The sequence below is a fragment of the Triticum aestivum genome, chromosome 5D (assembly GCF_018294505.1).
Source record: "Triticum aestivum cultivar Chinese Spring chromosome 5D, IWGSC CS RefSeq v2.1, whole genome shotgun sequence".
Taxonomy (NCBI): Eukaryota; Viridiplantae; Streptophyta; class Magnoliopsida; order Poales; family Poaceae; genus Triticum; species Triticum aestivum.
The window spans coordinates 446,360,944-446,433,032 of record NC_057808.1 but is presented as its reverse complement, the minus strand read 5'-3'; the positions used below and the strand labels follow the sequence as shown (position 1 = coordinate 446,433,032).

The 72,089-nt window shown below is 46.1% G+C and overlaps 3 protein-coding genes across 4 annotated transcripts; 2 read left to right on the top strand and 1 right to left on the bottom strand.

Moving 5' to 3' along the window:
- Positions 1-39,423: 39,423 nt before the first annotated feature.
- On the top strand, positions 39,424-40,755 carry LOC123122588 (uncharacterized protein At2g39795, mitochondrial). The gene is made up of 3 exons (XM_044542809.1): positions 39,424-39,713; positions 39,797-40,146; positions 40,241-40,755. The coding sequence occupies exons 1-3, from the start codon at positions 39,429-39,431 to the stop codon at positions 40,398-40,400; spliced, it is 795 nt and encodes a 264-aa protein (XP_044398744.1). The 5' UTR covers positions 39,424-39,428; the 3' UTR covers positions 40,401-40,755.
- A 3,191-nt stretch (positions 40,756-43,946) lies between these two features.
- Positions 43,947-49,990, bottom strand: LOC123122587 (uncharacterized). 2 transcript variants are annotated; one of them, XM_044542808.1, is made up of 2 exons: positions 49,870-49,990; positions 43,947-46,716 (listed from the first exon to the last, which is right to left on the bottom strand). In XM_044542808.1, the coding sequence occupies exon 2, from the start codon at positions 46,695-46,697 to the stop codon at positions 44,514-44,516; it is 2,184 nt and encodes a 727-aa protein (XP_044398743.1). In that variant the 5' UTR covers positions 46,698-46,716; positions 49,870-49,990; the 3' UTR covers positions 43,947-44,513. The 2 variants fall into 2 exon arrangements, with proteins under 2 accessions (XP_044398743.1, XP_044398742.1); XM_044542807.1 differs by lacking the exon at positions 49,870-49,990 and adding an exon at positions 47,318-47,482.
- Positions 49,991-51,572: 1,582 nt separating this feature from the next.
- Positions 51,573-55,888, top strand: LOC123125423 (uncharacterized). The gene is made up of 5 exons (XM_044545918.1): positions 51,573-51,851; positions 53,180-53,392; positions 53,707-53,855; positions 53,927-53,995; positions 54,117-55,888. The coding sequence occupies exons 1-5, from the start codon at positions 51,615-51,617 to the stop codon at positions 55,363-55,365; spliced, it is 1,917 nt and encodes a 638-aa protein (XP_044401853.1). The 5' UTR covers positions 51,573-51,614; the 3' UTR covers positions 55,366-55,888.
- Positions 55,889-72,089: the final 16,201 nt, after the last annotated feature.

The window sequence follows — 72,089 nt, the reverse complement described above, 5'->3', positions numbered from 1 at the left end:
TCCCGTAGCATGCACGTATGGTAAACGTTATGTAACAAATTTGAAACATGAGGTGTTCTTTGATTGTCCTCCTTATGAGTGGCGGTCGGGGACGAGCGATGGTCTTTTCCTACCAATCTATCCCCCTAGGAGCATGCGCGTAGTGCTTGGTTTTTGATGACTTGTAGATTTTTGCAATAAGTATGTGAGTTCTTTATGACTAATGTTGAGTCCATGGATTATACGCACTCTTACCCTTCCATCATTGCTAGCCTCTTCGGTACCGTGCATTGCCCTTTCTCACATTGAGAGTTGGTGCAAACTTCTCCGGTGCATCCAAACCCCGTGATATGATACGCTCTTTCACACATAAACCTCCTTATATCCTCCTCAAAACAGCCACCATACCTACCTATTATGGCATTTCCATAGCCATTCCGAGATATATTGCCATGCAACTTTCCACCGTTCCGTTTATCATGACACGTTCATCATTGTCATATTGCTTTGCATGATCATGTAGTTGACATCGTATTTGTGGCAAAGCCACCGTTCATAATTTTTCATACATGTCACTCTTGATTCATTGCTAACCCGGTATACCGCCGGAGGCATTCATATAGAGTCATACTTTGTTCTAGTATCGAGTTGTAATCATTGAGTTGTAAATAAATAGAAGTGTGATGATCATCATTCATAGAGCATTGTCCCAATAAAAAAAGAGAAAGGCCAAATAAAAAAAAGGCCCAAAAAAGAGAATAAAAAGGGACAATGCTACTATCCTTTTTCCACACTTGTGCTTCAAAGTAGCACCATGATCTTCATGATAGAGAGTCTCTTGTTTTGTCACTTTCATATACTAGTGGGAATTTTTCATTATAGAACTTGGCTTGTATATTCCAACAATGGGCTTCCTCAAATGCCCTAGGTCTTCGTGAGCAAGCAAGTTGGATGCACACCCACTTAGTTTCTTTTGTTGAGCTTTCATGCATTTATAGCTCTAGTGCATCCGTTGCATGGCAATCCCTACTCCTTGCATTAACATCAATCGATGGGCATCTCCATAGCTCATTGATTAGCCGTGTTGATGTGAGACTTTCTCCTTTTTTGTCTTCTCCACATAACCCCCATCATTATATTCTATTCCACCCATAGTGCTATATCCATGGCTCACGCTCATGTATTGCGTGAAGGTTGAAAAGTTTGAGATTACTAAAGTATGAAACAATTGCTTGGCTTGTCATCGGGGTTGTGCATGATGAGAGCATTCTTGTGTGACGAAAATGGAGCATGACTAAACTATATGATTTTGTAGGGATGAACTTTCTTTGGCCATGTTATTTTGAGAGGACATAATTGCTTAGTTAGTATGCTTGAAGTATTATTACTTTTATGTCAATATTAAACTTTTATCTTGAATCTTTCGGATCTGAATATTCATACCACAATTAAGAGAATTACATTGAAATTATGCCAAGTAGCATTCCACATCAAAAATTCTGTTTTTATCATTTACCTACTCGAGGACGAGCAGGAATTAAGCTTGGGGATGCTTGATACGTCTCCAACGTATCTATAATTTTTTATTGTTCCATGCTATATTATATTCTGTTTTGGACATTAATGGGCTTTATTATACACTTTTATATTATTTTTGGGACTAACCTATTAACCGGAGGCCCAGCCCAGAATTGCTGTTTTTTGCCTATTTCAGAGTTTCGCAGAAAAAGAATATCAAACGGAGTCCAAACGGAATGAAACCTTCGGGAACGTGATTTTCGGAACGAACGTGATCCAGAGGACTTGGACCCTATGTCAAGACATCAACCAGGAAGGCACGAGGTAGGGGGCGCGCCTACCCCCCAGGCGCGCCCTCCACCCTCGTGGGCCCCACGTTGCTCCACCGACGTACTTCTTCCTCCTATATATACCTACGTACCCCCAAACTACCAGATACGGAGCCAAAAACCTAATTCCACCGCCGCAACCTTCTGTACCCGTGAGATCCCATCTTGGGGCCTTTTCCGGAGCTCCGCCGGAGGGGCATCGATCACGGAGGGCTTCTACATCAACACCATAGCCTCTCCGATGATGTGTGAGTAGTTTACCTCAGACCTTCGGGTCCATAGTTATTAGCTAGATGGCTTCTTCTCTCTTTTTGGATCTCAATACAAAGTTCTCCACATCTCGTGGAGATCTATTCGATGTAATCTTCTTTTGCGGTGTGTTTGTTGAGACCGATGAATTGTGGGTTTATGATCAAGTTTATCTATGAACAATATTTGAATCTTCTCTGAATTCTTTTATGTATGATTGGTTATCTTTGCAAGTCTCTTCGAATTATCAGTTTGGTTTGGCCTACTAGATTGATCTTTCTTGCAATGGGAGAAGTGCTTAGCTTTGGGTTCAATCTTGCGGTGTCCTTTCCCAGTGACAGTAGGGGCAGCAAGGCACGTATTGTATTGTTGCCATCGAGGATAACAAGATGGGGTTTATATCATATTGCATGAGTTTATCCCTCTACATCATGTCATCTTACTTAAAGCGTTACTCTGTTCTTTTGAACTTAATACTCTAGATGCATGCTGGATAGCGGTCGATGTGTGGAGTAATAGTAGTAGATGCAGGCAGGAGTCGGTCTACTTGTCGCGGACGTGATGCCTATATACATGATCATACCTAGATATTCTCATAACTATGCTCAATTCTGTCAATTGCTCAACAGTAATTTGTTCACCCACCGTAATACTTATGCTCTCGAGAGAAGCCACTAGTGAAACCTATGGCCCCCGGGTCTATCTTCCATCATATTAATCTTCCAACACTTAGCTATTTTTATTGCCTTTTATTTTACTTTGCATCTTTATCATAAAAATACCAAAAATATTATCTTATCATATCTATCAGATCTCACTCTCCTAAGTGACCGTGAAGGGATTGACAACCCCTTTATTGCGTTGGTTGCGAGGATTTATTTGTTTGTGTAGGTGCGAGGGACTCGTGCGTGGCCTCCTACTGGATTGATACCTTGGTTCTCAAAAACTGAGGGAAATACTTACGCTGCTTTACTACATCACCCTTTCCTCTTCAAGGGAAAACCAATGCAGTGCTCAAGAGGTAGCAGTCATGCACACCTACGGCTTCCACCTTCTGGATTTTACTCCAAATTTCGTGGCGTGCATGGCTCTTTTTGCGCACCTCTGCGAGGGTTTCGCCGGGGTGCATCCCAACACGGCGCTCTTCCGCCACTACTTCTTCCCTCGGATCCAAAAGGGGGGCGCCATTTCCGGTTGCGTCGCCTGGATCCCAAGGTCCAAGGGGACATACCCGGAGGGTGCTCAGAAGGAGAGGTGGGAGGAGTGGCGGGGCCGGTGGTGCTGGATTGAGGAAGATGGTCCATAAGATTTCTGTCGGGTTTGCCAGGCGCCGCCGATTCGTCGAAATGACTGGAGCAATGTCGACGCCGACGACGCGAAGCTCACGGTTGCCACCACCAGGAGTCTCCGCCTCACCGAGGCTGGGCTCACCCTTGAGATGATCGGGGCGGATTTTATCCACCGCCAAATCGCTCCGCTGCATAACAAGGGGAGGCCGGCGTGGCTCTTAACGAACGCGGCCGACATCATGAGGCTTCGCCCCGGCCTCGACCACAACTTCACGGTGATGGGGCATGCCCACTTCTGCCAGCAGCTCTTCCAGCTCGACGTGAACCGCGACGGCAAGGTCGAACGGTCCGGCAAGGCTACCAAAACCAGCAAGGTCGCCAAGGGGCCCTTGTTCGGGTTGCCGGCGGGGGTGGTCCCGCTGAGCAATAACTCGCACCGAAACGACATCATCGCCATGATGCCGGAGTTCAACGCGCACGGCCTCGTCTCAACTTGGGCCGAGCCGCCAGAGGATCAAGTGCAGGAGTTTTTTGACACCTTGGAGGAGAAGTACGTCAGCGCCGAACCGCGGCTCGTCCAGGACACCACCCAGGCGGAGCTGGACTACATCGCCGCCAGGGCGGCGGAGGCGGAGCACGCCAGAGAGGCCGGCAGCACCGGCGGCGTGGAGGACAAGGCCATGGCGGAGGCGGAGGAAAAGGAGCTCACCCAGTGGGCGGAGGCCGCTAGGGAGGTCGGCAGTATCGGCACTGGGGCCCCTCTCATCGAAGATGTGGTCGACGAGCCGTCGGACGAGGAGGTCGAGACTGTCGACCCCCCGGCAACGGGGAGAGGGCGAGTCCTGCGGCGGGCCAGCTCTGGCGAGCCGGTCCGGCCTGGCAGGGCCGTGCAGCCGCAGCAAACCCAGGGGCGTCCGTGCGCCAGACGAGGGCCGCAGCGGCGAGGAAAGTGGTGAAAGCCTTGGTGGCGAAGAAGAAGGCAACTGCCTCTGCTTCGTCCAAGCGTCCATGGACCCCATCTGCTTCCCCTCCTCCCGCAGATGACGACGTGGAAGTTTTCTTCGATTTTGGGTCCCTCGGCCCAAGGAGGAAGAGGAAGGCAACAGAGGAGGAGGTGGAGGACGAGTAAGTATCTTGTTCCCTTTTTCTTGCCATCTCTGCCTCCTCAAACCGTGCCGCTTATCTTGATTTGTTTCTTTCATTGCAGGGACGCGGAGACACTGGCCCAGAGGGTGAAGAGGGACAGGGCTTCGGCGAGCGGCCAGCCCCCGGCAGGTACTTCTGGTACACCACTGGTGGTGTTGAACAGCCCGGACAGCAGCCCCCGGCACAAACCCCAGCGTAAGCTCATCACTCACCCCTCGTCGACGTGTGTCGGGGGTACGATCCTTTGGCGCTGACCTTGTCGTGGTTGCAGGAGGAGGGCAGCAGGAGGAGGAGCCACCAAGGGCTACCCCCAACACGCCGCCCACATCGACCACGCCGCCCCGAGGGGCGTCCCCGGCAAGGGCGCCAGGCACCGAGCCCATGCACACGGAGGAGGAGGAGGCAAACTCAGGCGCTGGTGGCTTCGCCTCAGCGCCAGATATTGGCGGGGAGGGGGCCTCTTCTTCCCAGCCCGGCACGGGTAAGTCACTCGCTTTCCGCCCTTGTTCTTTCTGAATCTTGGTCTCGGCTTCGCCTCATCCCCTTCTCGATATCCAGATCCTCCCTCGGCAATCCGGGAGGACATAGACACCGTCATCGAGGACGTCGCCAAAGATGCCGCGGCGGAGGCCGAGAAGATCGCCACCGAGGAGGCCACCAAGGATGCTGCTGAGGGCGCCGCCAAGGGGTCCACCGGGTGATAACCCACAAGTATAGGGGATCGCAACAGTTTTCGAGGGTAGAGTATTCAACCCAAATTTATTGATTCGACACAAGGGGAGCCAAAGAATATTCTCAAATATTAGGAGTTGAGTTGTCAATTCAACCACACCTGGATAACTTAGTATCTGCAGCAAAGTATTTAGTAGCAAAGTAGTATGGAAGTAACGGTAATGGTAGCAAAAGTAATATTTTTGGGTTTTGTAGTGATTGTAACAGTAGCAACGGAAAAGTAAATAAGCGGAGAACAATATCTGAAAAGTTCGTACGCATTGGATCGGTGATGGAGAATTATGCCGGATGTGGTTCATCATGTAACAGTCATAACATAGGGTGACACAGAACTAGCTCCAATTCATCAATGTAATGTAGGCATGTATTCAGAATATAGTCATACGTCCTTATGGAAAAGAACTTGCATGGCATCTTTTGTCCTACCCTCCCGTGGCAGCGGGGTCCTAGCGGAAACTAAGGGATATTAAGGCCTCCTTTTAATAGAGTACCGGACCAAAGCATTAACACATAGTGAATACATGAACTCCTCAAACTACGGTCATCACCGGGAGTGGTCCCGATTATTGTCACTTCGGGGTTGCCGGATCATAACACATAGTAGGTGACTATAGACTTGCAAGATAGGATCAAGAACTCACATAAATTCATGAAAACATAATAGGTTCAGATCTGAAATCATGGCACTCGGGCCCTAGTGACAAGCATTAAGCATAGCAAAGTCATAGCAACATCAATCTCAGAACATAGTGGATACTGGGGATCAAACCCTAACAAAACTAACTCGATTACATGATAAATCTCATCCAACCCATCACCGTCCAGCAAGCCTACGATGGAATTACTCACGCACGGAGGTGAGCATCATGAAATTGGTGATGGAGGATGGTTGATGATGACGATGGCGACGGATTCCCCTCTCCGGAGCCCCGAACGGACTCCAGATCAGCCCTCCCGAGCGAGTTTAGGGCTTGGCGGCAGCTCCGTATCATAAAACGCGATGAATCCTTCTCTCTGATTTTTTTCTCCCCGAACACGAATATATAGAGTTGGAGTTGAGGTCGGTGGAGCTCCAGGGGGCCACGAGGCAGGGGGGCGCGCCCTAGGGGGGCAGGCGCGCCTCCCACCCTCGTGGACAGGGTGTGGGCCCCCTGGCCTTGATTCTTTTGCCAGTATTTTAATTATTTCCAAAAATAATCTCCGTGAAGTTTCAGGTCATTCCGAGAACTTTTGTTTCTGCACAAAGATAACACCATGGCAATTCTGCTGAAAACAGCGTCAGTCCGGGTTAGTTCCATTCAAATCATGCAAGTTAGAGTCCAAAACAAGGGCAAAAGTGTTTGGAAAAGTAGATACAACGAAGGCGTATCAACTCCCCCAAGCTTAAACCTTTGCTTGTCCTCAAGCAATTCAGTTGATAAACTGAAAGTGATAAAGAAAACTTTTACAAACTATGTTTGCTCTTGTTGTTGTAAATATGTAAAGCCAGCATTCAAGTTTTCAGCAAAGATTATGAACTAACCATATTCACAATAACACTTAGGTCTCATGTTTACTCATGTCAATGGCATAATCAACTAGCGAGCAATAATAATAAATCTCGGATGACAACACTTTCTCAAAACAATCATAATATGATATAACAAGATGGTATCTCGCTAGCCCTTTCTGAGACCGCAAAACATAAATGCAGAGCACCTTTAAAGATCAAGGACTGACTAAACATTGTAATTCATGGTAAAAGAGATCCAGTCATAGTCATACACAATATAAACTAATAGTAATGGATGCAAATGACAGCGGTGCTCTCCAACTGGTGCTTTTTAATAAGAGGGTGATGCCTCAACATAAAAGTAAATAGATAGGCCCTTCGCACAGGGAAGCAGGGATTTGTACAGGTGCCAGAGCTCGATTTTGAAATAGAGATAAATAATATTTTGAGCGGCATACTTTCATTGTCAACATAACAACCGAGAGATGGCGATATCTTCCATGCTACACACATTATAGGCGGTTCCCAAACAGAATGGTAAAGTTTATACTCCCCCTTCACCAACAAACATCAGTCCATGGCTTGTCCGAAACAACGGGTGCCTCCAACTAACAACAATCCTGGGGGAGTTTTGTTTACAATTATTTTGAATTGATTTGCATAAAGCATATGGGACTGGGCATCCCGGTGACCAGCCATTTTCTCGTGAGTGAGGAGCGGAGTCCACTCCTCTTGAGAATAACCCGCCTAGCACGGAAGATACAGACAACCCTAGTTGATACATGAGCTATTCGAGCATACAAAACAGAATTTCATTTGAAGGTTTAGAGTTTGGCACATACAAATTTACTTGGAACGGCAGGTAGATACCGCATATAGGAAGGTATAGTGGACTCATATGGAATAACTTTGGGGTTTAAGGGGTTGGATGCACAAGCAGTATTCCTGCTTAGTACAAGTGAAGGCTAGAAAAAGACTGGGAAGCGACCAACTAGAGAGCGACAACAGTCATGAACATGCACTAAAATTAATGAACATTGAGTGCAAGCATGAGTAGGATATAATCCACCATGAACATAAATATCGTGAAGGCTATGTTGATTTGTTTCAACTACATGTATGAACATGTGCCAAGTCAAGTCACTTGAATCATTCAAAGGAGGATACCACCCTATCATACCACATCACAACCATTTTAATAGCATGTTGGCACGCAAGGCAAACCATTATAAACTCCTTACTAATTAAGCATGATATAAGCAACTATAATCTCTAACTGTCATTGCAAACATGTTTATTCATAATAGGCTGAATCAGGAACGATGAACTAATCATATTTACAAAAACAAGATAGGTCGAGTTCATACCAGCTTCTCTCATCTCAATCAATCCATCATATATCGTCATAATTGCCTTTCACTTGCACGACCGAACAATGTGAATAATAATAATAGTGCACGTGCATTGGACTAAGCTGGAATCTGCAGGCATTCAATACAAAGGAGAAGATAAGGCAATATGGGCTCTTGGTTAAATCAACAATAATGCATATAAGAGCCACTTCAACATTTTCATTATGGTCTTCTCCTCTCGACCCCCAAAGAAAAGAAAAGAAATAAAACTATTTACATGGGAAAGCTCCCAACAAGCAAAAGAAGAACAAGAATTCTTTTTGGGTTTTCTTTTAATTATTACTACTATTGCAAGAAAGTAAACTAGCTAAAAGCTACTACTAATTTTTTTTAGTTTTTCTTAAGGTTTTTCAAACACAAAAGAAGAAAGCATAAAAAGGAAAATAAACTAGCATGGATATTACAGTGAAAGAGCATGAGCACCGACAACTAGCAATGAGTGTGTGAACATAAATGTAATGTCGGTGAGAAATACGTACCCCCCAAGATTAGGCTTTTGGCCTAAGTTGGTCTATGGCCACGGTTGGTCTGGCGGATATCCGAAGTTGTAACTGGGGTCGTACTGAGATGAAGCCTCAGGTTTCCACTGGTTGGCAACCTCCTCCGGATCCCACCAGTCAACAGACTGGCGTGGGGGAACAAATTGTGGTTCCGGATCTAGCTCTGTAGCTGATGTGGGGTTCCGGTAGGCGTGAATGGCCTCCAACGGAACAAGGTACTCGCCTGCAGACAAATCAAACAAGGAAGGAGCAGGCAAGGTAATAGTCTTAGGGTGATTTTTAGCAAATAACAGCCTATAGTTAAGCTCCTTTTCCTGTTCTTAACAATGAAATCATGTGCAACCATACTCTTGTAATCTAGAAGAACAGTAGGCAACAATTTTTCTTACTTCTCATAATGCCTAATAGGTATATTAAAGTATGCATCGAGGCACGAGGCGAAGATGCCTCCCAAGATGGGGCCCTTAGTACGGTTAAGATTTAACCGCTTTGCAACAATAGCGCCCATACTGAACGAGTCATCATGAAACAAAGCATGGCACAAAATAACAATGTCAGGGGCACTTAGGTTGCCACAGCTTCCGCGACCAATTAAGCATCTGCTAGCGAATAATGCAAAGTAACGTAAAACAGGAAAATGTATGCTAGTGATTCTTGCATCGGAAACTTTCCTAGTTTCCCCTACAGCAATTGTATCAATAAACCCCTCCACATCGTCACGATGTGGTTCCTCTACGCTGCCCGGAAAAGGCAACTTGCAAACCTCACAAAATTCAGAGAGCGGCATCTCCTTATACTCATCATATAAATAGAAATCCACCGAAGGTGGAGACCTCCTAGAATGGAAATGAAAATTTTGCACAAAGATATTAGTGAGTAAGAGATACTGTTCGCGTTGGTCGCGGAGGAAGTCGGTAAGGCCTGCATTCTCAGCCAATTCATAAAAATCATCATAAATCTCGGCTGCCCTCAAGAAATCATCACAAGGCCATTCACACGGCCGAACTTCCGCGGTGCGAGGGAGATTATACTTGGGCCTCTCTTCTTCTTCACTTTGCTTATGCTTCGAGCTTCGGCTCGAAGAGCCCCTCAAAAATCTCTTCATTATTTTCTAAAAATTTCTGAAATTTTTAGTAACTTCAAATAAAAGTGAACCAAACTCAACAAAATTGATAGCAACTACTCCCACAAGTGCCTAGAGACTATATCATGCATTAGAACTACTTGGAACCATATAAATTTGACATGCAAGCTCAAGAACATGGTCACCTAGGCAGCACAAATTTGCAATGGATAAAGCACTAGAACAAAAAATAATTGGACCATTGGAGGAGTCACATACCAAGGAACAATCCCCCAAAGCAGTTTTGTGAGTGGGGCTTTGAGCAAGGAGATCGAAAATCACAGCAAAATGAGCTAGAACTCGTGCTTGAGCTGGTTGGTGATTTTTTGCGAGGAAGAAGGAATGTGTGGTGGCTGGAATAAGTGGAGGGGAGCCACCATGGGGCCACGAGGCAGGGGCGCGCCCTGTAGGGGTGGGCGCGCCCTGGACCCTCGTGGCCAGGTGCCAGCTCCCCCTGCTGTGTTCTCAGTGCCAGATATTCTCAAATATTCCAGAAAAAATCATATTTCAATTTCGGGGCATTTGGAGAACTTTTATTTTCGGGGTATTTTTTATTGCACGGATAATTCAGAAAACTGACAGAAAATACTAATTTTACTTTATTTCAACTAAATAACAAAAAGTAAAAGGAGGGTACAGAAGGTTGTGCTTTCGAACTTCATCCATCTCATGCTCATCAAAAGGAATCCACTAACAAGGTTGATCAGGTTTTGTTAACAAACTCATTTCGAGTAACATGAAACCAGAGAAATTTCGAATAACACTATGTTACCTCAACGGGGATATGGACGTCCCCAATAATAAGAATATCATATTTCTTCTTGACAGTAGGAAGAGAAAATTCAAAACCTCCAAAAATAATCGATGGAATTTTTCCAATAGAATTGATACTGTGGACTTGAGGTTGTTTCCTCGGAAAGTGTACTGTATGCTCATTACCATTAACATGAAAAATGACATTGCCTTTGTTGCAATCAATAACAGCCCCTGTAGTATTCAAAAAGGTTCTTCCAAGAATAATAGACATACTATCGTCCTCGGGAATATCAAGAATAACAAAGTCCGTTAAAATAGTAACATTTGCAACCACAATAGGCACATCCTCACAAATACCGACAGGTATAGCAGTTGATTTATCGGCCATTTGCTAAGATATTTCAGTAGGTGTGAACTTATTCAAATCAAGTCTACGATATAAAGAGAGAGGCATAACACTAACACCGGCTCCAAGATCACATAAAGCAGTTCTAACATAATTTCTTTTAATGGAGCATGGTATAGTGGGTACTCCTGGATCTCCTAACTTCTTTGGTATTCCACCCTTAAAAGTATAATTAGCAAGCATGGTGGAAATTTCAGCTTCCGGTATCTTTTTTTTATTAGTAACAATTTCTTCATATACTTAGCATAAGGATTCATTTTGAGCATATCAGTCAAACGCATACGCAAGAAGATAGGTCTAATCATTTAAGCAAAGCGCTCAAAATCCTCATCATCCTTTTTCTTGGATGGTTTGGGAGGAAAAGGCATGGGTTTCCGAACCCATGGCTCTCTTTCCTTACCGTGCTTCCTAGCAACAAAGTCTCTCTTATCATAACGTCTATTCTTTGATTGTGGGTTATGAAGATCAACAGCAAGTTCAGTTTCCACATCATTGTCATTGCTAGGTTGAGCATCAACATGAACATCATCATTAACATTATCACTAGGTTTCATGTTCATTACCAGATTGTGTTTCAGCATCAGAAATAGAAATATCATTGGGATTCTCAGGTGTGTCTACAACAGGTTCACTAGAAGCATGCATAGTCCTATCATTTTTCTTTTTCTTCTTCTTAGAAGGACTAGGTGCATCAATATTATTTCACTGAGAATCCTACTCAATTCTCTTAGGGTGACCTTCAGGATACAAAGGTTCCTGAGTCACTTTACCCCCTCTAGTTGCAACTCTAACAGCAAAGTCATTATTCTTACTATTCAATTCATTGAGCAAATCATTCTGAGCTTTAAGTACTTGTTCTACTTGAGTGGTAACCATAGAAGCATGTTTACTAATGAGTTTAAGTTCACCTTTAACTCTAGACATATAATCACTCAAGTGTTCAATCATATAAGAATTACGTTTTAATTCTCTTCCAAAATAAGCATTGAAGTCTTCTTTCTTAACCATAAAATTATCAAACTCATCTAAGCATTGGCTAGCAAACTTAGTAGGCGGGATTTCAGCTTTATCATATCTACAGAGAGAATTTACCTTTACTACCTGTGTCGGGTTATCAAGACCATGTGTTTCTTCAACAGGCGGTAAATTAAGACCATGTATTTCTTCAACATGAGGTAAATTCTTAACATCTTCAGCTCTTATACCTTTTTCTTTCATAGATTTCTTTACCTATTGCATATCTTCGGGACTGAGAAATAGAACACCCCTTTTCTTTGGAGTTGGTTTAGGAATTGGTTCAGGAAGTGTCCAATTATTTTCATTTGTCAACATATTATTCAATAGAATTTCAGCTTCATCAGCTGTTCTTTCCCTGAAAATACAACCAGCACAACTATCCAGGTGGTCTGTGGAAGCATCGGTTAGTCCATTATAAAAGATATCAAGTATTTCATTTTTCTTAAGAGGATGATCAGGCAAAGCATTAAGTAATTGGAGAAGCCTCCCCCAAGCTTGTGGGAGACTCTCTTCTTCAATTTGCACAAAATTATATATTTCCCTTAAAGCAGCTTGTTTCTTATGAGCAGGGAAATATTTAGCAGAGAAGTAATAAATCATATCCTGGGGACTACGCACGCAACCAGGATCAAGAGAATTAAACCATATCTTAGCATCACCCTTTAATGAGAACGGAAATATTTGAAGGATATAATAGTAGCGAGTTTTCTCATCATTAGTGAACAGGGTGGCTATATCATTAATTTAGTAAGATGTGCCACAACAGTTTCAGATTCATAGCCATAAAAAGGATCAGATTCAACCAAAGTAATTATATCAGGATCAATAGAGAATTCATAATCCTTATCAGTAACAAAGATAGGTGAAGTAGCATAAGCAGGATCATATTTCATTCTAGCATTCAAGTTTTTTGTTTCAGCTTAGCTAATAATTTCTTAAGATCACTTCTATCATTGCAAGCAAGAAAGTCTCTAGCAGTTTCTTCATCCATAACATAACCCTCAGGCACAACAGGCAATTCATATCTAGGGGGAGAATCTTCATCATCACTTTCATCAATATTATCAGTTTCAATAATTTCATTCTCTCTAGCCCTAGCAAGTTGTTCATCAAGAAATTCACCAAGTGGCACAGTAGTATCAAGCATAGAAGTAGTTTCATCATAAGTATCATGCATAGCAGAAGTGGCATCATCAATAACATGCGACATATCAGAATTAATAGCAGAAGCAGGTTTAGGTGTCGCAAGCTTACTCAAAACAGAAGGTGAATCAAGTGCAGAGCTAGATGGCAGTTCCTTACCTCCCCTCGTAGTTGAGGGATAAATTTTTGTTTTCTCGTCTTTCAAGTTCTTCATAGTGACCAGCAGATATAAATCCCAAGTGACTCAAAGAATAGAGCTATGCTCCCCGGCAACGGCGCCAGAAAATAGTCTTGATAACCCACAAGTATAGGGGATCGCAACAGTTTTCGAGGGTAGAGTATTCAACCCAAATTTATTGATTCGACACAAGGGGAGCCAAAGAATATTCTCAAGTATTAGCAGTTGAGTTGTCAATTCAACCACACCTGGATAACTTAGTATCTGCAGCAAAGTATTTAGTAGCAAAGTAGTATGGAAGTAACGGTAACGGTAGCAAAAGTAATATTTTTGGGTTTTGTAGTGATTGTAACAGTAGCAACGGAAAAGTAAATAAGCGAAGAACAATATGTGAAAAGCTCGTAGGCATTGGATCGGTGATGGAGAATTATGCCGGATGCGGTTCATCATGTAACAGTCATAACATAGGGTGACACAGAACTAGCTCCAATTCATCAATGTAATGTAGGCATGTATTCCGAATATAGTCATACGTGCTTATGGAAAAGAACTTGCATGACATCTTTTGTCCTACCCTCCCGTGGCAGCGGGGTCCTATGGAAACTAAGGGATATTAAGGCCTCCTTTTAATAGAGTACCGGACCAAAGCATTAACACATAGTGAATACATGAACTCCTCAAACTACGGTCATCACCGGGAGTGGTCCCGATTATTGTCACTTCGGGGTTGCCGGATCATAACACATAGTAGGTGACTATAGACTTGCAAGATAGGATCAAGAACTCACATATATTCATGAAAACATAATAGGTTCAGATCTGAAATCATGGCACTCGGGCCCTAGTGACAAGCATTAAGCATAGCAAAGTCATAGCAACATCAATCTCAGAACATAGTGGATACTAGGGATCAAACCCTAACAAAACTAACTCGATTACATGATAAATCTCATCCAACCCATCACCGTCCAGCAAGCCTACGATGGAATTACTCACGCACGGAGGTGAGCATCATGAAATTGGTGATGGAGGATGGTTGATGATGACGATGTCGACGGATTCCCCTCTCCGGAGCCCCGAACAGACTCCAGATCGGCCCTCCCGAGAGAGTTTAGGGCTTGGTGGTGGCTCCATATCGTAAAACGCGATGAATCCTTCTCTCTGATTTTTTTCTCCCCGAACACGAATATATAGAGTTGGAGTTGAGGTCGGTGGAGCTCCAGGGGGCCCACGAGGCAGGGGGCGCGCCTCCCACCCTTGTGGACAGGGTGTGGGCCCCCTGGCCTTGATTCTTTTGCCAATATTTTTTATTATTTCCAAAAATAATCTCCGTGAAGTTTCGGGTCATTCCGAGAACTTTTGTTTCTGCACAAAGATAACACCATGGCAATTCTGCTGAAAATAGCATCAGTCCGGGTTATTTCCATTCAAATCATGCAAGTTAGAGTCCAAAACAAGGGCAAAAGTGTTTGGAAAAGTAGATACGACGGAGACGTATCACCGGGGAACCCAGCAAGGCTGCCGCCGAGGAGGCCGGCAAGGCCGCTGCCGAGGAGGAGGTGGTTGACGACCAACCCTCCTCCTCCGCTGCCTCTGGCTCCGGCAGGTATCTGAAGGTGAGCGATGACCTGTTCGTCCACCTCCCAGGGACGGCGAGCACCGGGGCGCCCGTCGAGGGGGAGGTGTTTGACGACGAAGTGCTCGCCGCCGCCGGGCTTCAGGTTGTTGACGAGCTGAGCGCCGGTGGCGATGGTTCCCAGGAAGAGCGGCTCCTCCGAGCCATGAGCACCAACTTCCAGAAGCTCCAGGCGCTTCACCGTGCCCGCCTGGACAAGGCCAAGTCCAGGATGGCGGTGGTGGACAAGGCGGAAGCGGACCTCGAGGGGGGTGTCGCCGAGGCGCAGGCTTGGTTCCGCCAGGCCCACAAGGACCTGAAGGCCGCCCAGGACACGCTGGCTGAGCGCGACCTGGCGCTCGTCATGAAGCAGGCCGACATCAAGAAGGCCCAGGAACTGGCGAAGCAGGAGGCCGCTCAGGCTGAGGCCGCTCCGCACCAGCAGCAGGCTGCGCTAAACTCCCAGGAGGAGGACCTTGCCGCGCGCGAGGAGAGGCTCGCCGCAACACTCCGTGGAAAGGACGAGGAGGTGGAGAAGCTTGTCATGCAGCGGACCCAGGAGCTGGAGCAGAGGCACAAGGAGGCACTCAATGCCCAGGCTTTGGCTCCCGTCGGCAAGGTAAAAGAGCTAGAGGTGGAGCGGGACGGGCTGAAGGGTCAGGCCCTGAAGCTGGCCAGAGAGAAGGGCACGCTCAACGGTGCCCTGGTGGAGGCGCAAGGCGCAGTCCTCGGCAAGGCTGAGCAGCTCTCCAAGGCCAACGACTCCATCAAAGATCTGAAGCTGAAGCTGGAGGGTCTTGAGAGGACGCTCTCGGAGGGCAAGGCCCGGGAGGGGACCCTGGCCAAGGATCTGGAGGCCGCGAAGCAGCTGCGGAAGAACGAAGCCGCCAACCACAAGGATTTTGTGGAGGGCGAGAACCGCTGGATCGGCCGCCTCGAAGATGTCGCCGGCAGGATCACCACGCAGCTTGCCACCATGGGGATGCCAAATGTGAAGTACACCCCGGGGCGCAACGCAAGCCCCAACACCAAGCTAACCCTGTTCTTCGAGGGTGTTCTTGGGGCCCTGGAGCAGTTCCGCTCCACCAGGACGACTTTCCTGGCCAATGAGGCCCGGAGGCTTTGCCGGGGCGCCATGACCAAGGTTCTCACCAAGGTGGCGTACTGGAACCCCTCCCTCGACTTCGACGCCGCGCTGGAGAGCTTGCCGGAGGATGTGGACCTCACGCCGCTCAAGGAGCGTATCGAGCCCGTCATCAGCCGCATCGATGGAGTCCAAAGGGTAGAGGGCCAGCGCCAGGACTAGGCACCCCATTCCTTTTCGTTGCTGCAGGTTCACAACCAAGACAATCTTTATCTTTAGTTAGAACTGCGGCACCAAGTGATGTAATATAACTCTGCAGTACTTTTAAATTGACGCATATTATTTTCCTGTTCAATCTCTCCCTGTATCTCCACCCTACGTTTCTTTGGGTAGGCTGGCCGGCGCGTAAACCCAAGCCGCGGTGCCTCGAGGACAGATCCTCGATAGCCTGCCGGGTGTGCTTGCTGCCAGGCAAACCACCTTACCGCTCTCAACGCGGCCGCTCGAACTGTCGAGCTTGACTCGAGTCAGAATCGAGAGCGTTGCCAATTGCGGAAGGCTACCCTGCCGTTCTCGACGCGGCCGCTTAAGCTATTGAGCAGACTCGAAACAGAGTAAGGGCGTTGCCAATAGCGGAATGGCCCCATTGCGTGCATGTTTTCCATACAAAGAACGAGATCTCCGAGGGGAATAACATTATATAAAAAGGAAATATTTAAAGTTCGGCATGACTTAGCTTTCCTGGAGCCGCACTGGCGCCCTTCGCGCTTGCAGGCGGCGCCGTTCTCTTGGCCATCTTCTTCTTTAGAAGCCATGGCCACGAGGAACTGCTAAGCTGGCTGCTAAACCAGATTATCACAACTGCACCCCTACTTGGCGCAACAAAGATGTCGCGGAAACGACACCTATGGGATCACTGGAATCCCTTTTACGGTTGGCGGGCGCGGGGTTGTGAGAAGAGCAGGTTTAGGTGAAGGAAATATGCCCTAGAGGCAATAATAAAGTTATTATTTATTTCCTTATATCATGATAAATGTTTATTATTCATGCTAGAATTGTATTAACCGGAAACATAATACATGTGTGAATATATAGACAAACAGAGTGTCACTAGTATGCCTCTACTTGACTAGCTCGTTAATCAAAGATGGTTATGTTTCCTAGCCATAGACATAAGTTGTCATTTGATTAATGAGATCACCTCATTAGGAGAATGATGTGATTGACTTGACCCATTCCGTTAGCTTAGCACTCGATCGTTTAGTATGTTGCTATTGCTTTCTTCATGACTTATACATGTTCCTATGACTATGAGATTATGCAACTCCCGTTTACCGGAGGAACACTTTGTGTGCTACCAAACGTCACAACGTAAATGGGTGATTATAAAGGTGCTCTACAGGTGTCTCCAAAGGTACTTGTTGGGTTGGCGTATTTCGAGATTAGGATTTGTCACTCCAATTGTCGGAGAGGTATCTCTGGGCCCACTCGGTAATGCACATCACTATAAGCCTTGCAAGCATTGTGACTAATAAGTTAGTTGCGGGATGATGTGTTACGGAACGAGTAAAGAGACTTGCCGGTAACGAGATTGAACTAGGTATCGAGATACCGACGATCAAATCTCGGGCAAGTAACATACCGGTGACAAAGGGAACAACGTATGTTTTTATGCGGTCTGACCGATAAAGATCTTCATAGAATATGTGGGAGCCAATATGGGCATCCAGGTCCCGCTATTGGTTATTGACCGGAGACGTGTCTCGGTCATGTCTACATAGTTCTCGAACCCGTAGGGTCCGCACGCTTAAAGTTATGATGACAGTTTTATTATGAGTTTATGTATGTTGATGTACCGAAGGAGTTCGGAGTCCCGGATGAGATCGGGGACATGATGAGGAGTCTCGAAATGGTCAAGACGTAAAGATCGATATATTGGACGACTATATTCGGACTTCGGAAAGGTTCTGAGTGATTCGGGTATTTTTTGGAGTACCGGAGAGTTACGGGAATACGTATTGGGCCTTATTGGGCCATACGGGAAAGAAGGAAAAGGGCCTCAAGGGTGGCCGCACCCCTCCCCTTGGTCTGGTCCGAATTGGACTAGGGAAGGGGGGCGCCCCCTTCCTTCCTTCTCTTTTTCCCTTCCTCTTTTCCTATTCCATATGGGAGGTGGAATCCTACTAGGACTAGGGAGTCCTAGTAGGACTCCACACTTGGTGCGCCCCCTCCTAGGGCCGGCCTCCTCCTCCCTTGCTCCTTTATATACGGGGGCAGGGGGCACCCCATAGACACAACAATTGATCCTTGAGATCTCTTAGCCGTGTGCGGTGCCCCCCTCCACCATATTACACCTCGAGAATACCGTTGCGGAGCTTAGGCGAAGCCCTGCGTCGATGGAACATCATCATCGTCACCACGCCGTCGCGCTGACGAAACTCTCCCTCAACAGTCGGCTGGTCGAGGGACGTCATCGAGCTGAACGTGTGCTGAACTCGGAGGTGCCGTGCGTTCGGTACTTGATCGGTCGGATCGTGAAGACGTACGACTACATCAACCGCGTTGTGTTAACGCTTCCGCTTTCGGTCTACGAGGGTACGTGGACAACACTCTCCCCTCTCGTTGCTATGCATCACCATGATCTTGCGTGTGCGTAGGAATATTTTTGAAATTACTACGTTCCCCAACAGTGGCATCCGAGCCTGATTTTATGCGTTGATGCTATGCACGAATAGAACACAAGTGAGTTGTGGGCGATATAAGTCATACTGCTTACCAGCATGTCATACTTTGGTTCAGCGGTATTGTGAGATGAAGCGGCCCGGACCGACATTACGCGTACGCTTACGCGAGATTGGTTTCACCGTTGCGAGCACTCGTTGCTTAAAGGTGACTGGCGGGTGTCTGTCTCTCTCACTTTAGTTGAACCGAGTGTGGCTACGCCCGGTCCTTGCGAAGGTTAAAACAGCATCAACTTGACAAACTATCGTTGTGGTTTTGATGCGTAGGTAAGAACGGTTCTTGCTAAGCCCGTAGCAGCCACGTAAAACTTGCAACAACAAAGTAGAGGACGTCTAACTTGTTTTTGCAGGGCATGTTGTGATGTGATATGGTCAAGACATGATGTGATATAATTTGTTGTATGAGATGATCATGTTTTGTAACCGAGTTATCGGCAACTGGCAGGAGCCATATGGTTGTCGTTTTATTGTAAGCAATGCAATCGCCATGTAATGCTTTACTTTATCACTAAGCGGTAGCGATAGTCGTAGAAGCATAAGATTGACGAGACGACAACGATGCTACGATGGAGATCAAGGTGTCGCGCCGGTGACGATGGTGATCATGACGATGCTTCGGAGATGGAGATCACAAGCACGGTGCTTCGGAGATGGAGATCACAAGCACAAGATGATGATGGCCATATCATATCACTTATATTGATTGCATGTGATGTTAATCCTTTATGCATCTTATCTTGCTTTGTTTGACGGTAGCATGATAAGATGATCCTTCACTAAATTATCAAAGTATAAGTGTTCTCCCTGAGTATGCACCGTTGCGAAAGTTCTTCGTGCTGAGACACCACGTGATGATCGGGTGTGATAGGCTCTACGTTCAAATACAACGGGTGCAAAACAGTTGCACACGCGGAATACTCAGGTTAAACTTGACGAGCCTGGCATATAACAGATATGGCCTCGGAACACGGAGACCGAAAGGTCGAGCGTGAATCATATAGTAGATATGATCAACATAGTGATGTTCACCATTGAAACTACTCCATCTCACGTGATGATCGGACATGGTTTAGTTGATATGGATCACGTGATCACTTAGAGGATTAGAGGGATGTCTATCTAAGTGGGAGTTCTTAAGTAATTTGATTAATTGAACTTAAATTTATCATGAACTTAGTCCTGATAGTATTTTGCAAATTATGTTGTAGATCAATAGCTCGCGTTGTTACTTCCCTATGTTTATTTTGATATGTTCCTAGAGAAAAATTATGTTGAAAGATGTTAGTAGCAAAGATGCGGATTGGATCCGGGATCTGAGGATTATCCTCATTGCTGCACAGAAAAATTATGTCCTTGATGCACCGCTAGGTGACAGACCTATTGCAGGAGCAGATGCAGTCGTTATGAACGTTTGGCTAGCTCAATATGATGACTACTTGATAGTTTAGTGCACCATGCTTAACGGCTGAGAATCGGGACTTCAAAGATGTTTTGAACGTCATGGACCATATAAGATGTTCCAGGAGTTGAAGTTAATATTTCAAGCAAATACCCGAGTTGAGAGATACGAAGTCTCCAACAAGTTCTATAGCTAAAAGATGGAGGAGAATCGCTCAACTAGTGAGCATGTGCTCAGATTGTCTGGGTACTACAATCGCTTGAATCAAGTGGGAGTTAATCTTCCAGATAAAATAGTGATTGACAGAATTCTCTAGTCACCATCACCAAGTTAGTAGAACTTCGTGATGAACTATAGTATGCAAGGGATGACGAAAGTAATTCCCGAGCTCTTCGTGATGCTGAAATCGACGAAGGTAGAAATCAAGAAAAACATCAAGTGTTGATGGTTGACGAGACCACTAGTTTCAAGAAAAGGGCAAAGGGAAGAAGGGGAACTTCAAAAAGAACGGCAAGCAAGTTGCTACTCAAGTGAAGAAGCCCAAGTCTGTACCTAAGCCTGAGACTAAGTGCTTCTACTGCAAAGGGACTGGTCACTGGAGGCGAAACTGCCCCAAGTATTTGGTGGATAAGAAGGATGGCAAAGTGAACAAAGGTATATTGGATATACATATTATTGATGTGTACTTACTAGTGTTTATAGCAACCCCTCAGTATTTGATACTGGTTCAGTTGCTAAAGAGTAGTAACTCGAAAACGGGAGTTGCAGAATAAACAGAGACTAGTAAAAGGCGAGGTGACGATATGTGTTGGAAGTAGTTCCAAGATTGATATGATCATCATCGCACACTCCCTATACTTTCGGGATTAGTGTTGAAACTAAATAAGTGTTATTTGGTGTTTGCGTTGAGCATGAATATGATTTGATCATGTTTATTGCAATACGGTTATTCATTTAAGTTAGAGAACAATTGTTGTTCTGTTTACATGAATAAAAACCTTCTATGGTCATACACACCAACGAAAATGGTTTGTTGGATCTCGATCGTAGTGATACACATATTCATAATATTGAAGCCAAAAGATGCAAAGTTAATAATGATAGTGCAACTTATTTGTGGCACTGCCGTTTAGGTCATATTGGTGTAAAGCGCATGAAGAAACTCCATACTGATGGATTTTGGAATCACTTGATGCTTGCGAACCGTGCCTCATGGGCAAGATGACTAAAACGCTGTTCTCCGGTACTATGGAGAGAGCAACAGATTTGTTGGAAATCATACATACAGATGTATGTGGTCCGATGAATATTGAGGCTCATAGCAGGTATCATTATTTTCTGACCTTCACAGATGATTTGAGCAGATATGGGTATATCTACTTAATGAAACAGAAGTCTGAAACATTTGAAAAGTTCATATAATTTTCAGAGTGAAGCGGAAAATCATCGTAACAAGAAAATAAAGTTTCTACGATCTTATCGTGGAGAAGAGTATTTGAGTTACGAGTTTGGCCTTCAGTTAAAACAATGTGAAATAGTTTCACTACTCACGCCACCTGGAACACCACAGTGTAATGGTGTGTCCAAACATCGTAACCGTACTTTATTAGATATGGTGCGATATATGATGTCTCTTACCGATCTACCACTATCGTTTTGGGGTTATGCATTAGAGACAGCTACATTCACGTTAAATAGGGTACCATCTAAATCCGTTGAGACGACGTCTTATGAACTGTGGTTTGGCAAGAAACCAAAGTTGTCGTTTCTTAAAGTTTGGGGTTGCGATGCTTATGTGAAAAAGTTTCATCCTGATAAGCTCAAACCCAAATCGGAGAAATGTGTCTTCATAGGATACCCAAAGGAGACAGTTGGGTACACCTTCTATCACAGATCCGAAGGCAAGACATTCGTTGCTTAGTATGGATCCTTTCTAGAGAAGGAGTTTCTCTCGAAAGAAGTGAGTGGGAGGAAAGTAGAACTTGATGAGGTAACTGTACCTGCTCCCTTATTGGAAAGTAGTTCATCACAGAAATCTGTTCCTGTGACTCCTACACCAATTAGTGAGGAAGTTAATGATGATGATCATGTAAACTTCAGATCAAGTTACTACCAAACCTCGTAGGTAAACCAGAGTGAGATCCACACCAGAGTGGTATGGTAATCCTGTTCTGGAGGTCATGTTATTTGACCATGACGAACCTACGAACTATGAGGAAGCGATGGTGAGCCCAGATTCCGCAAAATGGCTTGAGGCCATGAAATCTGAGATGAGATCCATGTATGAGAACAAAGTATGGACTTTGATTGACTTGCCCAATGATCGGCGAGCCATTGAGATTAAATGGATCTTCAAGAGGAAGACGGACGCTGATAGTAGTGTTACTATCTACAAAGCTAGAATTGTCGCAAAAGGTTTTCGACAAGTTCAAGGTGTTGACTACGATGAGAGAGTTTCTCACTCGTATCTATGCTTAAAGTCTGTCTGAATCATGTTAGCAATTGCCGCATTTTATGAAATCTGGCAAATGGATAAACAAAACTACATTCCTTAACGGATTTATTAAAGAAGAGTTGTATATGATGCAACCAGAAGGTTTTGTCAATCCTAAAGGTGCTAACAAAATATGCAAGCTCCAGCGATCCATCTATGGACTGGTGCAAGCATCTCGGAGTTGGAATATACGCTTTGATGAGTTGATCAAAGAATATAGTTTTATACAGACTTGCGGTGAAGCCTGTATTTACAAGAAAGTGAGTCTGAGCACTACAGCATTTCTGATAAGTATATGTGAATGACATATTGTTGATCGGAAATAATGTAGAATTATTCTGCAAAGCATAAAGGAGTGTTTGAAAAGAGTTTTTCAAAGAAAGACCTCGGTGAAGCTGCTTACATATTGAGCATCAAGATCTATAGAGATATATCAAGACGCTTGATAAGTTTTTTCAATGAGTACATACCTTAACAAGATTTTGAAATAGTTCAAAATGGAACAGTCAAAGAAAGAGTTCTTGCCTGTGTTACAAGGTGTGAAATTGAGTAAGACTCAAAACCCGACCACGGCAGAAGATAGAAAAAGAATGAAAGTCATTCCCTATGCCTCGGCCATAGGTTCTATAAAGTATGCCATGCTGTGTACCAGATCTATTGTATACCCTACACTGATTTTGGCAAGGGAGTACAATAGTGATCTAGGAGTAGATCACTGGACAGCGGTCAAAATTATCCTTACTGGAATAAGGATATGTTTCTCGATTATGGAAGTGACAAAAGGCTAGTCGTAAAAGGTTACGTCAATGCAAGTTTTGACACTAATCTAGATAACTCTAAGTCTCGGTCTAGATACATATTGAAAGTGGGAGCAATTAGCTAGAGTAGCTCCATGCAGAGCATTGTAGACATAGAAATTTGCAAAATACTTACGGATCTGAATATGACAGACCCGTTGACTAAAATTATCTCACAAGCAAAACATGATCACACCTTAGTACTCTTTGGGTGTTAATCACATAGCGATGTGAACTAGATTACTGACTCTAGTGAACCTTTTGGGTGATGGTCACATGACGATGTGAACTATGGGTGTTAATCACATGGTGATGTGAACTATTCATGTTAAATCACATGGCGATGTGAACTAGATTATTGACTCTAGTGCAAGTGGGAGACTGAAGGAAATATGCCCTAGAGGCAATAATAAAGTTATTATTTATTTCCTTATATCATGATAAATGTTTATTATTCATGCTAGAATTGTATTAACCGGAAACATAATACATGTGTGAATATATAGACAAACAGAGTGTCACTAGTATGCCTCTACTTGACTAGCTCGTTAATCAAAGATGGTTATGTTTCCTAGCCATAGACATAAGTTGTCATTTGATTAACGAGATCACCTCATTAGGAGAATGACGTGATTGACTTGACCCATTCCGTTAGCTTAGCACTCGATCGTTTAGTATGTTGCTATTGCTTTCTTCATGACTTATACATGTTCCTATGACTATGAGATTATGCAACTCCCGTTTACCGGAGGAACACTTTGTGTGCTACCAAACGTCACAATGTAAATGGGTGATTATAAAGGTGCTCTACAGGTGTCTCCAAAGGTACTTGTTGGGTTGGCGTATTTCGAGATTAGGATTTGTCACTCCAATTGTCAGAGAGGTATCTCTGGGCCCACTCGGTAATGCACATCACTATAAGCCTTGCAAGCATTGTGACTAATAAGTTAGTTGCGGGATGATGTCTTACGGAACGAGTAAAGAGACTTGCCGGTAACGAGATTGAACTAGGTATCGAGATACTGACGATCAAATCTCGGGCAAGTAACATACCGGTGACAAAGGGAACAACGTATGTTGTTATGCGGTCTGACCGATAAAGATCTTCGTAGAATATGTGGGAGCCAATATGGGCATCCAGGTCCCGCTATTGGTTATTGACCGGAGACGTGTCTCGGTCATGTCTACATAGTTCTCGAACCCGTAGGGTCCGCACGCTTAAAGTTACGATGACAGTTTTATTATGAGTTTATGTATGTTGATGTACCGAAGGAGTTCGGAGTCCCGGATGAGATCGGGGACATGACGAGTGTTGGAAATATGCCCTAGAGGCAATAATAAATGGTTATTATTATATTTCTTTGTTCTTGGTAATTGTCTATTGTTCATGCTATAATTGTATTGTCCGGAAATCGTAATACATGTGTGAATACATAGACCACAACGTGTCCCTAGTAAGCCTCTAGTTGACTAGCTCGTTGATCAACAGATAGTCATGGTTTCCTGACTATGGACATTGGATGTCGTTGATAACGGGATCACATCATTAGGAGAATGATGTGATGGACAAGACCCAATCCTAAGCATAGCATAAAGATCGTGTAGTTTCGTTTGCTAGAGCTTTTCCAATGTCAAGTATCTTTTCCTTAGACCATGAGATCGTGCAACTCCCGGATACCGTAGGAGTGCTTTGGGTGTGCCAAACGTCACAACGTAACTGGGTGACCATAAAGGTGCACTACGGGTATCTCCGAAAGTGTCTGTTGGGTTGGCACGGATCGAGACTGGGATTTGTCACTCCGTGTGACGGACAGGTATCTCTGGGCCCACTCGGTAATGCATCATCATAATGAGCTCAATGTGACTAAGGCGTTAGTCACGGGATCATGCATTGCGGTACGAGTAAAGAGACTTGCCAGTAACGAGATTGAACAAGGTATTGGGATACCGACGATCGAATCTCGGGCAAGTAACATACCGATTGACAAAGGGAATTGTATACGGGATTGATTGAATCCTCGACATCGTGGTTCATCCGATGAGATCATCGTGGAACATGTGGGAGCCAACATGGGTATCCAGATCCCGCTGTTGGTTATTGACCGGAGAGGCGTCTCGGTCATGTCTGCATGTCTCCCGAACCCGTAGGGTCTACACACTTAAGGTTCGGTGACGCTAGGGTTGTAGAGATATGTGTATGCGGAAACCCGAAAGTTGTTCGGAGTCCCGGATGAGATCCTGGACGTCACGAGGAGTTCCGGAATGGTCCGGAGGTGAAGAATTATATATAGGAAGTCCAGTTCCGGCCACCGGGAAAGTTTTGGGGGTTATCGGTATTGTACCGGGACCACCGGAAGGGTCCCGGGGGTCCACCGGGTGGGGCCACCTGTCCCGAAGGGCCCCATGGTCTGAAGAGGGAAGGGAACCAGCCCTTAGTGGGCTGGGGCGCCCCCCTTGGGCCTCCCCCTGCGCCTAGGGTTGGAAACCCTAGGGGTGGGGGGCGCCCCCCTTTGGCTTGTGGGGGAAGCCACCCCCTTCCCCCCCCCTTGGCCGCCGCCCCCTTGGAGATCTGATCTCCCAAGGGCTGGCGCCCCCCCCCCAGGCGTCCTATAAATAGTGGGGGGAGGGAGGGCAGCAACACACCAGCCCCTGGCGCCTCCCTCTTCCCCTGCTGCACCTCTCCTTCTCGCAGAAGCTCGGCGAAGCCCTGCCGAGACCCGCTACATCCACCACCACGCCGTCGTGCTGCTGGATCTCCATCAACCTCTCCTTCCCCTTGCTGGATCAAGAAGGAGGAGACGTCGCTGCACCGTACGTGTGTTGAATGCGGAGGTGCCGTCCGTTCGGCACTCGGTCATCGGTGATTTGAATCACGGCGAGTACGACTCCGTCATCCACGTTCATTGGAACGCTTCCGCTCGCGATCTACAAGGGTATGTAGATGCACTCCTTTCCCCTCGTTGCTAGTATACTCCATAGATGCATCTTGGTGAGTGTAGGAAAATTTTAAAATTATGCTACGATTCCCAACAACGAGGAGTCTTGAAATGGTCGAGACGTAAAGATCGATATATTGGACGACTATATTCGGACTTCGGAAAGGTTCTGAGTGATTCGGGTATTTTTTGGAGTACCGGAGAGTTACGGGAATACGTATTGGGCCTTATTGGGCCATACGGGAAAGAAGGAAAAGGGCCTCAAGGGTGGCCGCACCCCTCCCCTTGGTCTGGTCCGAATTGGACTAGGGAAGGGGGGCGCCCCCTTCCTTCCTTCTCTTTTTCCCTTCCTCTTTTCCTATTCCATATGGGAGGTGGAATCCTACTAGGACTAGGGAGTCCTAGTAGGACTCCACACTTGGTGCGCCCCCTCCTCCCTTGCTCCTTTATATACGGGGGCAGGGGGCACCCCATAGACACAACAATTGATCCTTGAGATCTCTTAGCCGTGTGCGGTTCCCCCCTCCACCATATTACACCTCGAGAATACCGTTGCGGAGCTTAGGCGAAGCCCTGCGTCGGTGGAACATCATCATCGTCACCACACCGTCGCGCTGACGAAACTCTCCCTCAACACTCGGCTGGATCGGAGTTCGAGGGACGTCATCGAGCTGAACGTGTGCTGAACTCGGAGGTGCCGTGCGTTCGGTACTTGATCGGTCGGATCGTGAAGACGTACGACTACATCAACCGCGTTGTGTTAACGCTTCCGCTTTCGGTCTATGAGGGTACGTGGACAACACTCTCCCCTCTCGTTGCTATGCATCACCATGATCTTGCGTGTGCGTAGGAATATTTTTGAAATTACTACGTTCCCCAACATTAGGAGCTAGCACAAAGATTGTTTACCCAGGTTCGGGCCGCGAGGATGCGTAATACCCTAGTCCTGCTTTGGTGTGTATTTCAGAGTGTTCTTGAGCCCTCGAACTAGCCACGGTGGCTGCGTAGTTCCAAAGAGCCGAATCCCCCCTCAGTATGCCTCGGGCCTCCTTTTATAATCGAAAGGGGCCGCCACAGTGGCATACAGGAGGTGGAAAGGTCTACAGTATCGTGAGCTTATCACCCGTATTACAGGACAAGACACATTTAATGCATCGCTTAGGTGTCACCTTGCTTTATTGGGGACGGGAATGGGGCCCGTCCCGTCCGTCGCAGCCCCGCCTTGCTTCGACACGTGCCCGGGCCAGCGATGCGTGCGGTGCCATGTAGGCACGCAGGCAGCTGAGGTGGCGCGGTGGTAGGGTCTTCACGAAGATCTGCATGCCACCACGCAGGTGCTTGCTGAGTTGGCTTGGAAGCCGCATGTCGCCACGCAGGTGCTTGCCCAACTGGTTGGGCTGGCAGCTGCATGGGAACAGCGGTGGAGTCTTGGTAGGCGCGGGTCCGGCTGCGGCACCACCAATGTCCTCGGCAAGGGTCTTGCCGGGGCCCCGCCAAGGGTCTCGCCGCGGTGTCGTAGTCGTCCCCGGCAAGGATCTCGCCGGGGGCCTTGTTGCTTTCCTCGGCAAGGGCCTTGCCGAGGGTCGTCGTCTTCTAACCCTCATCTAATCTTGTGTATCTATGATCTTGACAAAGATCTGCATGCCACCACGGAGGTGCCGCCCGAGCCCTGGTTCCAATGTAGTTGTTGACGGCGTTTGGAACCCTTGGGCTCAAGGGTGGCTCGCTCTGCTGGCGTTGGGCAAGTTGCCCCGGCAAAGCTCTTGCCGGGGCCGCGGAGGCCGCCCCGGCAAGGGTCTTGCCGGGGGGAGTCCACCTCGCCTCTCTGCTCTTTAGTGCTTCTGGTCTTGGCGTTTGATACGTCTCCAACGTATCTATAATTTTTTATTGTTCCATGCTATATTATATTCTGTTTTGGACATTAATGGGCTTTATTATACACTTTTATATTATTTTTGGGACTAACCTATTAGCCGGAGGCCCAGCCCAGAATTGCTTTTTTGCCTATTTCAGAGTTTCGCAAAAAAAGAATATCAAACGGAGTCCAAACGGAATGAAACCTTCGGGGACGTGATTTTCGGAACGAACGTGATCCAGAGGACTTGGACCCTACGTCAAGACATCAACCAGGAAGGCTCGAGGTAGGGGGGCGTGCCTACCCCCCCAGGCGCGCCCTCCACCCTCGTGGGCCCCATGTTGCTCCACCGACGTACTTCTTCCTCCTATATATACCTACGTACCCCCAAACTACCAGATACGGAGCCAAAAACCTAATTCCACCGCCGCAACCTTCTGTACCCGTGAGATCCCATCTTGGGGCCTTTTCCGGAGCTCCGCCGGAGGGGGCATCGATCACAGAGGGCTTCTACATCAACACCATAGCCTCTCCGATGATGTGTGAGTAGTTTACCTCAGACCTTCGGGTCCATAGTTATTAGTTAGATGGCTTCTTCTCTCTCTTTGGATCTCAATACAAAGTTCTCCACGATTCTCGTGGAGATCTATTCGATGTAATCTTCGTTTGCGGTGTGTTTGTTGAGACCGATGAATTGTGGGTTTATGATCAAGTTTATCTATGAACAATATTTGAATCTTCTCTGAATTCTTTTATGTATGATTGGTTATCTTTGCAAGTCTCTTCGAATTATCAGTTTGGTTTGGCCTACTAGATTGATCTTTCTTGCAATGGGAGAAGTGCTTAGCTTTGGGTTCAATCTTGCGGTGTCCTTTCCCAGTGACAGTAGGGGCAGCAAGGCACGTATTGTATTGTTGCCATCGAGGATAACAAGATGGGGTCTATATCATATTGCATGAGTTTATCCCTCTACATCATGTCATCTTACTTAAAGCGTTACTCTGTTCTTTTGAACTTAGTACTCTAGATGCATGCTGGATAGCGGTCGATGTGTGGAGTAATAGTAGTAGATGCAGGCAGGAGTCGGTCTACTTGTCACGGACGTGATGCCTATATACATGATCATACCTAGATATTCTCATAACTATGCTCAATTCTGTCAATTGCTCAATAGTAATTTGTTCACCCACCGTAATACTTATGCTCTCGAGAGAAGCCACTAGTGAAACCTATGGCCCCCGGGTCTATCTTCCATCATATTAATCTTCCAACACTTAGCCATTTTTATTGCCTTTTTTATTTTACTTTGCATCTTTATCATAAAAATACCAAAAATATTATCTTATCATATCTATCAGATCTCACTCTCGTAAGTGACCGTGAAGGGATTGACAACCCCTTTATTGCGTTGGTTGCGAGGATTTATTTGTTTGTGTAGGTGCGAGGGACTCGTGCGTGGCCTCCTACTGGATTGATACCTTGGTTCTCAAGAACTGAGGGAAATACTTACGCTGCTTTACTGCATCACCTTTTCCTCTTCAAGGGAAAACCAACGCAGTGCTCAAAAGGTAGCAGCGTTGCCTTGTTCGTCTTGTGCTTCGGTTTCCCTCCGGCTTCTCTCCTCTGCCTTGTTAAGTGTGGCCGCGGATGCGGCTCTGACTGCACGTGCACAAGTAAAGGGGTCAAAAGGAGAGCCCCTACTTTTGTACACCGACAAACATGTAAAAGATTTAACAGAAAAGATGCCATCATTAGTAAGCATCAACCTAGGTCTATCTTTTCCTCCAAACATTCTTACCTCCTAACATCTTTCTTCTAAGCTATTCCACAAATCTAAGGAATTCCCATCAAGAGTTCTTCTGAAAGAAAAATTACTCCATCCTTTTTCAATGACCTCAGCTACAGAAATGTCATGATCAAAGTTAATACAATATAGGTCAAGGTAAGCATCTTTCAATGGTTTGCTTCCCACCCACCAATTTTCCCAGAATCTAGTATTCCTACCATCATCCAGTTTGGGCCTTTCATTCTTGCGTGTTGCCTTGCCTGAGGAGCTAGGAAGAGCAGTTGTTGTTGTCAACTAGGCCGGAGGCTTGCAAGTTATTCCGAAGGCCTACATGATGACATTGTATTCGATGCCAAAAAAAAAAGTTTTGACAAGATGTATCCGATGACAATTTGGTCGTGTTTGGCTCTGCGTTTGTCCTGCCGGTTCTCCAGCTTGGTGTGTTACTTCTTCCCTCCAATGCACCCATAGCACCAGACAACTCACGCGGGTCACCTATCGGTCCGCGTTTAAGCCTCTGGCAGACCTGCCACCACAGATGCAACACCGGAAGTAGAAAGTCAAAAGCTGTAGAAACATACAAACAACAGGTCAACCACGATCGTCCAGGAAAAATAAACAAGCGATCGTCCACGAACGTGAATGTGTACGCACAAGCGGACAAAAAGCGGAGGCAACGACGGCGGAAGTGTAATGATCGATGCGTATGCGGGTTCGGCGGTTTGCGTTTGTTCTTTCCTGATCCGACGACTAACTGAGCTTTTATATATCGGCCCCCGTCATCTGAATACCACAGCGTTAATTAGTTCTTCGCTGGAGTTAGCAACCAAGCGCAAGCATAATTGGCCCCCATGGACATTCACGTTCGCTTCGTGATCACTGTTGCCAACCTCCTGTTCGGCCACTCCCTGTGGATCGAAGCCATTGTAAGGCCCCTGGCTGAGCATTCGCCGGTCGATGGCATCGTCGTTGTCTTCGCCGCGGTGGAGGTCGTCGCCCTGCTCACCGTCACCTTCTCTGTTGGCACGAGCGTCGTGCAGATCCGAATGTATTATATGCATAACCGAGGGACCCGTCTCCACGCTGCTCTGGTGTGGATCGTCGTTGCCGGAGCAACTGTCGCTGTGGTGATGGGGTGTCTCCTTGTCGCAAGACAAGGGAACTCACTCGATAATTACACAGGAGAGACTCCTACTTAGCCAAGATTGACGAATTGAGTTTTTTTTTAAGACTGACGAATTGACCTCCTGTAAAGTCCTCGTGTGTCTCTCATTTCAAATGTACATTTGAAATGTGTGGCATTCAGATTCAGTGTGTGGAGCGAGAGTGGCCATATCATGTTTTGTTTTTTCATGCCCTCCTCTTCATTTGGGAAAGTAGTGGTTGTACCCATGGTGGGTGCACCCAGGCTGCACCCCCTTATTCACACTGTTGAGTTGCTATGAGATTCGTGTCGTGGACCAGTCTATTTTGGTCGGATCCTAGGGGACTGAAATCCAGTGACTTCACAAGTCACGTTGCAACTTTAGACTCTTCGTCTCAATCCAAAACAGATTCAACGGTCCATATCACACAAAGACAAAAGCCTTCAACAGTTAGCAGTTTTGGACGAGGGCGGGCTAAAGAAAACACTTCGTGGGAATCTGCATCGCTCTCCCGCGCCGCGCCGGCGTGTCGTACAGGAGAAGAGCAGGGGCGGCCGCCGCCGGAGGAGAGGAGTAGGGACACGCTGCCACTACGAGATCGTTCCGCCAAGGAGAAGTTCATCGCTGCCTCCATTGAAGGAGAGAAATCGCCTCAGCGTCACGCCCACGAGGTAATTTTACATGTCCCTGCTGGCCAGTTCAATACATGTATGTAGCTCATGAGGTTTGATATGGCTGATTGGCCGGGCGTACAGGTTCAGTACATGTACAGGTCCATATACTAGTACCGATCAGGTTCAGTGCATAAGCAAACAGATTACCGATCAGACTCATGTACAAATTCAGTACATGTAGTCATATGTAAGTAAAACTGATTACTGTTAGTCATATTTTAACTAACTTTACTAAACTGAAACTGATTTATTTTAGTGATATGTAAGTAAAACTACATCTCCAGCATGCTAACTGAACTCTAGCATACTAATATTGTCACTAACTGAAGTTTTTTCAGGTGTGAGTAACTGAAATCAGCATGAGTGCTCTACTCTGAAAATTGAGAATTCTGTTGTGCCTCACAATTTTCAGTGTTGTGGGATGACAGAAATTGATAAGGGGATCCAAGCGCACTGTATGGTTTTTTGCTGCTAGACTGTTCTGTTGTTTGTTGCTAGGCTGCAAAACTGCTAAGTCCTGGAGTTTTTGCCTTTGTCTCATGTAGACCGTTGGATGTGTTTTGGATGGAGATTAGATGGCTAAAGTTGCAGTGAAGTCACCGGATCTCAGTCCGATGCCAGGCGATTAGCATAGATCAGTAATTAGCACTGGTGTGGCAGACTAGCTATGCTATAGGTTTCAGGAATTCAGGCAGTAGGTTGATAGGTGCTAGTACGTTGCATGCACTGTTGTTGTCAGGCTCAGCTGCACAGCCTCCCACGTTTTTGTCATGCAGCGTCTGGCGCCGCCTAGGAGAAGCGTGTCTCTCTCAGCTAAAAAGTTCTAGTGGCACACATAGGCTACTGTGAGCGGTGAGCGACGAGCAGTAGGGGACAAGGCTCCCAACCATATGCAGAAACTTTTTAAGGCCTCCGATTGTTTATGTAAGGAGCTATGTGGACTCCCTATACCTCTCCTTTGAACAGCACTTTTGTGAAACATAGTACGCTCACAGAAGATCTCATTGTGTAGTAAAAAGTGAAAAGGCCTTTTGACTATCGCTCCTATTGCTTCAGATACACACGCAGTCTAGCGATCGAGCCACCCCTTCATATTCATGCGCTTGTCCTCTCTCACTGCTCAACAGTTTCAAAAGATGTGACGTGGCAAATAAACAAGGTTAGGAATTTTTTTTGTTGTACTCCCTCCATCTTACAATAGTAAGAATATTTTTCAAGCTATGTTAGCTTAAAAACTAATTTATATTATAGAATGGAGGAAGTAATTTACAACTATCTATTGGTACTATATGAATAAAATTAGGCTGGCATTTTGCAAACGTAGCACCAGAAAAAAAATCAATTATTGTTTGTTTAAATGTTGACTTGCAATCTAAATTCATATAAAATCTAACTTCTGACAAGGCAAAGCAGAGAGCCGTCGCCACGAGGCTTGAGACCTAGTCTCACATTTTTTCCGGGAAATGCTATACACTCTCTACATTCCAATAAACAAGACGAGTACACTTTTCTAAATTCTATTTTGACAATAATTATATCAATAATATATATTTTATGACTTAAAAATTATATCATTGAAAATTTCTTTCGAATATAAATTCAAGGGTATAACTTTTATCACATATAACATGTATTTGGTCATTCTATTTTTTTTGTCAAAAGGGAGCGAGTATACCTCTTTTAACCGCACGAGATTAGATCACTGTTGTAAATCCCAAAGTTTATAATATCTCTCGATATAAAATCTTGTGTCATGTTATGGTGATTTGATCTTCTTTTGTTTTCTCATTGCTTGTCGTATCTCTGATATTAAATACGAAAAACGGTCACCGCAGATTGACGATATGCCCCCGCAGGTGTTCCAGGTATGACATGCATCCGCGGATGTTTCCAGGTACAACATGCCCCCGCAGGTGTTCCTGGTACAATATGATGAGAATGCACCAGTAGATATTTCGTATACAAATTTGGTTGTGCCATGCGCGGAACAACCCTCACAGTAGCGTGGTGCCCCGTCCAAGGTGCAGCATGCCCCTGCAGGTATTCCAGGTATAACATGCGCCCGCAGGTGTTCCAGGTACAACATGATGGGAATGCACTAGTAGATGTTCCGGGAACAAATTTGGTTGTGTCGTGCCCGGAACAGCCCTCACAGTAGTGTGGACAATCATCCCAGGTACAACATGCCCTTGCAGGTGTTCTAGGTACAACAAGCGCCCGCAGGTGTTCCAGGTACACCATGATGAGAATGCACCCGTAGATGTTCCGGGTACAAGTGTGTTTGTGTCGTGCCCAGAACAACCCTCACAGTAGCGTGCACCCCGTCCCAGGTACAACATGCCCCTGCAGGTGTTATAGGTACAACGTGCCGCCACAGGTGTTCCAGATACAACATCTACTATATAGTCACGAGGCTTGAGACTAGTGGAGAGGTACAGATCAGTTTCGACCTACCTCACCACAACTATATAGTTCCACATTTTTCTCCGGGAAATGCTATACACTCCCTCCATTCCAATAAACAAGGCGCACACACTTTTCTAAATTCTATTTTGACCATAAATTATATCAATAATATATTTTTTGTGACTTACAAATTATATCTTTGAAAAGTTCTTTCGAATATGAATTCAACGGTATAACTTTTATCACATATAACATTTATTTGGTTGGTCTACTTTTTTATCGAAAGGGAGTGAGTATACCTCTTTTAAGTCACCGCACGGGATTCAATCAATGTTGTAAATCCCAAAGTTTATAATATCTCCCGATATAAAATCTTGTGTCATGTTGTGGTGATTTGATCTTCATTTTTTTATATTGATTGTCGTATCTCCGATATTAAATACGAAAAACAGTCACCATAGATTCACAATATGCCCCCGTAGGTGTTCCAGGTACAATATGCCTCCGCAGATGTTTTGTACAACATGCCCCCGTAGGTGTTTCTGGTACAATCTGATAAGAATGACCAGTAGATATTTCGGATACAAATTTAGTTGTGCCATGCGCAGAAGAAACCCTCACAGTAGCATGGCGCCCCGTCCCAGGTACAACATACCCCTGCATGTGTTACATGAGAATACACCAGTAGATGTTCCGGGTACAAATTTGGTTGTGTCGTGCCCGGAACAGCCCTCACAGTAGCGTGGACACTCGTCCTAGGTACAGCATGCCCCCACAGGTGTTCCAGGTACAACTAGCGCCCGCAGGTGTTCCAGGTACACCATGAGTAGAATGCACCCGTAGATGTTCCGGGTACAAGTTTGATTGTGCCGTGCCCGGAACAGCCCTCTCAGTAGCGTGGCAGCCCGTCCCATGTACAACATGCCCTTGTAGATGCTCCAGGTACAACATGCCCCCACAGGTGTTTGAGATACAACATGATGAGACACTGATGTCCAGCGTCTTTGAGGACACGTGACCGTTCTACGTTTTCATGTCTTCGTGTAAATAAATGCGTCTAGAGAGCAAACTGTGGCAGAAGTAATATAATGTGAGAAATTAGCCATTGATCCAAACTGGGTTCACTAGTAGAAAATAGGGCTTTCGTTTGGGCCTGGCCAGCCCATTAGTCCCGGTTCTGCACGAATTGGGACCCATGGGGTGCATTAGTCCCGGTTCGTGAGCTCAGGGGGTCGGCCGGGGCCTCGTTGGCATTGGTCCCGGTTCGTTTCGACCCATTTGTCCTGGTTCTAGGCACGAACCGGGACCAATGAGCCTCGCTCCTGGCCCACAGCCATTGGTCCCGGTTCATGGCTCGAACCGGGGCAGAAGGGGGAGCTTTAGTCCCGGTTCTAGCCACGAACCGGGACAAATGAGTTGCCTATATATACCCCATCGCCGCAGCAGAGCACTCCATAGTGCTCTGTTTTTTGCTGGCCGGCGAGGGGGAGGGCATTGGGTGCTCTAGCTCACCTCCTATGCACATAAGGTGTTCGATGAAATGCCCGAGCCACACTAGTTAAGCTTTCTCCTCTCGAAGCTCGACCTCCGAGCTCCATTTTTTCCGAGATTTGTCTAGGTTTATATTAGCGGTCCGTCACGCCCCATCCCCGTCTTCACCGCTGTCGATGGCCCGCGCCGATCTCGTCGCCGGCACGGTGGTGAGCCTCTTGTTCTTATCTTCTTTCTGAAAGAAAAAATTCATACTTTACATAGATACTTGTCTAATTTTCTTACTTTTGACACACATAATTATATATAATGCACGCACATGAACCGGCAATGGATGTATGGTGATAGACACACCTCCGATAAAGAATGGGACGGCAGTGGTCCGCCGGCAAGCTCGTTCTGATCCTAGACGCAGTACATTGGAATCCTGAAGCACCACCACGAACGCTACCGCGCGTGCACCTGCGGTGCGGTAAGGCACCACCCTGTTGTGCCAGCAGCCAACTCCGGCGTGTCAGCTTAGTTATCCTCATCAAGCCACAACCTTGATGTCTAGCATCCCAACTGGTAGACGGTTCCCTTTCCCCCGGATCAATGAAGAAGGGAGAAGTCAGTTGATTCCTCCGAAGAACCGGAAGCGAAGCGCTATGCCGGGGCGAGGGGACGGGAAAAGAAACTGATCCGAAGAAAGATATTGGATAGATCATTGCGTGTGCGTAGAATTTTTTTATTTTCCATGCAACGTTCCCAACACTTAGTAACATCAAGAATTTGTCATAGTTATTGGCTTTGGCCCACAGTTCAGAATCATCTAACACTTTTCTGTGCTCCAGTTTTGGGCCATCATATTTCCCCGAGAATCAAGCGAAAGGAAGAGGAAAGTAAAATGTTGATACATGCTCTGTTGCAAGTGTTTACGTCGCGCGGGTTGGTTCAATCTATCTAATTTGGGTACACAACAGCTTATTTGTAAGAAAACTCAAGAACACACTTTTGTAATTTGTTGTGTAATATGTTGATAGATCTGTGGTTGGGGAGCAGACTTGGATTACAAGGTTTCTCCTTTCAGCCCACTTGCTTGTTTGTTAATGTCCATCTTTTAGCTATCATGCAGAAACTTTAATCTATTTTGCATAATACATTTCTTCAGAGAAACCGTTGGTTGTGTGCAAAATATATTTCTTCAAAAAATGTGTTATTGTGCAGAAACTACAATGAAGTTGTCGGGGAGAAGATCCAGTGAACTCAGCTACACCGAGTTGGGTCAAAGTGATTGGTACGTTTTCCTGATCTGCATCCAATCTTAATATATTTCTGTTAATAAGCACATTTTGATACTTTGGAGGCATGTCATATAACTATCAATAATAAGGTATTATTGCTTTTGTACATATTCAGGTCCTTCAAACGGTCTATTGTGCGTCAAAAGTCACATTCATCCCTGGGAAATTCCACCGCAGCCTTGGTCGTTTAATTCTTATAGTTCATCTCATTCAAAATTAATTAGTTTTATAAAAAAAAGTTAATCTATTTTAAGATTCATAGAATTGTGCATTGTAAAGCATAAAGTAAACACAAATAATGGCAATTCATTTAGGAAAAAAATTGGGCAATTATGGTACGGAAGATTCTAAAACAAAGGAGAAGTGCTTGTGTTTTGAGGTTTGTGCATTATGCTTAAGTTCAACCATGGAGTCTTCTACATTGTACATGTGTCAGAATCTGGTGAAATGTAGATGATATCCAACGGCCAGTAGTGCTCGGATTTGCCATCTCTGCACCGTCGGATTGGCTTTATCTAACGACCATCTTTCAAAATTATTCGCACACTATATAGGGGTATAGATTTGTATTGTTTCTAAACTGAAAAAATGATGCCCTCTTGTTCACCGATTATCTATGAACTGAAATGATGCCCTCATGTACTACATTGGTCTTTCATATGCTGGTTGTGCACACATGGCATTAGCTTGTCCTTTTCTACTTTATTTGTTCAGCTCACTAGAAATGGAAATATCGCCTGAAACTTTTATGCACATGGTACCTTCGATCTTCAGTTCCTTAATATATCTGGTTAAGCTTACCTGCAAAGGTTATCATAAACCGTAACTATCTAACATGCATTGCACTCTGACCTGATGTAGTAATTCGTAACAGCAGTGCCACGGTTTAGTTCAGCATGGGGACCAACTAGCTCTACAATGTCCACTCCTACTGGTCTCTGACCTGTCAAACAAGAAGACATGGTGCAGCTAGCTGCTGAAAAGGAGATGACTATAGTCCTCTTGACAACGAAGACGAGACGCGGCAGACCAAGCCTTTGCGTTCTCCAGTCGCATGCACAAGGAGTTCCGCAAGATGGCCAATGTTGTTAAGAACCAGGTCACTAGCAACCAACTACTACATGGCTGACGACCAAACCCGTAATTGCAAGACTTCAGTTTACTGCAACCTGGTAAATGATGAGTATAATGAATGATGCGCTCAGCAAACTGGTTGTGCGAGTAGGTTCGACATTTGTACCCCATGACTATGTTTCCAGAATTGATTGGGACATTCCCCCTTTTCTTTAGAGATGAAGGGAACATTGGCACCACATCTATGCCATGCATGCGAGCATGATTACTCACTATACTCATGTTCGTTTTTGCTTATGTTTTTCAACCATGTATATCATTTATGTGTGTGAACATATGGTGTCCTTTTAAAAATACATATTGTTGTGCATCGATTTCTTCATGGTCATGCCTTCATATATTTTTTCAAAAAATTCATAATATCAATGTAAAATTTATATTCACATGACTTTTCGTGGGCAAGGATTCGAAAAGGATTTGGTCCATAAAATCGTTTTAAAAAAAATTCCCTCAAATATTGTCAGTTTACTCATGATTGCCAAATATGTTCACTAAATATTGCCTCTCTTATTTTAGCACACTATATATTCTTATTCATTGTTCTCTAGAACGAATGATGATTTTTTACACGATAATACGTGTGTTGCACGTGCACATTTACTAGTTTAACGAAAAAAGATATGCACTAGAAATGATATATTCCACGTGTTGCTACAGAATTGCCTGCAATTATTTCGGCCAGACTTAGTTAAATGAACATTAGTATTTCGATTAAAAACATGAGAATTTGAAACTGTAATTTATTTAAATTGTTGACTTTTCATTTTATTTTAGTTGTAGGATATCATATATCCTACATATAACTAAATAGTGAACCTCACAAATCTATTTATCTCAATATGCATGCATGCCACCTCGACATGCAAGCATGCATGAGAAAACACAACGAGCACGCCAACATGCATAGTCAAAGACCCACCTCAATAAGATTAATTCAGCAAATCATATACTTCGTTCGTTTTTATTTACTCGGCATATTAGGTTAGCCTAAAGTCAAACTTTATATACTTTTAACAAGTTTGTAGAAAAATGTATTAACATATACACCATCAAATCAATACCATTGGATTCATCGTTGCATATATTTTCACATCATATAAATTTGTTACTGTAAATGTTTATATTATTTTCTACAAACTTGGTGAAACTTTATAAAGTTTGACTTCAGTCAAAGTTAATATGTGGAGTAAATAAAAACAGAGGGAGTATTGCGTAGTCCTCATATGATTAGAATGAATATTTTTTTTTTCTAGAGCCGTGTGGGGGGTAAAACCACAGCTGGGCTGGAATAACAATCTGGGGGCCTGCTGACGTGCCAAATGCGTCAGGGTCTGGCCCATTTCCTTGCGCCGATCGCTTCCATTCCCCCCGGTGCGCTCCTGCCGTCCAGGCAAAGCGTCGAGCACATGGCGCGCGCCCTCCTCCGCCGCCGCGGCGCGCTCTCCTCTCTCCTCTCCGCGGCCGCCCCCACGGCGCCCAGTCTCGTCCCGTCACTCTCCTCCGCCGCCGCCCTCGCGCAGCTGCGCTCCCCGCTCGACGAACGCCTGCTCCGCCTCCTGCGCTCCGAGATCTCCTACGTCGCCGACCGCCGCCCTCCCCACCAGGTACCGCCCCTCTCCCCCCCACTCCTCGCCCCCTTATACCGCACGTGATCTCCCCGTCCGATTCGCCCGCCGTCCCCTCGCAGCCGCCGACGAGCTTCAGGTCGTTCGCCGTGGAGGACCGCCCGGGGGAGCAGTGGGTGCGCCTCCGCGCCGCCCGCCGAGGCCCCGGGGCCGGGGAGGAGGCCATCAAGATCGACGCCACCTTGTTCGACGGCGTCGCGGAGCTGCCCCCCGACGCTTCCCTCTTCAACCGGGTCGAGGCGCTCGAGCAAGGGCCGCGCCTCCACCTCAGCCTCATCGTCGAGGTGGCCCGCGCCGACCGCGTCCTGGGGTTCATCTGCTCCGCCTGGCCCGACAACCTTACCGTCCGCCACGTGCTCACCCTCAGGGGCGCCGGCGCCGCCACTGACGACCGCGGTGCCCGCGACTTCACGTACGGTCTAGTTTTGTTCAGTCCATTTTGGCTGTGTGCTATGGTTTTCTGTGCTTTCTGAATATTGTTCGCTGTGGCTGACCTCGAGGCGCAGGAAGCTGGAGCCTGCAGAGAGGGAGGCGGTGAAGAAGTTCCTGCAGGAGAGGGAGGTGGATGCCGAGCTCGCCGAGTTCTTGCACGACTACGTTGCGAATAAGGAGAAGATGGAGATGCTCCGGTGGCTGAAGACAGTCGAATCATTCGTCGAGAAGTAAGCTAAGGAGCTGAAGGCTTGTTAGCAGGTGATTTTTTTCATCCTCATACATATGTTCAGAGTTATGGAGATGAATGGGGCGACACAATGTTGCGAGTTCGAGAACAAATTGAGCTTCAGATAGAACTCATAAGATAAGCTAGTATTTAATGCACTTTCTTGTAGTATGGAAGCAAGCTCGCAGGTAGAATTATATGTGAGAGTAGTAGTAAGGAATGAGCCATAAACGTTTCGTGAGGTAAAAGAAGCAACAATCCATCTTGTAGTTGGTTATTTTCAAAAATGATTTGGTCTTGTGGCTACCTGTGACAAGGTCTGCAAATCGTCTAAATATAGAGATCGATGAAGTTCATGTTTGCCAGTTTCCACTTTCTGAAGTGTGAAAGGAGTGTTCTCAGTGCATGAGCTTTATTTATCTTTGTCAAATGCTAATATTTTACACACTGAACATTTTGCCCCTTTTTCCCATTTCACGGAGGACCCTAAAAGGGAGTTAAATGGGGGAAGCTGATATAACTTAAAAAACACTACTACAGTTCCAGTCGGTATGTGTTTACATGAACGAGAGAGAGAGAGCAAACATACGCAATTTTGATTACCTGCAGGATTTAAAATCTTATCTATGAACTTGTTTTTTTTAGCTACAATACAGCAGGAGAGGCTTCTATTGCTTACTTAATTTAATAAAAATAATGTACACTGTACAGTGAGTTAGCAGAAAGGCTACATAGACTGGAGGGGAAGGGGGTTAGTGCAGAAAACAAACAACAAAGAAAAAGAAATTACAAGAAGATAGTGGAGATGAAGGTCTGAGGATGCCAATCTTAAGCATAGCAATCCAGGCCTGGACAGAGGGCTCCACACTATCATCAAAATGATAATTGTTCCTTAGTTTCCAAATGTTCCAAGCAGCAAGGATAATATTACCTCCATCCCAAATTAGTTGTCTTAGATTTGTCTAGATACAGATGTGTCTAACACTTCTAGATACATTTGTATCTAGATAAATCTAAGACAACTAATTCGGAACGGAGGGATTAACTTATTTGAACAGTGGGTGTGGCCAGGCTCTAGCCGAAGAATCAAACATGTCTTGAAGTGACAATGAGGTATCACTGGATATGGAACACATTCCAGCAAACAGTACTGAACTGACAGGTAAAGAACAAATGTTTGCTAGTTTCAAGCTCACCAGAAGGGCAGAGTAAACAAGTGATCATCGCCAATATTGAAATGTCTTTGACAGAGCATATCTCTTGTATTAACTCTGTCCATGAGCATTAGCCAAGCAAAAACCTTGTGTTTCATGATACATTTTTGACTTCCAAATCATGGTGATATTACCTGGGTGGATTAATCTCTCTGAAATACTCCCTCCGTTCACTATTGTAAGATGTTTTGGGTATTTCAATATGGGCTACATACAGACTGAAATAAGTGAACAAACACGTAGTACTTATAGACTTTATGAGCTTTATAGTTGACATCTCCCAACCACAGAACCCAATCATCAAAAGACATAGGGTTTAGTCCCACTTGGTTAATCTTTATCTGCAAGGAATCTAGTTCTGCTCTGGCTTCAATAGAGAGAGGGAGAGCAAAATTTGCATCTCGATCCCATGATATTTAAACCACAACAACATGACCCAAGGGACATCAGCCTTAAGTATGAATTTACGAATAAACTCGAGAAGAAGGGCTTGATTTTGCACTTTGATGTTTAAATCCCCAGCTCCCCTTTCTGCTTCGGTAGACATACTAGCTCCCAGGCAGCTAACGAATGAGAGCGAGCATCACGATCAACCACCTTTCTCCACAAACAATGCCTTCTAGCACGATCAAACAACTCAATCACCTTGATGGGAAGCTTTGACAACACACATGGCAAATGAAAGGAGAGACGACAGAGCAGAGTCGATAAGCTGAACTTTTCCTCCATAAGAGAGCCAAATGGTCGTGCCCATGGGACGACGCTCAGTGCTATCAACCAGTGTTCTCACAGTTGGTCGCGTTGTGGCCAAGGGGAGGCAAAGATAGGTGAACGGCATGGTTCCAACTTCCAACTTGACAGCCCAACACATTAGCCAGATCAGAGGCCGCATCAGCCGCAACATTGATAGGAATCAGCGAGTTACTGCAGTTTATTTTCAGACCTGTAGCAGAGGCGTGTGTATCAAGCAGGGCTTTGACAGCCTGAAGATTGGCCCGGTCCGCAGGCAAGATTTGGATTGTGTCGTCGGGCTTATTGGATGACCGGATAATCTTCAGAGGCAGGTTGGCTGATTGGGAGGCGCAAGTACCCCTCATGCCAAGCTTTGTTGACTAGAGATTGAAGCAAGTTTGCTGCCAAGACAAATAATAACGGAGACAATGGATCACCTCGGTGCACACCCCTGCGGCATTTGAATTCATTGCCAGGCACACCATTCAACACAAACGAAAACGAGCCTGAGCTCAACAACATATTTATCCACATGATCCATTTGTCATTGAATTCTTTGTGCTTTAGCGTGTTTCAGATAGAGGAGTGCTCCATCGTATCGAACACTTTCTCAAAGTCGAGTGCAGAATATAACAATCTCATGTCCAGAAGCTTTGCACTGATGTAAGTACTGAAAGGCCCAACGCAAACAATCCTGGATCGTGAGATTCTTGATTAAGCCGTGCTGGTTGCGATGAACTAGTTTGAGAATCCAAGACTGCAGTCTCCCCCGCAAGAGTCTTGGTCAAAACTTTGAGCACATGGTTCAGCAACGAAATAGGGCGAAAATCATTGACCTTCTCCGGCGAAAATCATTGAGCGTCCGACAATCCAAGGAAATCTTTCCCTCCCAAAAGTCAGAGCATAACTGATAAAAAATTGGTTTTTTTAGAACAAACTGATAAAAGTCTGGTGCTATGATATTCCAGCAAACCTTCGAAAATTGTCCATTAAACTCATCGGGCCCAAGTGCTCTGATCAGCTGGAATAATCTTAACGACCCTGTCAATTTCAGCTTGTGAAATAGGGGTTGAGTGGATTTCCAAACCAGGCACCCTTTGAATTATCTCAGCCATATCGAAATCACAAATCAACTCTGTCAAAACCCCCCTTCTGTTTTTGAAACAAGAGTAAAACGCCACAGCTTTATCTGCATAATCTTCCACTATTCCTCCATCATCAAGAGTAAGTGAGGGGATCGTGTTGCGTCTGTATCTCTGTCGCCCTCGCATGGAAGTGCTTTGTAGTTTCTTCTCCCAGCCCGACATAACGATATGTGCGACGTTTTTTCCAGTACGCATTTTGGTACCCCAACAACTGAATGATGTGTGCTTTTAGTAGGACTCTGAAATTAAATTCAGGTATAGCAAGTGGCCGCAACTCCTCTAACCCATCCAGTGGCAAAAGTGCCCGGTTGGAATTCTCCAAAAGCAGACTAATTTTGGAGAATGATTTACTCCATTTCTTCAATGCATAACGTAAACATTTGAGCTTTACACCGATCGTAGTGGCACTAGAAGAAGAACGAGTTGGAGCATTCCAAGAATTTTGCACCAATTCTAAAAAAACCCGGGTGCGATGGCCAAATACTCTCAAACCTCAACAGTTTACTCATGGGAATAGAAGTTTCAGTGGTTAGGACACAGAGCAGGTGAGACATAAGACAGGGGTTTGACCACAGTATGGGGGAAAACTGAGATCCATTTTGTCGAAAAGAAAAACCAATCAAGCTGCTCAAACAATCGAGCATCCCGATTCATCCATTTTGTTACGAAGCGCAAGTTAGTTATTTTCAGAGTTATCTCACATTCCAACAGAAAATACTCCATAAGACTGACTCCACGACAGAAGTTCAGAATTTAAATAGAATTCGAATACACATTTAACACAATAATAAACTAAAAGGGCACTGAAGAAGATCTTGCGTGACGATTTACTGAGAAGAAGTACCATAACATCCGCTTGAAGCCTGGAGAAGCTTTGGCGCCGAGAGCTCCTCAGGAGGAATACCACATGCAGTAGAGCCCAGCTGTTGAATCACTTGGATAGGAGCGTGGGGGGATCTATGAACTTGTAGCACTTGCATCTCTTAATAAAATTACTAATAGGAGTAGCACAACTCACATATTGGTTCTATTGGTGGTGTCTTTGTGCACTTGATGTTTGGTGTGCTTCAACGTCAAAAAAGGGCGCGTATGCAGGGTGAACACCGGGTGGTACACCAGGCGGTCGGGGTCCGACGTCCGCCTCCGGCTGCTGCATCCATCTGGCAGGGATCTTCCGCTTGCGCGGAGGGTTGCTGAGCCCTAAACCCCCCGTCAAGCCCTCGGCAGACGGTGCGTACCTGTCGTACACCGTGGCATGCCCTATGATAAGCCAGACGGCATTCATGAACTCTGCTCCGGTGCTTAGCTTCTTGGCGTGAGACTCCTCGCCGCAGTGGTGGCTCGCGTAGCACAGCATCTCCACCCACACGCCGGCGATGACCTCCAGCATGTCAGCAGCGGACAGGTGCCACCTGTTCCCGTGTAGCATCCCGGCGAGCCAGGATCCGTCGGCATAGACCGGCCTGTCGCCGACGTCGTCAGCAGCTTCCTCGCCGATGCCGTAAATGTACTCGCGCCTCGAATCAGCCGGGAGCTGCCTGTCGGCTATCTTGCTGATGATCCCCGGTCTGGACAGCTTCATGGTGCTTTCCTTGGTGGCCTTCAAATTGACCCACCACACCATATCATAGTACTTCAAGTTCTCCTTGTACCGGCCAGTGCGAACAACTCCGGGCAACAGGTAGGGATGCACCACCATGAGGAATAGCATGTGGTTGGAGAGCACCCTTATGCTGTCCCGGACCTCCTTGTCGGGGTCAGGGTCAGGGCCAGGGCACATGGAGAGGTAGAGATCGGTGGCGATGTGCCACACCATGATGCTACGGTCCAGCTCGGTGTCGTCGGCGATCCGCGTGAGATCCTCGTACATCTCTTTCTCCTTGAGGATCCACCTGCCCCGTGCATTCCTCAGATCATCTATTTTCCTCTTCCTGATCTCTGTCAGCACCAGAGTCTTGATGGCGTCGGAGACGGGGGCGGTGCTCGAGTAGTGCATCTTCTGCCATCGGTCCTTAAGTCCAATCATCTTGGCGATCTTGCCTCTCAGGTGGCCGTCCTTGTTGGCATCGGTGCAGAGGTCCAGCAGGTTGTACTGCCCAAGCGAGTCCAGGGAGGCACTCCTCCTTGCTCCAACCTTGAGCATCCGGCGGAGGCGCATCACCGTGCCGCAGAGCCAGTGCCATCCCCGGGCATGGTAGGACGCGCACGCCCAGGAAGACCCCGCCGCCCTGAGAGAAGACGCGAGCTCCAATGCCATGGCACCGGCGAGCAGGACGTAGGTGACGGCGACGTCAGCCCTGCTGTAGGCCTCCTTGCTGCTGAGCTGAAACAGCACGAACGCGGCGACCACGGAGAGCGGCGCGACGATCCGGATGCACAAGCCGTGCCAGGTGTGGAGCACCGCCGCCTTGGTGTAGAGTATGTCGTACAGGAGGGAGAGCTCCATGGCGGCCAGCTGGAACACGTAGTTGCCGCCGTTGAGCTGGATGCCTTGCCGCATGACTTCGTACTCGGACTTCTGCATCACTGGACCATCAGCCAGGAGGCCCTTGCAGAAATTGAGCATGTGGTGTGCACCCAGCAGGACCTCCTCCGTGTCCAGCCTCTTTGCCCCCTCCCTCCCATGGTAAGGACCACCGGTGGCCGATGACTTGCCATTGTCATCGAGGGAGCTTTTGATGCTGTCGATGCCGCCGCGCTTGAGCGCCCACGTCCTCTCCCCGTACTTGAGGCAGCCGGTGGCGAACATCAACGCGGCGGCGGCGAGCAGCGTCCCGGCCGGGTTCCTGCCGGGCGCGACGAAGAGGTACATGACATAGATGGCGCCGAGCACCTGGCCCGCGAGCGTGAGCAGGTGGCGCAGCCAGAGCTGGTTGTCCTGGTAGGCGTAGGCGGTGATGGTGTCCGGCCCGCCGAGGTGGAGCAGCAGGAAGGGAGCCCAGAATGGCACCATCCGCATCTGGTGGTGGTCGCCTGGACCTGGAGGGGTCCTGCTCCTGCTCATGGTGATGGACATGTGGCCAAGGGCGTAGATTGCGGTGTAGTCGGCCATCAGGTACGCCAGCCAGAGGAGGATTCTGAGCACACCCGAGGCTTCGCGGCTGCGCCGGATCCCTGCACAGCAGAGGAGGATGGCTTGCAGGGCGAAGCTGAGGATCACCAGAGTCTGGATGTTCCTTTCTTCCCAAAAGGATGCTAGCCCTCCACCCATTGCTCCGCTCCCACTGAAACTGTTGGATACACATGTAAATCAAATGCAAGTTAAATATTGAGTGTGTACTGAACCTCCTTGTATAACTGCAAAAATGGCTAAACTGCTTCTTACAAACTCTGGGCCACTGGAAATGTGTAAATAATGCAAATGCATGCCATACGGAGAAAAGAACCCCGTGGTTTGAAAAGTTGCAGCAAATGTCGACAAACCAACATGAATGTGACAAAATGATTTCTGTTTTTGTTCAAGAAATCAAAACTTTCTATAGTAAAGAGGATTACGATTTGTCTTGAAGCGTCGGAATATGTTGTTTTTGTTTCAAAATGTAAGAGTCAATTTTGCAAAGCTACTAGAGACAGACAGTTTAACAAAAGAAGAATCATAAAACATGGCAACTCCTTAGAACTTACTCTAGAAGTAGAAATTTACAGCGACAGTAAGCTACGTACTGTACTACATTAGGAGAGAGCTTCGTAGATAAACTCGTAGTAGTAGTAAGCTAGTAGTGGAAGATAGATCTCCGGTGGGTCACTGGGCCACAGGGCCACAATGGAAGAGAGCTAGTAGTAGCGTAGGAAGAGAAGAATGGAGGGGGGGCTGGTAAGTTGGGCCCTCACCTCGAGGTCGGGGCAACGGCGGCCGGCGGGTGGATTGGCGGCGGCGAGGTGCGGATCCGGCAGGTCCTTCCTCAAGGCAGCGAGCTGTAGTGGCCAGCCGGGGTGGGTGGGGAGGAAGACGAAGACTTGGTTTTTCTTGAAAGAAAGACCAAGACTTGTTGCTAGTCATGGCAGCAGCAGACAGTGTGTCGGAACGAGCAGCTATATAGCTTTTTTTTTTCTTTTTTCTTTTTTTTTTTGAGGCAAGAGCAGGTATACAGCTGGCTTCTCCTATTTGAGCGGTCTTTTTTTTGAGCGGCTCTCCTATTTGGCGCGCGCGCTAGCGACCTTTTTTTTTCAGATAACGTGTTAGCGACCTAGCCCGTACCCACTCGAGCGCCCGATTCTCTATTTGACCGGCCCATTTTGGGTTTCTTCCCCACTCGACGTGTGCCCATACCGTTTTTTATTGTTTTTCTTATATGACTTTTCTTTTTTACATTTACTTATTTAAAAAAAATTGTTTCCTGTTTTTCCCTTTTTTAGTTATTTATTTTATCTTTTTATTTCAAATTTATTCGAACATCTTTAAAATTTTGGACATTTTTTTCAAAATTAAGAAAATTCATTAACATTTTTCACAAATTCGTGCACATTCCTTCAATTTATGAAATTTTAAAAAAAATTGCAAACTTTGTTTTCAAACTCGTGAACATTTTTAAAATCTGTGAATAATTTTTCACAAATTCACAAACATTTTTATGAAATGCATGATCTTTTCCAATCTGCTGACATTTTTGGAACTGATGGAGTTTTTTGAATTTGGTTACAGTTTTTGAAATTCATGAACATTTTTTGATTTTCTGTGAATATTTTTCTAATTCACGAAATATTGTTCAAATTCATGAACATTTTTTAACATGCAATGTTTTTCAAAATCATGAACGTTATTTGATTTTTTGTGAACATTTTTCTAATTTGCGAAATTTTCTTAAAATTCATGAAAAAATAATACGCAACTTTTTTTTAAAATCATGAACAATTTTTTGATTTTCAGAACAATTTTTTTCAAAATCAAAGAAATGTCCGCGCACGCCTGCACACCCGATTGTTGCTCCCACTCGCAGCCTCGCCGTCATCGTCGAAGCACGACGCACCGCCCGTTAGCAGCTTCTCGTTGTCGCTGGTTGCAACATGTCGGCTGGTCGCCGGAGAACCTCCTGGCTCACCCGCCTTGGAACACCAACGCTATAGTCGAGTGGTCGCACGAGAATGCCTCACCAGTCCCAGCAAAATGCCTCGACGGTCACAGGAGAACGCATCATAGGCCACATTAATGTCCCTCGCCATCGGTCTAGCAACCCCGAGCACCGCCGACTTGGGTGCGGCTTTTCTGCAGCCTAGTTCCAGTACCGTCAACTGCAATTTCCCGCTTCTCGCCCGACCAGTCATAGCACCGTTGCAACATCCCAAGGTGACGATTCCAGCACGAGTGGTCGCCGGTTCTAGCTTGCCGCAATCGACGTTGCAGCATCTAGTGAGTGCAGTTCCAGCTTTGTCGTCCTCCTGTTCCAGCTTTGTCGTCGGCCGATTCCAACAATTTTTCACTGCAGTTGTAGCAAAGATGTCGGCCGGTTCCAGGACAGGGTCACCGCGTCTCCAACATTGGGGTCATTCGTCTCCAGCTGCGACGATTGCCGATTGTAGCATGATGGCTTGCCGGTTCCAGCACGGTGCCTGCTCGGCCTGGACTCCTGGAGCTTGGCCATAGGGCATCCCCTTTAGCCACACCATGGGCGTTAATGGGCCCCCCATCGTAGCCCTGTGGGGTTGCCGCAGCAGAACCAGATGTGGTAACAACAAAATGGTGTTGGGAAGAATTGCTCGCGCCCGAGTGGATAACGTTCAACATTGTTGGTGGGCGGGGCCTGGATAGGGGGGGGGGGGTGTGGCTCTCACACGTGAGCGGGCGACATGGTGCAATAAGGAGCAACGGATCAATGTGGATTGCATGACGCGCGCGCTACTGGCGAAGGTTGAGGCCGATCGACCGAACATGGTTGTTCTATAATAATAACAGTAACAAATTTCAACTTGGTAAACAAACATCAACTAAACCTTAGTTAATTATACCAACTTTTATACTTAATTAAGAATTCACATGCATCCCACATCAAATAAATAATAATAGACATATCAATTCATATGGGTCTCTAACACTTAAATTAAAATATTTAACTGAAATTCTAGATGAAAGGCTGATTGGAATCGCCAGGAGATAATATATGATTATCTTATCTACAATCATCATATATATGATTATCTTATCTACAATCATATACCCCTAAAAAAAATCTAGAATCATACAAGCAGGGTGGAAGGAAATATACTACGTTTGATACTCTAATAATAATCCTATAACCAGAAGCACCACGAGAAGAAGAATGCAAGAGTTCATGCTATTGCACATATATAAGCACCTCATCCGAGACAAGTGTTGTTCATAACTAGAAACAGTCACCAAATATAGATAAACTAGTAAACAAAAGTATGCACGTGTAACGTGTTCATACCTTATAATGGATGGACTGAGAACAACTATACACAACTATACGTCGAAAGATTTCTCTATCTTATTACTGAGGCATACCTTATCAATACATAATTGAGCTCTAATATATAGAGCTTGGTAGACCATCAGGTCTCTTGCTCTCGCACTTTTTATTCCTTTCTTGCACAACGCTAAAGTAGCAAAAGAGTAAAGAAGCATTGAATTTGGAGGATGCGTTTCTTGCAATCAGAGCAAAGAGTGCAAACTAAAGATGGATATGCTTTTCTCAATTCATTGCTTTAGTTTTGAGCGATCTTAGTTGAATGAAGTTGAAGGTCCTGGACTATCTAACTGTTCAATTGTTCATCATTGCCATATTTTTTTACTCTTTTTTATCCTGTAACTACACTAAGCCACATCAATTTTTAAGATAATAGCCAGGTAACACATGCACCACAGATCATTGACAAGGTTGACGTTAGACTGAAGGCAGCTAACTGCTGAAGTTAAAGGAGCATCTGGACACCATAAACTATAGCTGATGTTCGACAAGTCCTAGGTAAGGACATGCTTAGTGGTTGTTTGGATGACGGGAATTAGACAGATATTTTGAAAATCGAGTTTTTAGAGGATATTTTAGGGGTGGGGGGGGGGGGGGGGGGGGGGGGGACAGTTTTGCTTCTTTTTTAGAGGTGGCGGTGGCTCCCTGCAAATGAAATAAGGCCTGAAGAGCGTGTGGACGTGTGTCTCCGGCAGATCTCATGCGTTGTTGGTCTTCAATGGATCTCCATAGATCCAGTCTTTCATTTTGTGTGTCTACAGATTGGATTCTTACGATGTATGCTTCTCTTCATCAATGGTGGTTACTGTTCTGATGTGGTAGTCCTGGTAGGGCCTTAGCACTACAAGTTTCCGTCTATCTATTGAAACAAGTTTTGCTCGACTCCGGTGAAGGAGGACGATGATGGCGGCGCGCCTTCGCCTTGCTCGAGTGCTTATAGTCGTCACTTGGTGATCTACGGACCTGAATGAATTTCTTGTTATTTACTAGTGTTTCTTGTACTGCTATGACAATTGATGAATATATCTAATGTATTTATTGCAAAAAGGACATTATTTGGAAATGATGTAATCAATAAATACATGATGGTTTGCCCCGCCACTAATGAAAAACCAGAACCCAGTTATCGTTTTTATCAAAAAACACTAAAAAGAAATGTAGATATCTCACACAATCGATATCCATTCACTCATATTATACCCCGCAAGTGCTGCTCCCTTTCATCCAAACATATAGAACCTATTTTGAGGTTGCCTTTTGACCATGGATTAGAGCAATAATACATTATTTATAGGTTACAAAAAGTATGACGCTTAGGAAAGGTGTTTCTAATGATATAATCCTACACCGTAATAGCATGTATTATTAATCATAGCAATGGTCAAATACATTCTAAAAAAACATACTTGTCCATATTTTAACATATATTTTGACACAATGTCCATATTTTAGATGAAGGGAGTACCCTTTTTTTTTTAGGGTTTTTTTTTGAGACACTTTTTAGGGGTAAATGGAGGGAGTGCCCAACCCTCGAAATCTCAGGGCCGGACCAGCCTGACACCACCATCGGGCCGAGAGAGCAGGCTGGAAACACCAAACCCCCCAGCCCACCAACAAACAGAGCAACGGCACGATACCGACCAGCGGGACCAACGCACGACGGGCCTACTAGGCAACCACCGAACGCCACCGCTCGAGGCACAGCAATGCCGAGCGCGGGGAGGCGGCTGCCGCCGTGGACGTCGCCGAGGGGCGCGGCGGAGAGGTGGAGCCCCGGCACCCCCGCCGGCTTCGCCGGCCCCAGGAGCCACATCACCCCGCCCCTGAGCGCCGGCTGCTGCTCCTACCGCGTCACCCCGCCGGCGAGCGGCGGCGGGTGCTCCCGGCCGCCGAGGGCGCCGCCGGCGCTGGATTCCCCGTACGTGAGGGCGAAGCAGGCGCAGGTAACACGATCGACCACCGCCGCCGCCGTCAGGCGCAATCCCTTCCTGTTCAGGTTCCGAAATCCAGCGCCATGATGCTATCTCGTCGTTCGGGCCATTCTACGTCGGGGTGGGAGGGATTCGGGGTGGCTAATTAGATGCAACTGATAGATATGGTAGATCAACTTGCTGTGCTGCACTTCGCGTTCCTGATTGTTCGTAGAAACTCGTGGGCTACACTTCTTCTCGGGATGATTGTGGAGCTGAAATTTAGGAGATATTCAAGTTTCTGAGGGGAACTTGATTTGCTCCTAACATTGTTCCGTCAGGGTGAAAATCAGTGCTAGCTTCCTTGACTTGCGCAGTTGCAGTAGAGCTCAAATGCCACCAGGCTGCCTCCGTTGTTAAGACTACAACGTTCTCTTGTGAAAATCCATTGGCGTCCATTTTCCCGGGAGCATATCAATGAATAATTAAATGTGCATCGTGGAACTGGTCTCTGTGAGTCGGTGCATTGAATTTTATCTTCAGTGAACATAGCATTGTTCTGTTAGTTGAATTGTAATGGTTTTCTGCAACTTGCTGAATCTCGGAACATGCTTGCTAAATTGGCCTGATCCAAGAGTAGTATTACCGGGACAGTGGATGCAGTTGGCCTTGAAGCTTAGTATCTTTTCCAAAGAAAAATCACTGCATTGGTTGTTTAACAGCATCTTCCATTGTATCAGGATATTTGTTACTCCCCCCGTCCCATAATATAAGAGCATTTTTGACACTACACTAGTTTAAAAAATGTTCTTATATTATGGGACGGAGGGAGTAATAGTTAACTGCACAAGAATAGAGAAGGATGAATGTCACTCACTGGCATAACTAATAATTTTGGTAAAGATGACATTAGCTTAAAGTGACACGGAAGTGGTGCCCTCCTACCTTTTTAAGCCGATTTTAAGTTTTTTTAGCAGATATGAGTAGGTGACTAGGTGTCCTATTACCAGAATTATGTCCTATCAAAAGCTTATATGAAAACAGTTTTGGCAAGATTTGATGCTGTACAGCGTCCGTATGTTTGTCTCATTAGTAGCTGCCACAGACGCTCATTCTCCCTGAAGTTTTGCTTTTCTGAATATGTTATATGCTGACATACCCCCTCGGTTCCCAAATAAGTGTCGTGGTTTTAGTTCAAACTTCTGTAAATTACCAGTGTTTCCACAGTGTTAGTTTTTTTGTAGCACCTGCAGGCTTTTGAATCAAGATGCATTTACAATCTTGATAATAGAAGCTTTCGTAAGATAAGCTTGTGTTTCTTTTTGTTTCCTCACCTTGCTTCTATTATCCATTTATTACAGTTAATTGAAAAAGATCCAAACAAGGCAGTTTCATTGTTCTGGGCAGCTATTAATAGTGGTGAACGAACTGAGAGTGCACTGAAGGATATGGCTACTGTACTGAAACAAGCAAATAGGGCTGAAGAAGCCATTGAAGCGATAAGATCCTTCCGTGACCGTTGTCCCAATGAAGCCCAGGAGTCTCTTGACAATATTCTTCTTGACTTGTACAAGGTACCTCAGTCCTGTAAATTTACGTATGTAAGCTAAAAATTTCTTCCGAAGCCCATTTTTGAGGTTTGATTATACTAGTAAATCCTGAAACGTTTAATACTTCATCCGTCCGGAATTACTTGACGCTCAAACGGATGTATCTAGACGTATTTTAGTGCTAGGTACATCAGTTTGAGCGTCAAGTAATTCTGGACGGAGGGAATATATTGCAAGAAGCCATGCAAAAAAAGTCATCAGATAATAATATACCTACACCGCATTGTAGATAAATATCTAGCCAAGTATTGATACAAATCATTTTTATGTTCAACCAGAAATGCGGTAGGACAAAAGAGCAGATTGAAATGCTGACAGTGAAGCTGAGAATGATTGATGAGGATCTAGCTTCTGGCCGGTGGAAAACTAAGCTTTCTAAAACTCATGGAAGAGTATTCTATCTCTCTCTCAGGGATGAAAAGGCAAGGTATTGAAAATCATTCATACATCTTCATTTGTCCTGCAAACACCATTCTAAGGCTCCGCTTTGTCATGAAGGTTGCTGGGTAACCTCGCCTGGGCCTATATGCAGTCTGAAAACTATGAGGAAGCTGAAATGCTATACAGGTATATCTATGTTGGGATGTACTTATTAAGATGATATGTAATAACCCTATGCATCATTTCCAGTAAAGCTCATTCAACTATATTCAGCTGCTACTGACTTGACATTTTTCACTTGACCCAGGCAAGCTCTTGCTATAGAAACTGATTATAACAAAGAGTGCAATCTAGCCATCTGCATGATGAAGATGGGAAAGGTAGCTGAAGCTAAATACCTTCTCCAAGCTATACCTTACAACTGCAATGATGAAAACCACGTGAGATCTTTTGCCCGGGCTACTGAAGTGCTTAGGGAACTCGAGTCACAGGCACTCCCTTCTCCCATAACTCAGATGAAGTCTAAAGATTCACGGATTTTGCTTGCTACTGATGTGGGGAACCTTGAATATCTACATCCACTAATATTCTCTGCTTCAACTCAATTGAATTATGAAGAACCGCAAGCTTCAGTTTCGGCGGATACAGAGAATCATCAAGATTGCAACTCACACGCGCTTCCATCTCCGATAACTCAGATGAAGCGTAAAGAACCACAGCTTATGGTTGCTACTGATGGAGAGAAGAATGGACAAAGTCTGGAGGAGTACCATGATCTTTCTAGACTGTTCAATGATGCTGCCACACCACAGTCTCTACTTGAGAAACTACGAAAGCGGCTGGTCAAAAAGGACAGACCCAATATCAGCGGGCAGAATCAAGCTCAGACTCCTAGCCCGGCTGAATGCTTGCAAAACTCTGTTGGCGCCATAATAGATGCTAGTGAGAATCCTATGCAAGAGGGGAAGGGCTTGGTTGGTGGTGGTAGAAAAACGTGGGCCGACATGGTGGAGGAGGATGAACAGAAGCAGCTGGCCGATGGCAAGAACACCACCGCCCCGCAAGGTAAAAGCAGCAAGCATGCGAGTGAGCAGAGGGACAAAACACCATCCTCATCATCTCAAGGAAGCAGCAGCCTCAAAACCCCAGCCGCGGGTATTCGGCCACAGAGCTCATCAGTGGGTTCATGGAGACGCAATGACTCGGCCGGAATCTCAACAGACGAGAATGCGAACCGGAGTTTCGTCAGGACAGCTCCAGCATGGAAGCAGCGGAAGGTTCAAGATCGCGGCGACCGAGTCTGCCAAAGGCTTAACACGACCCATCTCAGTGAGAAAGCTCGAGGCGCCGATCAGACACCAAGCTCAGTGAGAAGCAGTGCAGCTCAGCGTTCGCTTTTCCATGGGCAGGTACCATTTGGTGTTGATGGACGCTCTCAGGGTGCCAGTCACAGCCGTTGGCCTGAGAACCCGTCGAGCACAGGACCGTGGAGGCCACCGTACCGCCGGCGGGCCTTCCAGGAAATCACAAACGAGATGAAGCAAAATGTTGCATAGCAGGATCTTTATTCTTCACCCACTGTTGATGGAAGTTGTCACTAGTGATTATTTGGTGTTTCCCATGAGAGATGAGAAGAGGCATTAATTAGCATTGGAGTGTCAACGGCGCTCAAAGAGAATTAACTACAACAGTCAGGCAGAGCCAAGGAACTCGCTGAAAAACTGTCGATGACAGTCCGTCCATATTCCTAGCAAGTCCATGAATCAAACTCTTCTGAGATCCAAGTAGATGTTTTTTTAGCTGTATATTTTTCATTCGGGACCTCACAAGGCACAAGTAACCTGTAAAAGAGGGTTACTGCATGGTTCATTTGCTGCACATGTGGTTTCTTTCTGCTGCATGGCTAGACATTTCCTGCAAGATCTGAGCTGTTTGCAATGGTGGCAAATGCATGCAGTTCACTGACTGAGTTAGAATCGACGTTTGCTGGTACAGCACACGCTGGTATTATTATAAAAAAATATTAGATGCATAGTTGTATGATTTTATATATACATAATCCAATGGACGCATTCACAAGTTTCTAAGGCCGAGGTCAACAGTAACATAGATTGTGGTACTATTATTTTTCCTTCAACTAAAATAGTTTGCATGAATGTTGTAGAACATTGTTGGTTACATACGTACTCATTTCATTATTGTTTATCTTGGGAATCTTTTCATGATTTTAGGGATTTACAACAATTTCTATGTTAGCAGCCCCAGCTTTCCAAACATTGATAGTAAGAAAATTAGCGACGTTTGCCTCTTCCCCGCGTGCTGGTAGTTCGTATTTAGAGTGTTTCAACCTATTAGTGTTTCTTATTTTGTGAGTATGTTAACAAACTTGTTAACTAGAAAAGTTTGTATGCATGTTGAGCGAGCGACCAAATGTCGCGCTGGTTTTCTGCTGGCCAATTCGCCCTGGTTTTTGACGCCCCCCCCCCTCTCAATCCATGGATCACGGGCTATCAAACTAGCCCTTAAGGTGTTGGTTTCTCCTGAATACTTCATACTGCATACCCATACTTCTTTTTTTTTACTAAATACTCATACAGTCATACTTCAATCCAATGCACGAAATGATTTTTCTGTAAGTATTCATAATTCAATGCAGCTTAGGCAATCAGGTATCATTGTTTTCGTCCGCTCCATTACTCAATGGATAGAGATAATATAGACCTAACTTACATACAGAACTAAAATCACCATGTGTATGAAACTGTCCAAACTGATTAAAAGTGAAGAGTTTTGCTATTATATGAACCAAATTGGAAAGTTTTAGGGTATAGAAGAAGCATGCCAATTGACAACATACTTGATATGCCTAAGCAAGTGGGGGGGGGGGGGGGGGGGGGGGGGGGGGGGGGGGCGAAGCATGGGGTTGAAAAGGACATGGATGTCACCGATGCAAATGCGGCTGGCGGACGCATATTCTGCGAGCCACTCCAGCTAGCCACCACGCGCCTTCGATGATGACAGCCCCGGCCAACCCTAAGCCCTGACCATAAAGGCCCACCTGTAGCCGAATCCACACACCATGCCTGACCCGATCAAAATCGAGGCGAGAGCGAAATTGATCGCGTTGATCGCTTCTGGGCGATTTTGCCCCGGGGAGCTTAGTGATATAGGAGATGTATCCGGTTTTGTAAGTTTAAGATACAAAATCTTAGTTGAGAGAAGAAAAATAGACTTTCCTCCAAGGAAAAAAAGATTAACATTTGGAATATTGGGACGGCCGGGTTAACGAGAATTGTATGATGATCTTTTAACAATTTGAAATGAACTTGTCACCTTTTACATACGTCAAGTAAACTGAGCACCTTTTCAGAGAGACATGGATGTCACCAAGGTAACCGGATTTCATTGCCCCTCTGCTATTATGTTCAATGAAATGCTTGCTAAAACCTTGGTGTGATCCAAATCGGGGCGGGTAAATCTAGCCAAGAATACATGTATGGCCATGCATCCTGAAGTTTCTGCATACTCCCCTTGTTGACGTCCCAAATACCCGTGTCTGTTGGTAATGTTGGCTTGAAGTCAAAACAGTCGTGTGTAAGGTAAGCACAGTTTGGTTTGAACACCGGAAAGTCCTTGGTCGAAAAATACATAGCAGTGTTGTACCCAAGGAATAGCGCGTGGTCTCCAATGTCCCGTAGCTCCACCAGTTTCTGTCTGCCAATGTCCACCTTGAAAATCAGGAGCTTGATTGTTGTGACCTCACTGGTCTTTTGCTCATCATCATCATTTGCATCTGGCTCATTGAGATTGTGGGCGTCCCCATATTCGTTGGCAAAATCTACGGCATCTGCGTCGACCATGAATTTTACTGAAAAATGTGGGTGGCTCCAGATTCTCCATACTTGCTGGAGCTCACCAGATGGCGTGAATGCGAGATACTTGGTAGGGTCGCACCAACCTGACACGCCACGCATGATCATGGTCACCGTCGGCGAAGGCCCGGCGAGATCTATAGTAGAAACAGAACTATCAAGGCCTAGGGCGTAGAACAAGCCGTCCTTGTCATTGTAGAGAACGTCCTGAAACTCTTCTTCACACAAGAATGTCCAGCGCTTGTCACCCGGCCTAGCGAACGAGAGCCTCCACTGGTCTGGCGTGTGCACGATTAAGACGGTGCATGCGGCCACCTCGGCGGCGGCGGAAATGGCGACCCGGTGATACCCCGAGTGCCATGCCCAGCTAACTGTCGGCCGGAAGACTCGGTTCTCCAGTCGAGCTTTCAGAGCGTTCTTGCGGTCGCGATCATAGTGGCTCTCCCCGTGGTAGATCGTCTCGAACGGCGGGAGCGCGGCCCGGGAGCCCGTGGTAGGGTTGACGAGGTACGGGTCACCGGCCTCGTCGGCGGCGAACACCCAACCCTGACAGGAGAAGGCGAATCTCCGGCTCTTGTCTGGGGGCTGTGGGAAGGGGATGCGGAACGTTGCGTTGGTGGAGGGGCAGTACAGGGCGGCGGCGTCGGGCCCGTACTCGTCGCAGGCGTAGAGCAGGCAAGGGGCCTGCTTCGGCGGGAGGCGGTGGAGGCCTCGGAAGGCCTTGTAGGCGGAGTGCCAGGACGTGCACACGGCGCCGGACCGGATGATGCTGGGGACGTCCAGCGCCGCCATGACGGTCAGCAAGAGGTCCTCTGGCAGGCCAGGCCAATCGGCAGCGCCATGGGGAGCAATTGATCTCCGCCGCGCCCGCGCGTAGTTCCAGCTGGTCGTCGCCCTGGTTAGCGCGTCAACGACGGAGATGGACAGGACTGCTCCCATGGAGATGGACAAGACAAGACTGCTCCCAACGACGAAGATGGACAAGACTGCTGCTTTGCGTCTCGCCTCGCGTGGATCGATATCGGTGCTTGTGTACGTGGTACGTAGCTCCATGTGATGTCCTATATATATAAGAACCAGCTGACACCTAGCTAGCTAGTCCGAGTCGGACGCTAGTACCCTGCCGGCGGTATTGCTGTTGAAATTACACACCGTTTGTATCCGATCTAGACTAGTTTCCTTCTTTCGAATTAGCACAAAGTTTATTTTCGTTACGTGCCATTTTTGAAGGAAAAAAAAAAACAAGACAACAATATCGCTGCTGCAATCGCTATTGTTGTCCTTTATTCATTTTAAAAATCTTTTTTCTTTTGCGAGAGTCTTAAAGCTCTTCCTATATTGCTACTGTTGTCCTTTATTCAGCTAGTGTTTCATAATAAAAACAACGTACCCTTTTCTCGATAAATGGTGTTTCTTAAACTCAAAATGAAGCATCAAGAGAATACAAATACAATGAACATACACTCGGCCTTTGCGGGACTAGGATGCACACAAAAATTAACGCATACACAAAGAATCACACTGGGAAATAGCAAAGCCTTATAAGATCAAAACTATGCCAAAGCAAATGAAAAAACAAAAGGAACAGGAAAAGGAGTACCATTGATCCTCGCCGAACTGCTACTGACTCAACGAAGATGATGCAAGCGTGCATGATCCGAACATGGCCACACGACTGAAACCGTGCACACACCAGATAAGCAGCCAGTCGCCAAGAGTTGTATGTGGAGCCAAAAACATTCATTGATATATGAGTGGTGCAGATTGTGGAACGAGAGAAGATGGTGCCGCAAAAATCTCACATCGGACACGCTCCATCGCTCCACGGCTTCCGAAACAAGTGTAGGATAGTGGTAAATATGTGCATGGCCAACAGTCGCCAGACAATACATCAACATTGTGCTCAAGACAAAAAGAGTAATGCTACACCTACGAGGTGCTTTCTATAGAGAAAAATTAGGGGATAAGATGTTTTCTCTCTCTCACAATAATTGCAAGTAGGAGCAGCAAGCACATGCGTATTTATATCCATTAAAATCATCATGTGCAATGAATTAGTGCCATTGGTCTTACACTTAAAAGCAAAGAAAGTATAATAAAAATCAAATAATGACAATATTTGCACACAATTTATATAAAACTGCATTCTTATAATATGCAAGAATAAGCATATAATGGTGAATGATTCACAACAATAAAGTTTTCTAAGAAGGAATGATTTAGTGGAATCTGTATTATCATTAAAAACAAATAATATATAAAATTTAAATCAAATATTGCAAAAATTTGCACACAATTTACACAGGAATTGTGCTTTTCTAAATATGCAAAAGAACATATAATAGTGAATCTTCAATAAAAAGAAAATTTCTAAGAAGGAATGAATTTGAGGCATTGGCATTACCCTTAAAACAAAATGAAATAAAAACTAAATCAAAATCAAAGTAATGGAGTTTTATATGGAAGAATAAATTAGTGGCATTGGTATTACCATCAAAGAAGACAAACTGAAATAAAAAATGAAGTTTTATAAAGTTGAATGAATTAATGGCTTTGGTATTACCCTTTAAGAAGAAAGAAATTGAAATAAAAACTAAAACAAAATCAGAGTAAGGAGATTTTCCAAGCAAGAATGAATTACTGGCACTGGTATTACACTTTAATAAGAAAGGAAAGTAAAAAAAACTCTAAACAAACAATGAATAAATTTTCACAAAAATTGCGCTATTTTATACTTCCTCCTTCCCAAAATATAAGGCACGCTTTGACTTTTCTGGTCTTCATCAGACAACTTTGACTATGATTTTTTACTTATTATATGTGCACCAAATTAGTATAAATATACACGAAATAAAATGTTTTGCAAGACAAATACGTTGTTACCAGTTATAGATATTCAGTCAATGCATTTTATATGTATTAACGGTCAAAGTTGTGCATCAAAGACCGTGCAAAGTCAAGCGCGCCGAGGGAGTAATATGCAAGAATAAGCATACGATAGTGAAATTTCAATAAAGAGAAGTTTCCTAAGAAAGAGTGATTTAGTGGCATAGGTACTACCCTTAAAGCAGAGACAAAATGAAATAAAAAACTAAAATTTAATCAAAATAATAAAGTTTCTAAGAAATAATGCATTAGTAGCATTGGTATTACCCTTTGAGAAGAAAGAAAACGAAAATAATAAAATAAACCATGACAAAATTTGCTCACAATTTTCACAAAAAATATGCTTTTTATTATATGCAAGAATAAGCATATAATAGTGAAATTATCACAAAATAATATTATTTTCGTAAGAAGGAATGAAATAGTGGCATTGGTTTTACCAATAAAGAAGAAATAAAATGAAATAACAACTAAAAACAAAATAATGAAGTATTATAAGAAAGAAAGAATAATTGTTTTGGTATTACCCTTTAAGAAGAAAGAAAATGAAATAAAAACTAAACAAATCAAAATAATGAAATATTATAAGATAAAATGAATTAGTGGCTTTGGTATTACCCTTTCTGAAGAAATAAAATGAAATAAAAACTAAACTAAAATCAAAATAATGAGTATTTCAAAGAAAGAATGAGTTGTTGCCATTAGTATTGGCCTTTTAGAAGAAAGAAAGTAAAAAAATGTAAAACAAACAGTGACAAAATTTGCAGACATTGTGCACAAATTGCGCTTTTTAAAAATATGTAAGAATAAGCATATGATAGTGGAATTTACGCAAAATAAATAATAACTAAATCAAAATCAAAATAATAAAGTGTTATAAGGAACCGATGGATTAGTGTCACTCATATTACTTTTTAAGAAAAAAGATAATGATTTTAAAAACACTTGCACACAATTTTGCACTAAAATTTCACTTTTATAGTATGCAAACAACAATTATAAATAGTGTAATTTTCACACACATTACATAGTATTGTGCGTATATATTTACACTCACCCAACATCCCAAATATAGCTAAACATGAAAAATAAAAACCAACTAATAAATAAAAACCAAAACAGAAGGAGAACGTATAAAAACATAAGTAAAAACACAAAGGGAGAGACTGACGCCTGGGCGGCATAGGTAATGGGCTTCAACCCAATAGCAAATTGACTGAGCCAAATATGTGGTTAGTAAAGAAAACAACCCAAAACAACTCATGAAACAGCCCAGGGGAAAATGCGCGAATCTCGCAGCAAAAATCAACGGCTGAAAAACTGACCGACCCAAAATCAATTTTCAAGCGACTTACATATAGCTACAGTGATGTAATTTTGTAAACCAATGCCATACCAATCTTTGATAAGTTTAGGGTTTTGGGAAATTTGTTGGGGAACGCAGTAATTTCAAAAAAAATTCTACGCATACACAAGATCTATCTAGGTGATGCATAGCAACGAGAGGGGAGAGTGTTGTCCACGTACCCTCGTAGACCGTAAGCGGAAGCGTTATGACAACGCGGTTGATGTAGTCGTACGTCTTCATGATCCGACCGATCCTAGCACCGAAGGTACGACACCTCCGCGATCTGCACACGTTTAGCTCGGTGACGTCCCGCGAACTCTAGATCCAGCTGAGGTCGAGGGAGAGTTTCGTCAGCACGACGGCGTGATGACGGTGAGGATGAAGTTACCGGCGCAGGGCTTTGCCTAAGCACTACGACGATATGACCGAGGTGGAATATGGTGGAGGGGGGCACCGCACACGGCTAAACAATCAACTTGTGTCTATGGGGTGCCCCCTCCCCCGTATATAAACGAGTGGAGGAGGGGGAGGGCCGGCCCTCTCATGGCACGCCCCAAGGGGAGTCCTACTCCCACTGGGAGTAGGATTCCCCCCTTCCCTAGTTGCAGTAGGAGAGGAAGGAAGGAGGAGAGAGGGAGAAGGAAAGGGGGGCCTCCCCCCCACCCAATTCGTATTGGGCTTGGGGGGCGCGCCCTCCACCTGGTCGCCTCCTCCTCTCTCCCACTAAGGCCCAATAAGGACCATACACTCCCCGGGGGGTTCCTGGTAACCCCCCGGTACTCCGGTAAATGCCCGAACTCACCCGAAACCATTCCGATGTCCAAACATAGTCATCCAATATATCGATCTTTATGTCTCGACCATTTCGAGACTCCTCTTTATGTCCGTGATCATATCCAGGACTCTGAACTATCTTCGGTACATCAAAACACATAAACTCATAATACCGATCATCACCGAACGTTAAGCGTGCGGACCCTACAGGTTCAAGAACTATGTAGACATGACCGAGACATATCTCCGGTCAATAACGAATAGCGGAACATGGATGCTCATATTGGTTCCTACATATTCTACGAAGATCTTTATCGGTCAAACCGCATAACAACATACGTTGTTCCCTTTGTCATCGGTATGTTACTTGCCCGATACTCGATCGTCGGTATCTCAATACCTAGTTCAATCTCGTTACCGGCAAGTCTCTTTACTCGTTCCATAATGCATCATCCCGTAACTAACTCATTAGTCACATTGCTTGCAAGGCTTATAGTGATGTGCATTACCGAGATGGCCCAGAGATACCTCTCCGACAATCGGAGTGACAAATCCTAATCTCGATCTATGCCAACTCAACAAACACCATCGAAGATACCTGTAGAGCATCTTTATAGTCACCCAGTTACGTTGTGACGTTTGATAGCACACTAAGTGTTCCTCCAGTATTCGGGAGTTGCATAATCTCATAGTCATAGGAACATGTATAAGTTATGGAGAAAGCAATAGGAATAAACTAAACGATCAAAGTGCTAAGCTAACGGATGGGTCAAGTCAATCACATCATTCTCTAATGATGTGATCCCGTCCATCAAATGACAACTCATGTCTATGGCTAGGAAACTTAACCATCTTTGATTAACGAGCTAGTCAAGTAAAGGCATACTAGTGACACTCTGTTTGTCTATGTATTCACACATGTACTAAGTTTCCGGTTAATACAATTCTAGCATGAATAATAAACATTTATCATGATATAAGGAAATATAAATAACAACTTTATTATTGCCTCTAGGGCATATTTCCTTCAGTCTCCCACTTGCACTAGAGTCAATAATCTAGATTACATTGTAATGATTCTAACACCCATGGAGTCTTGGTGATGATCATGTTTTGCTTGTGAGAGACATTCAGATCAGTATGTATCTTGCAAATCTCTATGTCTCCCTCCTTGACTTGGTCGCGGATGGAATTGAAGCGTCTCTTGATGTGCTTGGTTCTCTTGTGAAATCTGGATTCCTTTGCTAAGGCAATTGCACCAGTATTGTCACAAAAGATTTTCATTGGACGCGATGCACTAGGTATGACACCTAGATCGGATATGAAATCCTTCATCCAGACTCCTTCATTTGCTGCCCCCGAAGCAGCTATGTACTCCGCTTCACATGTAGATTCCGCCACGACGCTCTGCTTGGAACTGCACCAACTGACAGCTCCACCATTTAATAAAAATACGTATCCGGTTTGTGACTTAGAGTCATCCGGATCAGTGTCAAAGCTTGCATCAACGTAACCGTTTACGACGAGCTCTTTGTCACCTCCATAAACGAGAAACATATCCTTTTCAGGTATTTCAGGATGTTCTTGACCGATGTCCAGTGATCCACTCCTGGATTACTTTGGTACCTGTTGGTGTCAAAACCGGCGGATCTCGGGTAGGGGGTCCCGGACTATGCGTCTGAGGATCGATGCTAACAGGAGACTGGGGACACGATGTTTACCCAGGTTCGGGCCCTCTCGATGGAGGTAATACCCTACTTCCTGCTTGATTGATCTTCATGAATATGAATATTGCAAGGGTTGATCTACCACGAGATCGTAATGGCTAAACCCTAGAAGTCTAGCCTGTATGATTATGATTGACTCTACGGACTAAACCCTCCGGTTTATATAGACACCGGAGGGGCCTAGGGTTGTACAGAGTCGGTTTGCAGAGGAAGGAATCTTCATATCCGAACGTCAAGCTTGCCATCCAGGCAAAGGAGAGTCCCATCTGGACACGGGAGGAAGTCTTCTTATCTTGTATCTTCATGGCCCATCAGTCCGGCCCACGTCACATAGGCCGGACGCCCGAGGACCCCTTAATCCAGGACTCCCTCAGTAGCCCCTGAACCAGGCTTCAATGACGATGTGTCCGGCGCGTTGATTGTCTTCGGCATTTCAAGGCGGGTTCCTCCTCTGAATATTTCAAAGTAGTCCTCGAACACAGAAAACGTGTCCGGCTCTGCAAAACAAGCTCCATATATAGCCGCAAAGAGTATAATATTAACAAGTCCCATCTACTGACATCTTTTGTAGTGAGACGCCGCGTCTCTGCACGGTCATTATTTCGAACCGTTTTTTAGCCTCTCGGCCCACGTTTCGAGACGCGGTTTCTATTGGTACGTCTTGTCAAGGCAGAGATCGTGCCCCCTCATTGCGGGATTCTCATCAATATGGGCGCGGGTAACCCAACCGTGTTGCTGGCGATCCCTTGGGAATAGGCGAGCTTTAAGGCTCATGAAGAGGCCTTCGATATTCATCGCCTTTATAAAGGGGTACATACCCGTCTTCCTCCCCCACGCTTTCCTCTTCCTCAAGCCCCAGCGCCCAGGACTCGATTTCTCTCATTGCCACCAGGCCTCCAAGCCATGTCCGGATCCAGCTCCCAAGGCAGGTGGGTGGCTTCCTCAGTTACCGAGGAGGATATCGTGAAGCTTCGGGAGGCGAGGTACCTGACTACGGAGATCCCCCACCGGCTCCCTGCTAAGGGGCAGGTTATCCCTACACCAAAATCCGGCGAGAGGGTTGTGTTCATCCCTCACTTCCTCCGCGGGCTATGGTTCGCTCTCCATCCCTTCGTTCGCGGCCTTATGTTCTATTACGGGCTAGATTTTCACGATCTAGCTCCGGACTCCTTTCTTCACATCTCAGCGTTCATCATCGTGTGTGAAGCCTTTCTCCGAATCCCCCCCACACTTCGGCCTATGGCTCAAGACTTTCAATGTGACGCCGAAGATAATCAACGGGGAGCAGGCGGAGTGTGGTGGCGCCAGGGTGAGCAAACTTGCCAATACTATCTGGCCAAAAGGCACCTTCACGGAAACCTCCAACTTATGGCAACAGGAGTGGTTCTATGTTACCGAACCCCGCGGTACCAAATGGGTAGCCGCGCCAGCGTTCCGATCTGGCCCTCCACTGCGGCTCGCATCGTGGATCAATAAGGGGCTAGAATGGGGATCAACAGACGAAGTGCAGACACTGCAAAGCCGTATCCCGAGCATCCTTGAAAAGGACTGAGGGAGTCCTGGACTAAGGGGTCCTCGGGCGTCCGGCCTGTTATCCATGGGCCAGACTGATGGGCTGTGAAGACATGAAGGCCGAAGACTGTACCCGTGTCCGGATTGGACTCTCCTTGGCGTGGAAGGCAAGCTTGGCGACCGATTATGAAGATTCCTTCTTATGTAACCGACCCTATGTAAACCCTAGATCCCCCCGGTGCCTATATAAACCGGAGGGGGTAGTTCGGAAAGGATATATTCATTACCATAGTCATATAGGCTAGACTTTTAGGGTTTAGCCATTACGATCTCGTGGTAGATCAACTCTTGTAATACTCATATTCATCAAGCAATCAAGCAGGAAGTAGGGTATTTCCTCCATAGAGAGGGCCCGAACCTGGGTAAACATCGTGTCCCCCGTCTCCTCTTACCATCGATCCTAGACGCACAGTTCGGGACCCCCTACCCGAGATCCACCGGTTTTGACACCGACATTGGTGCTTTCATTGAGAGTTCCACTGTGCCGTCGACAAAAGGTTCGATGGCCCCTTCAATCGTCCATAGTGGCGCTGTCCAAGGAGAAACCTTCCTCCCGGGACAGATTTTCATATTCGGCGGCTTTGTACTGCGGGCCAACTCGCTTGGCCATCTGGAGCAGATCGTTAGCTACGCCCCTGGCCATCAGGTCAGATTTGGAAGCTTGAACTATGTCGCGGACATCCGTGGAGACTTGGTCTTCAACGGATTTGAGACCGCGGCGATCGCTCCCCTTTGCCCCGATGAATATGAGTTAAATCTGTCATCGGATCACGTCCAGGAGATGGTTCCTATTGCTGCAATGGCCTTAGAATAGAAGCAGATTATGCCATCCGAGGCCACAGAGTCCGTGGCATTGGAGCCGCACACGGACTCGATACCCCGCAATACTTGCGTCCATGGAACTCCGGACTCGTCTCCAGCTATAAGTTCCGGACCCGGTACGCCTGCGGACACCGAGCTGGATCGGTTATCGATTTCCGAATTTAGCGCCGCAGACATCTTCCAGCACTCACCTTTGGGCGATGTGCTGAACTCTTTAAAGAATTTGTCCTTGGAGAAGGACTCACAGCCGAACTATTTCCGGTTCGATCTAGGGGCTGATGACGGAGAATTTTGCTTCCCACCCACCACCCACTTCATAGCTACCGTCGAGGACTTAACCGACGAGCTCGATTATGGCTCCGAAGACATCGACGGTATGGACGACGATGCCGACAAGGAGCAAGGCCAAGACCCGCCATTCACTGGGCGTTGGACGGCCACCTCTTCGTACGACGTGTACATGGTTGACACACCTAAAGGATCTAACGGCGATGACAAAGAAGAGCCAGATGCGAATAAACCCTCTGAGACGCAGTCCAGGCGCCGGCACCCTAAACACCGCTCTAAGTCACGTCGCTCAAAAGACAGCAACACTGGCGCCGGAGAAAATAGTACTCCTGACGACGCCAAAACAATGAAGACCCTGTTGGAGCAACATCCGAACAAGAGGAACAAGACAACGAGCAAGTTAACCCTGATAAACAAGCCAGGCCAAGTGACCTGGAGGACGATAGTTACCGTCCACCCTCCGAGGATGATGAGAGCCTCGGCAATGAGGACTTCATCGTGCCTGAGGCACCCCTCGAGCAGGAGCGCTTTAAGCACCAGCTCATAGCTACTGCAAGGAGCCTAAAGAAAAAGCAGCAGCAGCTCCAAGCCGATCAAGACCTACTCATCGATAGATGGACCGATGTCCTGGCAGCCGAAGAATACGGCCTCAAGCGCCCAACGAAGAGTTACCCAAAGCGTAGATTGCTACCTCAGTTCGACGAGGAGGCACCAGATCCCTCGCGTAATGTGGAACGACCACCACGAGGTCGGGACAGTGCGGCGGACCGACCACCCCGCGGTCGGGATAAAGCGACAACTCAGGCCGAACAACAGCCCGCCCCACCACCTCGTAAACACAGGGACAGACCAGCTCAGGACCATACATACGACCTCCGGCAGGACCTGGACAGCAGAGCAGAACACACCGGATCAATTTACAGATCGCGAGGACGCTTCCCTACTCGGGATGACAGCTACCTAATCGGACGCGACAAACTTAATCATACCCGGGCCGATAACCGCAGACGGACTTCATCGGAGGTGCGCTGTGACGCGACCCACTATAGAGGCGCCGCACACCCTCTCTGCTTCACAGATGAGGTGCTGGATCACGAATTCCCCGAGGGGTTCAAGCCCGTCAATCTGGAATCATACGACGGAACAACCGATCCCGCAGTACGGATCGAAAATTTTATTCTCCACATCCACATGGCCCGAGGGGATGACCTCCACGCTATCAAGTACCTCCCATTAAAGCTCAAAGGACCAGCTCGACACTGGCTAAATAGCCTGCCTGAAAATTCCATCGGCAGTTGGGAGGACTTGGAAGAAGCTTTTCTTGACAACTTCCAAGGTACTTATGTCCGGCCACCTGACGCTGACGACTTAAGTCACATAGTCCAACAACCTGGAGAGTCCGCCAGAAAATTCTGGACTAGGTTCCTAACCAAAAAGAACCAGATCGTTGACTGTCCGGATGCCGAAGCCCTAGCGGCCTTCAAACATAGCATCCGTGACGAATGGCTAGCGCGCCACCTCGGCCAAGAAAAGCCGAAGTCTATGGCAGCCCTTACGGCACTCATGACCCATTTTTGCGCGGGTGAGGACAGCTGGCTGGCTCGAAGCAAAAATACAGCCAGCGAGGTAGGCCCCATCGAGGCCAAGAACAGCACCGGCAAGCTCCGGCGCAATAGACACAAACACCGAAGCAATGGAGAAAACACCGATGACACCACAGTTAACGCCGGATTCAGTGGCTCCAAGTCCGGCCAACGGAAGAAGCCCTACAAAAGAAACAATGAAGGACCTTCCAGCCTGGACTGCATACTCAACCGTCTGTGCCAGATACACGGTATCCCAGACAAACAAGCCAATCACACCAACAGAGACTGTTGGGTTTTCAAACAGGCTGGCAAGTTAAATGCCGAAAACAAAGAAAAGGGATCACAAAGTGAGGATGAGGACGAAGAGCCACGGCAACCGAACACTGGGGAGCAGAAGAAATTCCCCCCTCAAGTCAAAACGGTGAACATGATATACACTACACACATCCCCAAAAGGGAGCGCAAGCGAGCACTTAGGGACGTCTACATGGTAGAGCCAGTCGCCCCAAAATTCAATCCATGGTCGTCATTCCCGATCACCTTCGATCATTGAGATCACCCAACTAGTATCAGCCGCACTAGTCCTCGACCCAATTATCGATGGGTTTCACCTAACACGAGTCCTGATGGATGGTGGTAGCAGCCTCAACCTGCTTTGTCAGGACATAGTGCGGAAGATGGGCATTAACCCCTCACGAATCAAACCAACAAAGACTACCTTTAAAGGGGTCATACCAGGCGTAGAGGCCCGCTGTACGGGCTCAATCACGCTGGAGGTGGTCTTCGGTTCTCCAGACAACTTCCGAAGCGAAGAGTTAATCTTCGATATCATCCCCTTCCGCAGCGGCTACCACGCACTGCTCGGACGAACCGCGTTTGCTAGATTCAACGCAGTGCCACACTATGCTTATCTCAAGCTCAAGATGCCCGGTCCACGCGGCGTCATAAAAGTCAATGCCAATACTGAACGCTCCCTCCGAATAGAGGAGCACACCGCCGCCCTAGCAGCAGAGGTACAAAGCGGCCTTCTCGAGCAGCACCATAGTACGGATGCTGAGCCCCTGGACATCATTAAGAGGTTCCGGACTACACTGCAACAGGACAGCGCGGCTCGTCAAGAGCTCGATTAGCAATTCGGCCTCCGTCCCAGTCCCGATGAAGTAGTGGCATTCGTACCACCTGTACATAATTACGCACTCAAAATTCCATGGACATCGACGGAGGCACAAGCCAACCCGGGATTTACAGTTCGGCTCGACTGATCCCGGACACACATATAACTTTACTATTTCCATTTTTCGCAGGTTTCTCTTATGCGGGCCTCTTTTGACGGCACGATTTATGGTCCTGTCAAAGGAAAAATACACCGGATCGAAATGGAGCACATGCGTACAGGGGCAGCCCTAGAGGCCAATCCAACGATTACTCTATCTGTTTTCAGGACCCTCACGCAGCTCGCCTTTAGTTGTGGCATGTCAAATAGCCGGTTGCTTATGGCATTACATTGTACCGATGCACTTTGACGCATTATTCCAACTATAATGGAAACAGTTCATGGTCCAAGTTCAAGGGCCCTAGATACCATCTCTGTTCTCCTTCTGTTTTCCTTTCAATTACTTATTTCCTAGCAACCGTACACTCTGGTACGCTTCATATTTGCCAGGGGCTCCTCATCGCCCCATAACACGGCAACAAAGTCCGAACACTTCTTATAGAGAAGTTCGGCACCCCGAATTTAGCATTATATGCATTGGCTCCGAATCATGTCTTTGGTCAATAGTTGGGTTGCCCGGCTCCTGTGCTTGCTACCCTACGTTCCGCTAAATCGGCTAGGGTAGTAAAGGGAGAACTACTGCGATTGCGCCCTGGCCTTGACCAGATGAGCGCCTCAGTAGAGAAAGCCAAAAACTGACTGTCATGATACGGCGAGAGCCGGTCAGCTGTTCGAGGGTTACAAATCGTTGGAGATTTTTCCCGCATTATGCGAAAGATCGGCACTTCCCGATCAAATGCTGACAGCACTCTAGTTTGAACCAAGGGCTGCGCCCATGCTTTATTATAAAACTCCTATGGCTAAGTGAGGGCGTTTAAGCCGCATAGTCTGATTGCCTTGTTCGTTGCGCTAAACAACTCCTTCAAAGACCATATAATTGGATCAAGATGGTTTAGATTCCATCCTGAACACCTCCATACTACCTACGTGAGGGCAGAAGCCGACGACTGGCCAACCCTCAGATTACATACAACACGGCCGTACAGGAGGAAACAATTAAAAGCATAACAAAATTACATTACAAAACAGGCTTTGTTTGCATAATACAAGGCAAAGGCAACATGAATACATTTATTCAAATACAATGTCCTGCGAACATTGTGCTGCCGCAAGGCGAGAACCCTCCAGGACATCCGCAAAATACCTCGATGGCGTCCATCTTCGTCCACCGCATCTTGCAACGGGCGAAGGCCATGCGCGCACCTTCAATGCAGGCCGAGCGCTTGACGACGTCCAGCCGAGGACAGGCGTTCACCATCCGCCTCACGAGTCCGAAGTAGCTGCCTGGCATAGCTTCGGCTGGCCATAGCCGGATTATCAAATCCTTAATGGCTAGTTCAGCCACCATATGCAGCTCCACCAGCTGTTTCAGCTGATCGGTGAAGGACACGGGATGCTCTGGCGCCGCATACTGCGACCAGAATAGCTTCTCCGTAGAACCCCCTCCTTCGGCTCGATAGAACTCCGCGGCATTTGATACACTGCGTGGCAAATCCGCAAAAGCCCCTGGGGAACTCTGAACCCGGGTTAGTAAAAGGTACTGCTTCTCCGCATACTTGCTTTGCATCTTAAATGCCTTACCCGCCGTGACCTTCTTGGCCTCCTGGATCTCCTGGAGGGCGGCTTGAGCCTCATTCCGTGCGGTCTCCGCGCTTTGACGAGCCTTGGCGAGTTCGGCCCCTTGAGCCGACGCATCATGCTCTAAGGCCTCGCATTTTTTCACCGCATCCTGGAGCTCCTGCTGGACTTCTTTGACCCGGGCCTTGAGCTTCTTACGGGCGGCTTGCTGCTGGACAACTTTCTCCTCGGCCTCGCCCAGGGCCTTCCTCAAGGCCTCGACCTCGGTCGTGGCTCCTGCACATATTACGACACCGCGGTCAATATACAGCGCTTATTCTTTCCGAACACATAGCAAGTCGTCATTCACCTTGCTTCTCCTAGAGCCGAATTTTAACCTCGCCGAGCTCGTTCTCGGTCCGCTGCAGCCTCTGCTTCAGTTCAGAGACTTCGGCAGCATGCGAGGTTGCGGCCAACAGTGACGCCTGCTCATTGATACATATTAAGTTAGTCTCCTATAACAAAGGATTGATCCTCTGTCTGGTTCTTCTCACCGAACACCGGACAGTGTCTCA

Bases quoted from the DNA above. Each gene is read 5' to 3' on its own strand.
- LOC123122588 (XM_044542809.1), top strand. From the start codon at position 39,429: ATGCGTCAGGGTCTGGCCCATTTCCTTGCGCCGATCGCTTCCATTCCC. The intron at 39,714-39,796 runs GTACCGCCCCTC...GTCCCCTCGCAG, and splicing joins ACCGCCGCCCTCCCCACCAG to CCGCCGACGAGCTTCAGGTC. The intron at 40,147-40,240 runs GTACGGTCTAGT...CTCGAGGCGCAG, and splicing joins CGCGGTGCCCGCGACTTCAC to GAAGCTGGAGCCTGCAGAGA.
- LOC123122587 (XM_044542808.1), bottom strand. From the start codon at position 46,697: ATGGGTGGAGGGCTAGCATCCTTTTGGGAAGAAAGGAACATCCAGACT.
- LOC123125423 (XM_044545918.1), top strand. From the start codon at position 51,615: ATGCCGAGCGCGGGGAGGCGGCTGCCGCCGTGGACGTCGCCGAGGGGC. The intron at 51,852-53,179 runs GTAACACGATCG...CATTTATTACAG, and splicing joins TGAGGGCGAAGCAGGCGCAG to TTAATTGAAAAAGATCCAAA. The intron at 53,393-53,706 runs GTACCTCAGTCC...ATGTTCAACCAG, and splicing joins TTCTTCTTGACTTGTACAAG to AAATGCGGTAGGACAAAAGA.